The sequence below is a fragment of the Octopus bimaculoides genome, chromosome 6 (genome assembly GCF_046866305.1).
Source record: "Octopus bimaculoides isolate indiv1 chromosome 6, ASM4686630v1, whole genome shotgun sequence".
NCBI lineage: Eukaryota > Metazoa > Mollusca > Cephalopoda > Octopoda > Octopodidae > Octopus > Octopus bimaculoides.
Window position 1 is genome coordinate 93,984,234 of NC_142933.1, and position 72,089 is coordinate 94,056,322.

General features: G+C 37.2%; 3 protein-coding genes across 3 annotated transcripts in view; all 3 read right to left on the bottom strand.

The window, feature by feature from the left end:
* Positions 1-12,894: 12,894 nt before the first annotated feature.
* LOC106883826 (uncharacterized) lies at positions 12,895-21,052 on the bottom strand. The gene is made up of 5 exons (XM_014934966.3): positions 20,896-21,052; positions 16,922-17,109; positions 16,121-16,285; positions 15,274-15,465; positions 12,895-13,994 (listed from the first exon to the last, which is right to left on the bottom strand). The coding sequence occupies exons 1-5, from the start codon at positions 20,954-20,956 to the stop codon at positions 13,794-13,796; spliced, it is 807 nt and encodes a 268-aa protein (XP_014790452.2). The 5' UTR covers positions 20,957-21,052; the 3' UTR covers positions 12,895-13,793.
* An 8,909-nt stretch (positions 21,053-29,961) lies between these two features.
* LOC106883829 (uncharacterized) lies at positions 29,962-46,069 on the bottom strand. Its single transcript, XM_014934968.2, has 6 exons — positions 45,981-46,069; positions 44,662-44,706; positions 41,861-42,066; positions 36,709-36,909; positions 33,438-33,656; positions 29,962-30,167 (listed from the first exon to the last, which is right to left on the bottom strand). The coding sequence occupies exons 1-6, from the start codon at positions 46,051-46,053 to the stop codon at positions 29,982-29,984; spliced, it is 930 nt and encodes a 309-aa protein (XP_014790454.1). The 5' UTR covers positions 46,054-46,069; the 3' UTR covers positions 29,962-29,981.
* Positions 46,070-60,873: 14,804 nt separating this feature from the next.
* Positions 60,874-72,089, bottom strand: part of LOC106883827 (uncharacterized) — a 14,068-nt gene continuing 2,852 nt past the window's right edge. Inside the window, exons 3-6 of the mRNA XM_089354322.1 lie at positions 68,656-68,858; positions 67,481-67,681; positions 64,739-64,960; positions 60,874-61,092 (exon numbers count right to left, since the gene is read on the bottom strand). Of these exons, the coding sequence (XP_089210448.1) occupies positions 60,901-61,092; positions 64,739-64,960; positions 67,481-67,681; positions 68,656-68,858 (818 nt within the window). The 3' untranslated portion in view covers positions 60,874-60,900. The remainder of the gene's footprint in view (positions 61,093-64,738; positions 64,961-67,480; positions 67,682-68,655; positions 68,859-72,089) is intronic.

Below are 72,089 nucleotides of genomic sequence, written 5' to 3' on the forward strand. Positions count from 1 at the left end.
GGCTACTGAGTCAGAAACACGTGTCCACGACTGTTTTCTTATCTCCAGACCATAAGCCTTCCTTTTCCATTTGGCATGTCAATTTTGAAGAATTCTTAATTCTTGAGATTATCTCTCCTTCTCAAGTGAAGCTCGCATTAATTGCTATCTGGTAATTATTACACATCCTCTAGAAGCGGAGATAATTTTAATGAATCAAGAATTTATGCTGTATAGTATTTGACATACATGTATTTATCTAAGTTGTTCATATATACGCCACTGGCCACTCTCAGCTATTTCTCTCAACTCAGTTTTGTCTAAATGATTTAAAGTATGCTAGCAGAAGAATTGAAAGAATGAAAGCAATAGTGGGACTACGTTAGAGTTCAGTTTGTAGTTATGTGACAAAAATTTTCATACCCCAAGAAAAAACAACAAAAAAACAGAAAGTGAAAATAACGCTTTTTGTGTTTTTAGAAGGGTAAACTGACTATTGTTATATTTCGGGACGGTCATATTTTTTGCCAAATAAACATGCACTATTCATTCTTCACTTCAGCTATATTATTGTTCTTATCTTTGTGTCTTTTGTCTTAAGTCTTTCGTGACACATCCTGTGGCCTCTTCAGTGCCTCTCCATCCCACGTGTCTCCTCCTGTTCTGGTTAGCCCATTCCACAGAGTCACAAAAGAGATCACAAGATGTGTGAGGAAAGAGTTAAGATAAAAGATGAACAATAATAAAGCTGAAGTGAAGAACGAATAATAATGTGCGTGTGTTTATTTGGTAAAAAAAAAAAAAAAATACCGCCCGAAATGTAACAATATCTTTTTCAACACGCGATTTCATATCAGGAATCTTACAAAACAAATTTATAAATGTGAACGACTCACCGATGCTATAATTGCTTCAGTTTCAACACAATATCTCAGAGCAAGTCACTTGCCAGGCAAATACACAGAACTCGAACCCGGAACAGTGTATTACTGAATACTTCATCAAATTACCCTTATGCCAATATATTTATTATGAATTGTTGATCCATTTTTAATTATTTTACGATATTAGTTCAATTTAAGGCGGCAAAGTAGCAGAATCGTTAGCACGCCTGGCAACATTTTTAGCGGGATTTTTACGTTTTAAATTCACATTCTGCTCAGGTCGACTTTGCCTTTCATCCTTTTGGGGTCGATTAAATAACATTATTTACATTTGACGGATATTTGTCCTCATCTTGTTTGTTGTTAACACAACGTTTCGGCTGATATACCCTCCAGCCTTCATTACGTGGCTTGGGGAAATTTCAAACCTGGGTTCTCATTCCTAAGGGATTTTTCAATGTTATTATTATTATTAATATTATTATTATTCAGGTCACTGCTTGGAATCGAACTCGGAATCTTGGGGTTAGTAGCCCACGCTCTTAACCACTACGCCATATGTCTCAAGACACCTGATGAAGGCTGGAAGGTATATCAGCCAAAACGTTGTGTTAACAACAAACAAAATGAGGACAAATATCCGTCAAATGTAAATAATGTAAATAATGTACATAATTACTCATGTCTCAAATATAGAACTGTAATCGATAAAACAAGTTGATCACTGTAATCGAATTGTTCCCTCCTCGAAATTGCTGGCCTTGTGCCAAAATTTGAAACCAATATTAGTTCAGTTTTATAGCAACGGATATAACCAACCGAATCCACCCAGTATATTATTATTACTAGGGTGGATTCGGGCGATGGAATGACAGAATCTGTAGAGCATCGGAAACAATTACTTGTGGTATTTGTTTCAGCTCTACACGTTTTGAGTTCAAATCCCGCCGAGGTTAGCTTGGCCATTCATCTACCTGGGGTCGATGTAATAAAATAGCAGTCATAAACTGTTCCATCAAAACTATTATCTTTGTATCTACATCATAAGCCATTACTGGTAAAGCCGTTAGAGCTTCGCAAAAACAAAAAAAAAAAGAAAATGCTTTGCGGTATTTTGGTTTCTTACGTTTTGAGTTCAAATCTCGCCGAGGTAAACTTTGCATTTCATCATTTCGAGGTCGGTAAAATAAAATACTTGTCGATTAATCGTACCCTTCCACGAAAAATTTAAAAGCAGCAGAAATATAACAAAAAACTTACTCGGAGTTTCATGTTCCCGTTCATCGGACAGTTTATATATTTATATTTATGTGTGTGTGTGTAGACCATCGGTAGATAACTGGTGTAAATTTATTTATGTTCCTGTAGCTTAGCGGTTCAGCTAAATAGCGATAAACCAAATACCAAGCATTAATAATAAAAAATAAAAAAAACAATATGTTCTGTGGTCGATTCGTATGACCGAAGTCCAACGACTGAAACAGATAAAAGGTAAAATATTTCAATCAATTTGACGGTTTTGATGGATTTTATTCATCAGACGCCACGAAAATGATTTAAGAAGTTTCATCTTATCTAGGACATTGTTTAGACCTAGTTCCCCTGCGACTCCCAGTTAGTACATTTATTCCCGTAGGGTTTCCTTAAAACCTGATCTGTAGATCAGTTAGAACATTTATTCGCTACGGGAATGAATGTTCTAACTGGAACTCGCAGGGGAATTTAGTCTAAACAATATCCTGGATAACACGAAACTTCTTAAATCCTTTTCACGGTGTCTGATGAATAAAATCCATCAAAACCGCCAAATTGATTGAAATACTTAACGTCTTACCTGTTTCAGTCGTATTTCGAATATGCCATTGTTGTTGGCACTCCGTCGCTTACGACGTCGAGGGTTCTAGTTGATCCGATCAACGGAACAGCCTGCTCGTGAAATTAACGTGCAAGTGGCTGAGCACTCCACAGACACGTGTACCCTTAACGTAGTTCTCGGGGATATTCAGCGTGACAGTGTGACAAGGCTGACCCTTTGAATTACAGGCACAACAGAAACAGGAAGTAAGAGTGAGAGAAAGTTGTGGTGGAAGAGTACAGCAGGGTTCGCCACCATCCCCTGCCGGAGCCTCGTGGAGCTTTAGGTGTTTTCGCTCAATAAACACTCACAACGCCCGGTCTGGGAATCGAAACCGCGATCCTATGACCGTGAGTCCGCTGCTCTAACCACTGGGCCAGTAATTGTTGTTGTTGTTGTTATTTCGCCCAGTTCTGCCCTGATTGACCCAAGTATGATAAAAAGCATGGATCAGTAACTTCTTTTTGTAATGGTTCATTTTCAGTTTTTATTTACATTTACACCTGGCCAACATATATAATATATCACATCTCAATATTGAAATATCCCCCACCCTCATATCCCCACATCACCACTTTTGCATTATTACCAATACTCATGTAAGCATTAAATTGTGACAAAACATTATCTAAAAGCCATCAGCTGTTTAATCTTCCACAAATACATTAAATTTAAAGAACTTTTACAAGGGGCCTGGAAAGCCCACAGAGAACATATTTGCGGCCCACCTATTGTCAACCTCTGATCAAAAACTTCTCTGTTATGGTCATCTTGTCTCTGTCTCCTTCTGTCTTTCTTCCTTTCTTCCTCTCTTTCTGCGTCTCTCATTTTCATCTGTTAGGTATCATGTACCTTATGTTCCATTACTCAATACATTAACCATTGTTTTATAAAATGGCAACTTTTTTTAGGCTGTGAATTAAAGAGGTGAAGAATGTTGGATTTGAGTTAAGGGGTTTAAGACGCTAGGGTGCAAGTTGAGGGTCGAGTGCCCACGTAGCCGCTCCATTAACTTCCCAGTTATTCCATTCAACAGCGTTTCTCAGACTGACAAATATCTCCTTTTCCATGTCACACCCCAAAAGTACTAGCGAAAACTTTTGGGCTCTCCCTTTTTATCACTGAGTAGACAAAGCAGTTTCCTAATTTTCTTTTCTAATTTCTATCATTCCATGTGGAGCATAGGGGGCCAACAAGATATTTCTATCTCTCCCGAACTTTGGTAATGGATTACTGCCAATCTTTCAGTTTCTGTGGACCTTCTCCATGTTTTTGGTCTGTTACACTTCCATCTCTCTTGGGGTGTCCATCTTTGTGATGCTGGTAGTTTCCGTAGGGTTTATCCCAACTGACCCCATTTTCTCTTCTTGGTCTATGTTTCGATAGGCTATGTATTTGCTTGTTCCCGCAGTTCTGTTTGTGAGTCGTTTTTGCCGTCTCACTCCCAAGGCTATACCGGACACATCTATTCACAGATGTTTGAAGCTTGTTGATGGATATACTAGTGATTCGTCTTGTTTTACATACGTACAACAGAACCGTCTTCACGTTCGTGTTGATCCTGCACTCTAGTAAATAATCATTCTTCGTCGACCATCTTAATTTTATCAAAACATTACTATTTGTCTGCCACGTTCTCAATCTTCATCGACCTCCTACCACTTTTGAGAAACCACAGTGATATTCTAATATTTAACTTTAGCGACTTCTAATTCCCTTTGATTTACGACGCATCAAATTTCGATTAAATTAATTTCACTCGTTAAGTCTTCATTCACACCGTAAATTTTTTATTTTATTCGATGGCTTACATAGTATTATTTTATAATTTTGGAGTCCGGAAAAAACAAACATAACAGTATCTTCAAACTTTAAAGGATTACATCGAAATAGAATTCCATTTATTGTTATATCTTCTCTAGTATACTACGAAATATTATGGGTTTTATATTTCATAGTATAACAACAAAGTATCTCTTTTAAAGTATTATTGATTATCTACTGGTAAAAGTGTGTTTTTGAAAAAAACTTGCTGACAATAGGGCTTTGATACAGATTTCTGTAAATGGTTATTGACGTACAAATTTGTATAGTGCCAATTGAGAATTATGCAATTCTCAATTAAAATTTTATGCTGTTGAAACGTGTGTGTGTGTGTGTGTGTGTGTGTGTGTGTGTTGAAGGTATACGTGTGGGAGTATGTGGAGCATGTATGTATGTATATGTGTGAGTGTACGTGTATATATATATATGTGTGTTTTGTGTATGTGTATGTATATATATAAGTATGTATGTATATATATATATATATATATATATATATATATATATATATATATATATATATATATATATATATATATATATATATATATATATATATAAGTGTATGTATATATATATATATATATATATATATATATAAGTATGTATGTATATATATATATGGATCTTGTTCAAAACGGGGGCACCAGTATTTTCTTAACGAAACACTTTGAAACTTGGGACACTGGTAGAATGTGTCATATAAAACATCTTTTTCTATTAGTCTTCTTAACAAAAAAAAAACGTACATCGCAAGTTATTTCATGTTAAAGTTGTCGTATTTCTGTAATTTCAACCAATGACTGACGTCCATTCAGCCGTAAAAATTAAGTACTGACTACGTAAACAAACGAGTCGCGGCGGTGATAAAATTATTATTTCCTTGTCAAAAAATGGCTGAAGCATATTGGCAGTAGCTAATAAACCTTTCTATTATAGGCACAAGGCATGGTTTTTGAGGGAAGGAGCAAGTCAATTAGGGTTAGGGTTAGGGTTAGGGAAAACGAACACACGTGTGTTGCCTCTGCAAAATGTCAGAAGTAATGGAGATTAAATACGCTTTACACCGCTTAGGAGTAACTGTAAACAGCTGAATACTTGTCAGTAATTGGTTGAAATTATTGAAATAAGACAATTTTTTACATGAAATAAATCCGAATACAAAAATTTTTTTCTGTTCTATAACACAAGATAGGTAAGTATACGAAGTTTGAAAGTCTTTCGGTACCAAAAACACTACATAAAACATTAGTGAAAACTGGTGCCCCCATTTTGAACAAGATCCATATATATATATATATATATATATATATATATATATATATATATATATATATGTAAAAATATGTGACACTTATTCGGTAGTCATGATAAAACTCCGAGTTTCAGATGCCGGGGCGGAAACCCACGCCACCATCTCTTCAGTTATCTGGCCATTGAAAATTCCTATGAAAATGACCGTTAAACAAACGGAAATTACTGTGTGGTTGACCGTCATTAAGAGGGTGGATGAGTATATACATATAGGCGCATGTACGGACCGGTGTGCTTACACGAATACTATGGACCTCTTCACCCCACCCCCACCTATATGACGGGCTTGGAGGTAGTGGTGATGCTGGCTGGTGCGATTTTGTGGTTTGCTGGTATGCCGAGAGAGATCCAGCGGGCCCCTAACTGGTTCCCCGATCTTAAAGAATGTGTAATGAGGGAGCGGCTAGTGTGCTGGTGATGCTAGCTGGTGCGGTGGTCTTCCTCACAGTACTTCATGGTAGACATGTATGTCTCTGTATGTAAATATGCATGTATGTCTGACTGTCTTTCTGTCTTTGTCTCTGTCAGTATGTAATGTGTATGTATGTATGTATGTATGTATGTATGTATGTATGTATGTATGTATGTGGTGGAGGCGCAATGGTCCAGTGGTTAGGGCAGCGGATTCGCGGTCATAGGATCGTAGTTTCGATTCCAAGACCGGGCGTTGTGAGTGTTTATTGAGCGAAAACACCTAAAGCTCCACGAGGCTCCGGCAGGGGATGGTGGCGAACCCTGCTGTACTCTTCTACCACAACTTTCTCTCACTCTTACTTCCTGTTTCTGTTGTGCCTGTAATTCAAAGAGCCAGCCTTGTCACACTGTGTCACGCTGAATATCCCCGAGAACTATGTTAAGGGTACACGTGTCTGTGGAGTGCTCAGCCACTTGCACGTTAATATCACGAGCAGGCTGTTCCGTTGATCGGATCAACTGGAACCCTCGACGTTGTAAGCGACGGAGTGCCAACAACATGTATGTATGTATGTATGTATGTATGTATGTATGTATGTATGTATGTATGTATGAATGTATGAATGTATGTATGTATGTATGTATGTATGTATGTATGTATGTATAAGAACGTGTAAGTCTGTGTGCCTGCGTGTCTATGTAAACAGAAAACACCTTTTCTTCCAAACATTGGTATGTTAAAAACATCACTATGTTCAAGTTTGATTTTTGGAATTAAGGAATATTGCGTTTCATACTTCGTTATTAGTCCTTTATGTTTCTTTCGGAAGTACAACCTAAATCCTAAATCCATTCAGCTCACGTATCAAGTAATTTCAAAATTATTTCTTATAATAGCATGTAGTCCGCACGTTCTTAAATAAATCGCAAAGGGGTTTTGTGAAAACTGTCATAACGGAAAAAAAAACTTTAATTTAGACTTAAAATTATGTAACGATGACCCCTGGTATCATAACGGTTTTTTTTATACGTGTGACATATCTGTGTTCAATTTAGGGTTGTGTTTTTCTATTAGTAGATCTTCAATTGGCATTCTAGTTTCTTCTGTGGAATGCTTTTGTAATAATTGTATTGCTGTCAACTGCTGTTTTTCTATCGAATTATATTTTGCTGGAAGTGAATTAACGTCAGTGAATACTTTACGTAGTCGAGCAGTTTTATATACAAAAGCTGAATATTTTCTAAGCAGCGCGATATGATTTATCGGGACAAATGTAACAGACAAGTCTAAATATGTAATAAAGTCAATATTCCGACCATTTTTCCAAAGCATTAAAGATGAAAAGAAAAAAAAAACCCAAAGCAAAAACATTTCTTTTGTTTGAAATTACTCATCAGTATTATAAAATGCTAAGTCACGTGATTAATATTTGCGGTATTTGCGTCACAGAAGTGGAACAAGTTGTAGGACATCACTTAAATTACACATACAAATATAAGCACATTCATGCACGCACACACGCATGCATGCGCGTACGCACGCACGCACGCACGCACGCACGCACGCATGCACGCACTTTTATTTATAGACCATATCTATGTATATATGTGTGGATGTGTGTAGATACATATATTCGTACATACATTATGTATGTGTATGTATGTATATATGATACATACATATATAAGCACACACACACACACACACACACACACACACACACACACACACACACACACACACACACACACACACAAGTGACGGAGTGCCAACAACAACATATATTGCACCATTCTGGAATTAATGATATGTATATGTAGGTATATACAGACACATACCTACATACATACACACAAGCACATACATACATACATGCATACATACATACATACACATACATACATACATACATACATACATACATACATATATATACATACATACATAAGGCGGCGAGCTGGCAGAAACGTTAGCGCGCCGGGCGAAATGCTTAGCGGTATTTCGTCTGCCGCTACGTTCTGAGTTCAAATTCCGCCGAGGTCGACTTTGCCTTTCATCCTTTCGGGATCAATTAAATAAGTACTAGTTACGCACTGGGGTCGATGTAATCGACTTAATCCGTTTGTCTGTCCTTGTTTGTCCCCTCTGTGTGTAGCCCCTTGTGGGCAGTAAAGAAATAACATACATACATAAATACATACATACATACATGCATACATACATTACTTCAATTTTAAAATATATTAAAATATTTAGGTATGTATTGAGTAGTTTATGAAAGTGTGTAATTCACTTTAGTTTGGTTATCCTCCCACCCACACACCTTATAGAATGCAATTTTTCTGATTGTCTAAGTATTCTCTAAAAACACCATTTTCTGAATTCTCTGCCAGAATGATGTTGAAACGTAATTACTGAGTAGTCAATTCATAGCTGTTAAAACATCCACAGAAAAATATGAACTTAAACTTTACAGCACACATAATTTTACATCAAAAATTTTCTATATGCTGTTGTCATACTCGTTCTTTATCACAGTCATATATCACATTATGTGGTTTAAGCCTCATACATCATTCTCTGAATAACGTTTACAACATTTAAGAAATCAAAGATAGATCAAGAGATTTAAATTACATAAAATGAATGCAATATAGTATTATTTATCAATATGTTATTTTTATTTGGAGTGCAAACAGTTTAAGAGTCTAGTGCAGTGGTTCTTAACTTTTTTTGTTGCGCCCTCCTTAATGTAGTTGTTATGCTTAGCGCCCACCTAAGTGGTGAGTGAAGTATCATGACTAAACTAACTTAATATGGATGATAATTTATACATTTTGCTCTAAAAATGGATTGTATAAGCTTTTAAACGGTAAAATGATAGAAAATTAATAAGGACCAAAGTTGTAAATTTAATTTATACATTACAAGTTAATGACTTCTCTGTTCCTTGTAATAACCATTACAAGTTTTATTATGTTTAATATAATTACTTCTATAGGTAAAACTCAGTACGTTAATTATGTTATCTCATCGTCCCCTAAAACCTAATGCCTCCTTCGACATGTCCAGCGTCCCGCCCCCTGTGGATTAGTTCTTAACAATTTCTCTCTCCATAACACTAATATCAACTAGTCTTCTTGTGAACGTGACCCGAGCATTACTGTCAGCAGCGATGTGCGTTGGACAAAGCACATCTCTAAAATTGTTAAGAAGGCCGAGGGTGTCTTGGCATCACTCAGAAAGACCTTTGTCAGCCGCTTTCCAGCTATCTATTTAAGGCTGTATATGGCTATGGTGCGGCCACACTTGGAATTTGCATCACCAGTCTGGAGCCCCTATCTTGCTCAGGATAGTTACCTCCTGGAAACTGTTCAGAGACGTGAAACCAAGCAAATACCCTCCATAAGGCATCTATCATACTCTGAACGCCTTGCTTCTCTGGGCATAGATACATTGAAGCTCCGACGTCTGGCAACTGAGTTGGTAAACACCCACATAATTATCAACCATCGTGCCAACAACCACCTTGAGAACCCTTTTGAACTCCATGTGTCTAACACACGTGGGCATGCCTACAAAGTCAGAAAACAGCAAAGCACCCATGGCTTCCAGAAACATTTTTTTTACACTCAGAGTTGCTGAAGCATGGAACAAACTACCTGCATCAGTTGTTAGTTGCCGAGACATTGCATTCTTTAAAACCTCCATGTTCCCTGGAATTCGCTAACACTATACCTAATATCCCGCCTCAATACGCATGCACACATGTATATCATGATTCATACACTGTTCACTTTCCTGGCTTTTGTACATAATTCTAAATATTATGTATAAAGCAGTGAATAGTGTATTGTCATTGCCAGGATGTGGACAACAACAAGCAGTCAGTACGAGAAGATATAGCTGAATGGCATACTGCATTGAAGAACAACAATATGCCTGACTGGTTAATAATTGTTGTCAGTGATGATACATGCACCTTTGATGAGTTATAGTGCACCTGAGCATTATACACAATAATTTCATTATCATAATTACAATAATCCCGAATTTTGGTTCACTTAAGATTTCGTATCACAAGGGCGATCACTCTTCATATACTGTTCAGTACAAAGTAGAAGGCCACACTTGGTTCTGACAATTACTTTTTCGAAAGGAGTGGTGGATTGGCCGAATCATGAAAGCATTGCGGAAAAAAAAATAGTAAGCAGTATTTATTCAGGCTTTTAACGTTCGAATTCTGCTGTGATCTAATTTGCATTTAACCTCTCCGGGGTTCACCAGATAAAGTACCAGTCAAGTACTGGAATCGATGGTATTAATGGTATCGGCAATTTTCTTTCCTCAAAAGTGCTGACCTTACATCTAAATCAGAAATTATTAAATTTTCTGAAAGTAGTTTTAGAATGGGAGATAACAAGTCCAATTCATATGCGCGGGTGCTTGAAAATATGTTATTTCGATAAGTCTGGTTTTCTTTAACGGTTCCAACCGAGACCATCATGTTTTTTTAAAAAGTTGCAAAAGTTACCATCCCGCTCCAGCCGTGGCAATCTAGTCTAAATGGCCTTCATACACTTTCGCACCGTTATAACAATTCAGATTAAATGCAGATTGTAGGCGTTCACAAAAGAAGGGAGATCACTCTTGATATCCTATTTCAATGCCGAAAGGTGCACCCTATCTTCATTTTTAATTTCTTATTTTTTTTTTTCCTTCGAAAATATACTCTTTTACTTGTTTCAGTCATTTCACCGCAGCCATGCTGGAGCACCGCCTTTAGTCGAGCAAATCGACCCCAGGACTTATTCTTTGTAAGCCTAGTACTTATTCTATCGGTCTCTTTTTGCCGAACCGCTAGGTTACGGGGACGTAAACACACCAGCATCGGTTGTCAAGCGATGTTGGGGGGACAAACACAGACACACAAACATACACACACACACACACACACACACACACACACACACACACACACACACACACACAGATCCGTAGAAAACTTTTGGTTAAAATAAGATGAAATAGTTACGTTTGTTCCGCGGGAACAGCATTAAAGAAATCGGGGCATTCAGAAAACGCTCTTGCGCAACCGCACTCCTACTGAAGTATATAAGCACCCGAGTTTAAAGGAGTAAGAAAACACATTGTATTGAGAATCTTTATTTAGAATCACATATTGAACAATAATAATCCATTTCTCAGCAAGTTAAAAAAAAAAAAAAAAAAAAAGCGAGGAAAAAATATGAAGATTCAAAATATTTGACAAACTAGAATATGAAGTGAAGTATATTTGCCACTTAAATATGGCTGACCCCTAAGGGTGGATGTTACTGTTGCTTTTAGCTCCAGGAGGACATCTCCTCCAGCTGGCTATCGACACACATCTGTGTCCTGTCTGTATTTGCCAAGGGAAGCAACATCCACCCTTAGGGGTCAGCCACATTTAAGTGGCAAATATACTTCACTTTATCGTGCAGTTACTGTTAATACCTCGTTCATAGATTTAACATTGCTAGAATATGAAGCTTTCTACTTTATAGCAAGGGAAATAATTCAACAGTAACAAGTTGCCTACCATGGAAAATAAAAAGTTCTCTACCTTTCCAACCATTTTATATATGTATATATCTGTGTGCGTCTGTGTTCGTGTTTGTCCATCACCACTGCTTGATGGTTTGTCTACGCCCCCCCCCCGTCACTTAATGGTTCGGCAAGAAGCGACCGACAGAATAAGAAGGAAACTTTAAAAAACATTACTAAACCCTTCAAAGCGGTGGCCCAGTACGGCCGCCGTCTACTAAAACAAATAAAAGTTAAAAGATCTCTCTCTCATATATATATATTTATATATATACACAGAAGGCGTAATGGCCCAGTGGCTGTAGGATAGCAATTTCGATTCCCAGAGCGGGCGTTGTGAGTGTTTATTGAGCGAAAACACCTAAAGCTCCACGAGGCTCCGGCAGGGGGCGGGACGAACCCTGCTGTACTCTTTCACCACAACTTTCTCCCACTCTTTCTTCCTGTTTCTGTTGTACCTGTATTTCAAAGGGCCAGCCTTGTCACGCTGAATCTCCTCGAGAACTATGTTAAGGGTACATGTGTCTGTGGAGTGCTCAGCCACTTGCACGTTAATTTCACGAGCAGGCTGTTCCGTTGATCGGATCAACTGGAAGCTTCGTCGTCGTAACCGACGGGTAAGACTTTTTTTCCACACACGCGAGCTTAATTTAATTCGTCCTTAGTCGAAAGACACCTGTTGTTATGTCCTGTTTCATTTTATTGTATTTGTGTAACATTTTCCTTTTTTTTTTCGTCCTTGTTTTTGTATATATTCGCTGCTTTCTTCCAATGAATCTAATGCTCTTAGCTTAGTTTTTCCTTGGGGCTGGCCATATTGGAGCAATCTCGAGTACAATCAGCCGAAATTGCGAAGATAATCTGGTACTCGACTGAGGAAAGAAAACTTTGAATGACCCGTCCTTGTTTTCTTTGTATCGTCTATCTGGAGGTTTTGTTATCCCATTTTTGTATCACCTAACTGTCCGGATGTTTTGCGTTCTTGTCCCATTTTGTATTTATATATATATAGTGTAATTAAAACAATATTTTCAATATAAGGAGGAAAAGAGTTTTATTCTATGTATTTACATGTATGGAAATAAAATTAGGAAAATAGTCAGCACATAGATATATTAGTGTGCGTATTCATAAGGTAAGATTCACATATATAGTACAAGTGAAAAGGAAATATAGAGAAAAAAAATGATAACATTCTTGTTTGAGTCTTTTGTATAGAAAAAGGTTTCACTGTATACATTTTTGTAGTGTTGCAGCTAAAGGAAGTCTTGAATTAGAAGAAAAGTTCATATTTAAATGACCAGGATCCAATTTACATAGATATTCAGCTGAGTTGGGTAATGTTTCCATGTTTAAAACCATGTATGGATTTTATACACACACCATAGACGCGCGCATATAATTTAGTAGTAATCCCGTATCGTAAAAATTGGCGACTGCTTTGTCCATGATAGAAAATGGCGAATCCATGCAAAACAATGGAAGAAATCGTTGAAATCACTCATAAATTTTACTATCTAATGTCTATACGTTTTATTTAAAAGAAAAATATTACAGCATTTCATGAATGTGATTACAATAATTCGAATATATAATTTAAAATATTTTGTTGGGCGTTGCCGCGGCCGTATGGTAAGGAAGTTTGTTTTGTAACTACATGGTTCCGAGTTCGATCTTAAAGCATTATATCTTGGACGAGTATCTTCTACCATATCCTCGGTGTCACTTTTGGAGTGAACTCGAGGATATATAATAGACAGAAGCGGTGAGAGGAGTAACACAGAGGAAGTGAGAGAGAAAGAGAGGGAGAGACAGTAGATACATAGATCGAAAGAAAAGTTGATACATAGACACATTGTTAAATCAAAGACAACTATAGCAACAACAACAATAATAATATTAATGAGAAGAATAATAAAAATATTCTATAAAATGTTTATAGTTCATCTTTGGAAGGCATAAGTTTTAACATGTTAACTACGGCCACTTGATACGATTCCGGATTCTGTTCATTGATTGCCTCTTCATTCGGTTCAAACTCAATGCTGTAAAATGTACCATTGACGAAATTTTGGTTCGTTTCAAATCCTGGGGCTTGATATGATTCTCTAGAAATTTTAAATTCCAGGTGGTGTACCTGAAAAGAAAAGGAAGAAAGAATGGAACAGTTGTTAAAATAGATTAAAAAACTGAAATATGGATATGATTGTGTTTTTTTTTTTTATATTTCGTTTATCAATAAATAACTCGATGCTTGATTTACTGTTTTGAGAAAATGTAGGAACAAACAAAAAGTTACATTTCACACAAAGTATACAACGTAAACGTAAGGGACTTCGTAAGTATATATGTATTGAATGCTATATATATATATATACTAATAAGTTTTCTACAACCATATATCTCGAATGCTAATCCAACAGTAAATAATAGCTCAAAATATATAGGATTAAAAATCATCCCTTTGACGGAAAAGAAAACCCATCAAAATATAAGATACCTGTCAGACTCGGTCTGCACATATACGTAAACTACACAGGCTGGGCTACAATAGATGCGTGGTTCGAGCTCCAAAGGTAGCTTTCTGTCTTTTTTCATTCAAGGGTTTTTTAAACCCTATGTTATGCGCTGTTATTTGCCGACCAATTCTTCTCATCAATTCCTGTAGGTAGAGTATTGACTTTTTCAGAATATAATCTCCCTTTTCATTCTGCAGTTCCAAGTCAATCAGTTTCACATTCTCACACCCACACTCTCCTGTATTATTCTCACTCACTCACTCACTTGCTCGCTCACTAATTTTTCTCTTATTAAATATAACGAACCCGCTTTTCTTCCCTCACTTAAAATCTGCCTTCACTTCGCTTCTTCATCAGGCACTTCGTTATCAGACTAATTTCTTTCTTACTCTCTTCTCCCTATATTTGTTTACTCTCACTCACTCATTCGCTTACTCTTTATATCTCTGTTATTTTATCAAATTACCTCCCTATTACATTATCTCTCAATTGTAGAGCTTTATCTTTCTTTTTTCCAACTCCTCATTTATCATTTACTCCTGCTATTTATTCCACTCTAAGTCTGTTATTCCTCTTTATACTTCATTATCTGCTCGACTATAAGCTGACAATTTTTTTTCTCTCTTTCTCTCTTTGTCTTTCACTGCTGCTCTATCTACTCTCTCTATTTATCTCTCTATCTAGCTGTCTGACTGTCCGTCCGTGTAATCTACCTATCCTTATAATACTTTTCCCTTCTCTTTCCAACCTCTTCCCTCACAGCTTCCGCTTTCTACTTCTAAGTTCCTAAAGTGTGCAGGAAAGTGTTTGACTCTAGCAACGAGTTAAACAAGGACGTGTGATTTAGCCTTAATATAAATAATTTAAATCTAGTGTTTGAATTATTCAAATACTTACCTTCAAACTATCATCGAAGTCCCCAGGAAGTACTAACAAGTTGATGTCAAGTACAGTCTGGTTAGTTAAAATTTCATCGGCATCTGCAGTAGAAACAATATTGGCAAAATCTTGTAATTCCAGTCCAAAATGTTGTAATATGTCTTCTTTTTTCACTAAATCCTGCTGATATCTGTTTTGTAGTCTTTCAGCCTTAAAAACAATAAATAACAACAACATGAACAACAACAATAACAATAATAATGATGGTTTTAAATTTTGGCATATGGTCAACAATTTTAGGGGAGTGGTTAAGTTGATCACATCGGCTCAAGTGCTCAAGTAGTACTTATTTTATCGATCTCAAAAGGATGAAATACAAAACCAACCTCGACGGAATTTCAACTCGGACTGTAAAGAATCGCAAGAAACGCTGCTAAGCATTTTGTCTCAAGCGCCAACAATTTTACAAGCTTGCCACCTTGATAATAGTAACAATGATTTTTTTCTTAATTTAGGCAAAAGGACAGCAATTTTACAGGGATTAAAGTCAAGTTTGAACTTTGAACTCAGAATACAACGATTTGGAAAAAATGCCAAAAAAGAAAAGAAAAAAAGCGTTTTTCCTACACTTTAACGATTTAGATGGCCAGCTTCTTATACAACAAATAATCCTATCAACTATAGGCACAAGATCTGAAATTTCATGGGAAAGAAGGGGGTTAGTCAATTATATCGTACAAGTGTTCAACTGGTACTTATTTTATCGACCTTGTAAGGATGAAAGGTAAAGTTGACCTCAGTAAAGTTAACAACAGAAGAATAAACAACTCGGATGTTTTCAATTATTTTCGTGAAATGAACTTACCATTTTGTCAGCACTTATAAAATCAATGCTTATTTGTTGTATTTCAGTTCTGTTAGCGACTTGGAGAAGCCCCGAATGTTTCATTTGGTAAATGAAATCTTTTATATGAATTGGATTTTCTTCGCTGTAGCCCTGAAGAATATTCTTGCATGTAACCATCATCACCTAAAATTAAAGAAAGGAGGAATATTAAAAAAATACAAAAACAATTATTGAATTAAATAGCGAGAAGGATTTACATATTTACTCTTAATCTACGCAAGTAGATTTGCACGTGAAAATGATAATTGCTGTTGTATTTAGTTTTCGTTTTGATTCTCGTTGTTTTACGCATCAGCAAATAATTTCTTTGCTGGTTTAGAAACCCAGGGATAACTTTGACTGAAAAGATACAATTTATATCGAAACAACGACGTCTCAAAGTCCACCCCACCACTGAATCGAGTGTTTTGTCAACATATATTACCTGAAGGGAGAAGTTATTCTCTGATGGCGAAATGCAACAGCGATTAACATATTTGTGTTTAAATCTGCTGGAACGGGTTCAGAATGATCATGCGCATCATCTCAACTTTGATTCGTTTTCAACAAAGTTAAGTTGTTAGAATACTCTCAGTTTCTCCGGGGTATTTTGTTTATTAATATACTGTTTTTCATTGCGATTCGCTTTGTCCTCCCTCTCACTCTCTCACACAGATACTTATTATTATTATTATTATTATTATTATTATTATTATTATTATTATTATTATTATTATTATTATTATCATTATTATTATTATTATCATACGAAATACAAACCTGTACATAATGACCCATCATTATGAAGTTTTCTTTGTCTAACTTCCCATAACTGACTGCCAAACTACTGTTGTAAGGAACTGTACCAGATTTTACTATATTTTGAGCACCTTGATCCAAAAAAAGTTGCCTCCCTTTTTGAATAACATCTTTGATGGGTCCAACTGTGAAAAATGACATGCCTGTATCTAAAGAATGAAACAAAAATTTCACAATGTACAAAGTAGGATAAAAGAATCATATGTAAATTGATTCATTAGAAATGGCTAAATGGTACAAGAAAAATAAATCGGTTAGCTGGTAGAATCGTTAGCATGTCGGACAAAATGCATTGAAGATGGCGACGAAAAGCGGGAGTGAGGAAGGAAGGTGGTACAGCAATTTGCATGAGGACTTCCCTGTCCTCCCCACCATGATTGGCAATAGACATCAGGATGAGAAGAAGAAGAAGAAGAAGAAGATGATGATGATGATGATGATGAAGTGGAGAGTCAAGAAAAGAAGAAAGAAGATGAAAAGCAGAAAGAAGGTGAGAGGAAGGAAGGAGTGAAGTCTTCCTCCCTACATAGAAAGTGTAGTAGCACGAAGAATAACATTGAAAGCAACTGCTACGAAGAGTCTAACAAAAATAGAGTTAGCGGCGGGAAAGAGACACGGCAGCTAAGGAATTAGTTAACATCTCATTGGAGAACAAAATAGAAAAACTAAACAAGGCAGCAAAATATATGAAAATGAATGGAAGGAAGGTAGAACTGACGCCTCCAAGCGACATGCTTGAACCAACAGCCAAACGGACAGTTGTCTACAGGTGTGTGAACACAAAGAAAAGGAAACTCGAAAATTCTAAGCGTGACCAGGTGGAAAAAGCCTTGAAAGACAGGGTATCCACCACATTGCGAGGCAGTACGGCGGAATAGAGGTCCTCTTTAAAATCGAGGGACAGAGCTCGGTGACCACGTGACGCACCGATGAAATCGTTCTCTTCCCAACGTACATGGGAAGAAGGACGGTGCGAATTATGGGACCTGGTGTCCCACCGGGCCTGGATTTATGGTGGATTCTCGCCTGTATTTGTACGGACGGGGGAGAGAATCTCCTGGATGTTAAAAAATCGAGGAAGGAGAATTGGGTTGGGACTACCTTGGAAGTTATTCTCCACGTGAAGCCAGAGCAGTTAGAGAAAGTCCCAGACCTGATTTCCCTATCGAATGGAGTAGAACTAAGGGTGAACATGGCGGGCAGAAGGCCGAGGTGCCACGATTGTGGTTCAACGGGACACTTACGATGGGTGATGCGTAGACTTGCGCTATCCCCAGCAGAACTATATACGATAACCTCCACCTCACGCGATACATTATAGAGAGAGTTAGTAAAGAACCTTTCATGGGTGGGCCCCTGACCCATTTGTATCAATCGAAAGTTTTTGATAGGGTCGACCATCTGTATTTGGAGGCTGTTTTCAGAGGCTGGATCGCTCCAATGTACAGCGACATCTGTTCGGTGGTCAAAGTAAATAGCCATCTCTCGGAATCGTTTAGTATCGCACGTTCGGTCCATCAAGGATGCCCACTCTGACCGCTTCTCTACATACTGGCACTCGAGCCATTATTTTGGAAGCTGGAGGTTTCGAGGGGCATCCTGCGTGAACTGGGATGCAGAGGGTTTATGTCAGGGTATACGGACGACGTCACCGTGATAGTGTCGGACATCGCGGAAGTCGAGATGGTCGACACTACCCTAAGGGAATACGAAGCGGTGACAGGAGCAATGATCAACTAGGAGAAGTCAGTGGGCCTGTAGCTCGGCACCAGGAGAGGCAGGCCCATGCCAACCGACAGCTTGGTGGGGCGCTGGACGGAAGGACCTGTTAAGTTGCTCGGGGTCTGGTTCAGTCCAGATCTCCAAGTGGACAAGAACTGGGGCGAGGTGACAGACAGGGCGGCCAGTCTTACCCAGAAATAGGCCGAGATGAAGCTGTCCCTGAAAGTTCGGGCAGAGGTGGCGAACGAGTACATCGCATGCGTCATATACTACCGCCTGAATGACGTCCCTTGCCCCGCTTCGTGGCTGAACGGACTGGTGCGTTTGCTCTTCCGCTTCCTGTCAACACTCGTTGCATGGAGGACTGGGCATGCCGTGACTGAGACATGCGCTGAGACTGCGACATCTCCAGCGATACCTTAACGGTGATCAGGTGTAGTCGTCGTTTGTTGAACGCGCTTTTTCCGCAGCTCGTCTCCTTGACGGAGCTACCTTCTTGGATCAGACGTAGATCGAGGCAGTGTGCTTGACACCTACAGTGTTTCCAAGCGCTCACAATCCTCGGCCACTCGGGAAATGCGGTCGGTGGAAGTTTCACCTTGGAGTTCTATAGGGGATTAGTGAAGGGCGAGAGCAACGACGTACTCGGAGAGGTCCTGGATGTCGAGGAGAATCAACTGGCTGGTCTCTTCCGGAGGACTTTCGGGCCAGGAACTATGGATAACTTCCAGAAATACCTGGCCTGGCAATGCTACCGGAGGGCGCTGCCAGTTCGAGATAAGTTCTACAGGCACAGGTGTACAGTCAGTCAGGCTTGTCCGAGATGCACGCGGAACAATGTAACCGTTCTGCATGCTCTCGTACAGTATCCGCACATTGCTGACTTGTGGATCTCTGTAGAACAGTTATTGTCACGTGTAGGACGGATCCAGTTATTGTCCGAGTCCATTGTGAAGATCGCCTCCTTCCTTTGACCGGGAAGGGAGGGTAATTTTTCTGTCTGGTGGCTATGACAAAAGAGGTTTTGTGGCGGACACGATTGAAAGGGTTGAAGATGGGTACCAACCATCTTTGGTCAAGGCCTCATTGACTATTTCAGGTTCCACCTGAAAAGGAAAGTGAGGCTGGTACTGTCACCCAGTAAGGGGGCTAGTCGATTACATCGACTCCAGTGTGTAACTGGTACTTATTTCATCGACCCCGAAAGAATGAAAGGCAAAGTCGACCTCGGCGGAATTTGTACTCAGAACGTTGCGGCAGACGAAATACCTATTTCTTTATTGCCCACAAGGGGCTAAACATAGAGGGGACAAACAAGGACAGACAAAGGGATTAAGTCGATTACATCAACCCCAGTGCGTAACTGGTACTTAATTTATCGACCCCGAAAGGATGAAAGGCAAAGTCGACCTCGGTGGAATTTGAACTCAGAACGTTGCGGCAGACGAAATACCGCTAAGCATTTCACCGGGTGTGTTACCGATTCTGCCAGCTCACCGCCTTGTTGGTGCCTTAATAATAACGACAATAATAATTATTAATTTAAATCTTACTTAACGGAAGTGAAATTGTTTTATTTTTTTTTTTTTTGCAGTGAAGGTAATTTATGAGAAGTAAAACTTTTGAACAGAAGAAAAAGGCAAGAGATATTTGCTTACATAACTCAGTTCAGAATGAGAAGAAACTTATAGCAAAATGATATTCAACACTATCGTTTGTAAGAATTATACAATGTTGATCAATGAGCCTGTTGAAACATGGTGCATAAGATTTTTATTCCTAGGGGAGGCAAGAGGTAAAATATTTAATGAAAAATATTTAAAGATGTGTGTGTGTGTGCGTGCATCGTGTGTCTGTATGTGTGTGTGTGCGTGCGTGCGTGTGTGAGTTGTGGAAATATACAACACACTCACGTGTGTTGTATATTTGTTTTATAAGGTAATGTACAGTAATTTTAGAATATTTCTCATAATTTTCTCATACATATTTGATATTCTGGATATCACAGATTAAGTTTCCTTCTCGATTGAAAATAAATCTAGACTATTAACTATAAATATTATGCTAAGTTGTAATATAGTCACTATATTTAACATACATTTCTAACCAATGAACATACAAACATCTCGTGTTTATTTCTAATCAAGTTTATAGTTTTGAAAATTACGAAAATCACTTTTTTAAAGTTAGTTATGAAAGTTAATATTACATACCGTGCAAAGCTGGAAAGCAGAAAAAATACACCAGAAACGTAAATATTTTCCAATTTATCATGTTCGCAAGTTCAACATTTGGTTACTCAATGATTTTATTAACCTAACATTTTCTGTGACTTATTGTCAATATGAATGGTAACATATTGCAGTTTTCTCAGAAAAATCATTGAAAACTTTCAAAAGGTTATTTATTAGCTTGTTGCAGAAAATAAAAAATATATAAATATAAAAATATTGGAATTAGGTTTATATACGAAAGCAAAGGAATATGAAAGGCTGGGAATATTAGCTGGCAGCATAACATATTTGCATTGTCGAATAAGGCTAACGACATTGTTTACGTTTATCTTCTTCACTTTGAAGCTTAAAAATAAGCTCGAGGAAACTGGTATTTTTCTCATAAGTTACAGTGAGAGAGTAAAATCAATATTACCTTACGAAAAATTGATTTCACTCTTAATCAAAGGTATAGATGATGAATCATGTTGAAATGCTACAAGACTAAATCACAACCGGAAGTAACCAGTTAAGACATTCTTCAGTCAGATTACTTCGTAAACGAAGGCGACGAGCTGGCAGAAACGTTAACACGCCGGGCGACATGCTTAGCAGTATTTCGTCTGCCGCTACGTTCTGAGTTCAACTTCCGCCGAGGTCGACTTTGCCTTTCATCCTGTCGGGATCGATTAAATAAGTACCAGTTACGCACTGAGGTTGATATAATCGACTTAATCCGTTTGTCTGTCCTTGTTTGTCCCCTCTGTGTGTAGCCCCTTGTGGGCAGTAAAGAAATAAGAAACGTTAGCACGCCGGGCGAAATGCTTAGCGGCATTTCTTCTGTCTTTACATTCTGAGTTCAAATTTCACCGAGGTCGACTTTGCTTTTCATCCTTTCGGGGTCGATAAATTAAGTGCCAGTTGCGTACTGAGTTCGATCTAATCGACTGGCTCCCTCCTATAAAATTTTGGGCCTTGTGTCTAGAGCAGAAAAGATTACTTCGTAAATTCTGTAGCAATGTCTTTCATTAACATGTAAAGAAGATACAATAGACTTCAAAATATGATTAAAAATCTAATAGAAATGTTTTCAAGAAGGCAGTGAAAGTTATGTCTTTTATTATGTTTATGCAAACTATCCAGATGTCCCACATTTAAAAGCAAGTCCTTAACATGTAAACATTAACAATATATATATATATATATATATATATATATATATATATATATATATATATATATATATATATATATATATATATATATTCGCCATGATAGATCGCTAACCACTACACACATTTTTTCTCACCTTATTTCTCTCCTTGTTTCTTTCTGTGTTCCTTTCTGTAGAAGAGCGTAGGCTCGAAACGCTAAAGACTTTTTCAATTCCCGAGCGTTATACTAATACATTAAGTACGCTAGGTAAGTACTGTGACGGATTACTAGGGCTCCAAGATTATAGCCGAGACGGTAGTTATGGAGCCATTGCAGATTTCTGATGGAGCGGAACAATTATATACATATGTGTACAGGAAACTTATATATATATATACACCATTCTGCTTAAATAATGGAACTGCAAATACAATATTCTTACGTATCTCACTTCTGTTTTTATTTCTCCAGTTCACTCTGTATTTCATATCTTCTCTATAATAATTATTACTTAAACATTTTCTCGCACTGTCTCTGATGAAGGGATATATAAAATATCTCGGAAACAGCTGTAAGACCTTCTCTTTATAAATGTTCTGTAAACTATTTACAACCTTGGATCTCTTTTATCTCATTCTGTTAATTATATATAAGGGGATGGTGTAGGAGTCACTTACTAGAATTAGCGGCATTGTATTGCCAAAGTTAGAAGAGGGACAATCTAAAACAGTAGCGTTTGTACATTATTTAGATTCGACGGATATTTGTCTTCATCTTGTTTGTTGTTAACACAACGTTTCGGCTGATATACCGTCCAGCCTTCATCAGGTGTCTTGGGGGAATTTCGAACCTGGGTTCTCATTCCTAAGGTATTTTCGATGTTATTATTATTATTATTATTATTATTATTATTATTATTATTATTATTATTATCACCTCTTATTTTGAATTTGACAAAGACAGGAGTATTGTTGAAATATTGTTCAACTAATGAAATATCTATACAATCAAATTCCGCTCTTCGTCTTGACTATTATTATTATTATTATTATTATTATTATTATTATTATTATTATTGTTGTTGTTGTTGTTGTTGTTGTTGTTGTTGTTGTTGATGTTGTTGTTATTGTTGTTGTTGTTGTTCAGGTCACTGCTTGGAATCGAACTCGGAACCTTGGGGTTAGTAGCTCACGCTCTTAACCACTACGCCATATGCCATCCATCCATCCATCCATACATGCATACATACATACGACAGATGAAATACCAGTAAGCATTTCACCCAGCGTGCTAATGATTCCGCCAGCTTGCCGTCCTAACGCCGGTGTTAAAACGGGGGTAGCTGATGAAGTAGAATGTTCTCTATGTGGCTTGTGTGTTTTCTCGTCTACGTTTTGTTTGCAATGTCCTGTACCCAGATATGCACCTATACATACAGGTGGATGTCGGTATGCACATACCTGTACGTATATATGCATATACTCATTTACTATTTGTTTATATATATATATATATATATATATATATATATATATATATATATATATATATATATATATATATATATATATATAGGTTCACGGATATGAACCAACATCATCCCACGTATATAAGCGAAATGTACATCTTATAACACTGAACCGCTGTATGTGGCCTGAAGAGGCTTCTTCTGCAATATGGGGTGAATTCGACTCCATTACATCGTTCCACACCCATTAGGTATCAGTGCAAAAGTAAGCCGAAACGATCGTTGTACTAAATAAAACTCCCGGCACGTACGCACGCACGTACACACACACACACACACACACACACACACACACACACACACACACACACACACACACACACACACACACACACACACACATCAACAATATCAATAATAAGGATTACTTCGAAGTAACATAGCACTACCCATAATTCTTTTAATTTATATACAGCTTCTCATACACCAACTCATGTTTCAACTGCACCGATTAGTGACCGTTGTAGTTGCAACCCTGCTATAATACCAGTGCAGTTTCTTCAGGGTACATACTTGATATCCTTCGATTTGACCGCTTAAAGTTTTTCGTTTATCTACTCTGCGTTGTCTGATATAGAGTTGTCCGTTAAGTTAGACGCGAACCATCTCCATTTCAAGTTTTCATTGGATAATCACTTATAGTTCATTATTTCAAAATATTCTGTTGTTTAAATATTTATTACTCATTTATACTTTACAGATGCGAATTTCCTCATGTGCAAGCATCTCGAAGCTTGTTCCTGTCTAGAATTTTCTACGTTACTCTTGGATGCAAAGATTTGGTAAAATTCTTCTAAACATGGATCACATCTTTTGGTTCTAGGCGTGTATGGTTTTGCAGTATGGTTTTGTTACTGTCCTTAAAAGACCAGATTAATTTGCTAAGATTCGTTTTGAACCTTTTATTTTTATCGCTAAATGAATTCAAATGATTTGCCAGTTTTCTCTTGAAAATTCATGATGACTCACCGATCTAAAAGTATTCATTACCCTCAGATGGAACTTTACATCTTTATATTACGTTTTTAGTCTTACACTTATATATATATATATATATATATATATATATATATATATATATAAACGAAAATAAATAAATTCGAATTAATCCATTTTGATAAAGAGGTTGCACTTGAGCTTCCATACACTCTTCCCTCGGGCGAAAACCTTATCGATTCTGGTCTCCCAGATCTCTCATCGTCTTCCAGGGACAATATTATCTCTGGAAGACGATGACCGATCTGGAAGACCTTCCACGAGCATCACCTTCTTAAATGTGGAGAAAATTCATCAGCTTATGCATGAGGATCATCGGAGGACAATCAACGATATTGCTGATGTCGTTGGTCTGTCATATGGGTCCGTGCAGGCTCTCCTAACGTTTGAATTGAACATGCGGCGTGTCTCTATCGAGTTTGTCCCCCGCCTGTTGACCATTGAATAGAAAGAACATCGCATCGAAGTCTGTCAAGATTTCTGTCAGCGTGCCGCTGATGACCCATCCTTCAAGGATCATCACCGGTGACGCAAGTTGGGTTTACGAGTATGACCCTGAGATGAAGTAGCAGTCGTCACAGTGGCAGAGCCCTTCATTTTATACGACCGAAGAAGGTACGACAGAGCCGCAACTCCATCAAAAGCATGTTCATCGCTTTTCTTGCCATCCGCGGTATTGCGCATCGAGAATTCTCCCCCCACCCCTCCCAGGGCCAGACTGACAATCAAGAGTTCTACTATGACGTTTGAGGCGTTCGAGGGAGGGCGTTCGGCGAAAGCGACCGGATCTGTAACGCGCGAAGAAGTGGATTCTTCACAATGACAATGCATGCAGTCACTGGGTTCTCCTCACTCGTGAGCCTCTCGTCAAAAACATGGTATCACTTTCGCATCCATCCCATTCACCGGCGGACTCCTCTCTCTTCCCCAAGATGAAAATACAGTTCAAAGGTCACCGTTTGAACACCGTTGTCGAGATCAATCGCGAATCGCAGACGGCCATCGACTCGCTTATGGTGAACGACTTCCAGGCCGGATTCCAAAAGTGTCAGGAATGCTGGGACCGGTGTATTGCTGCGCAAGGTGACAATTGCGAAGGAGATGGTGTTAAAACTAAGGTAAATAAGTTATTTTTTTTTAATTAAACATAGCTAGTCCGGGAACTTTTTGATACCACCTCGTCCTCCACGTACAAAGTGAACTTAAGCCTATAAATGATACTTTTAACTACAGAGCTTACTGGCTGAGGAAGCTGGCTACAGTCGTTACATCAAAATCACAGTCGACCGTTTAGTAGAAATATATTTTATATTCTACATATGCAAGAATGGCTGTGTGGTTAAGAAACTTGCTTTTCAACCACATAGCAACGGGTTCAATACCACAGCGCAACACCTTGGGCAATTATTTTCTACTATAGCCTTGGGTCGGCCAATCCCTTGTGATTCAATTTAGTAGATAGAAACTGTTTGAAAACCAGCCACATATCTCTCTCTCTCTTTCTCTTTCTTTCTCTCTCTCTCTCTCTCTCTCTCTCTCTCTCTCTCTCTATCTATCTATTACATATATATGTGTGTATATATACATATGTTTATATATATAATATATAATATATATATATAAACACGCACACACATACACACACGCATACACACACATATATGTGTATGCGTATGTGTCTTTATGTCCATGTTTGTCACCCCTACCACCACTTGACAAACGGTCCTGTTATTCTTTCATTCCTGTAACTTAGCGATAGAGTAAACAGCCCGATAGAATAAGTACCAGGCTTTAAAAATAGAAAAGCATAAGTATATGAGGTCGATTTGTTCGTCTAAAACCCTTCAATTCGGTGCTCCAGTATGGCTGTAGTCCAATGGCTGAAACGTGTAAAAGATACATCTGTATATTCTTTCAGTGTCAGCTTAACATTGTGAAGATTGTAGTGTAAAATGATTGAAAACTATAAAACAAACGTTAGATATGGTTACTTCCTTTGTTATTAATTTGATTTAATTTACAATGCGGCATGGTGGCAGAATCGTTATGGCGCCAGACAAAATGTATTTCTTCTGGCTCATTACATTCTGGATCCAAATGCCAACGCGGTCGGCTTTGCATTCCTTCCTCTTGGCCTTGGTAAAATAAATATCAGTTGAGCACTGGTGGAGGGTGATGTTAGGCACTTCACCCTCATCTCAAAACTGCTCACCTCGTCCAAAAATTAGAAATTTAATCATGACTCGGTCAACGTTACCTTTCATCCTTCCGGCCACAATGAAATAAGTGCCGGCCATATAATCGACTGCTTCTACCTCAGAAATTTCTGTCTTTTTGCCTCGGTAAGAAATCAATTTAATGCTACATTTTTAATAAGATGTATGCCCTTGGCCTTTTCTAACATGTAACTCACTTCTAGGCACGGTTTCAGAAAGGCATACCTGCATATAATTCTCACTTGACATATTTGCAGGGAGCTTGTTTTGGGGTATAAATATTATTGAAAATTCTTGCGTAACATCGTGTCGACCGGCGAACAAGTAAAGCACTTACACTGCATATGTGTGTTCGATAATGTTCATAACACTGCTGCTTCTAATTCATATTTGAATTTATGCATAGTTCAGACATACCAGCAGATAGTTTCTATACCATTTTACATATAGTCTGCCGACCGGTGTCCTTGGCTGAGGTGGTACTGTTATATGGTGAATCTTTGTTTTGCTGTGCTTCGCCCTTGTTCGTCGATTTTTGCGATGGCTGAAACGAAGGAACAGCTTACAAGGACGCTGCTATGAGCAAAACGCAAGTTTTCGGGTGGTTTTCAAGCTTTAGGAATGGTCACTTATCGCTTGAGGACCAACTTCGTTCAGGGCGACCGTCGACCTCCCAAACGAATGAAAACATCATGAAAATTCATGAACTGATCTTGGAGGTTCGTCACTGAACGATTGACGAACTTGTTGATATGATTGGTTTGTCATGGAGCTTCTGCCAACGAATTTGGAACGAGTAATTGCGAATGCAAAAAGTTTCAACAAAATTCGTGCCTCACTTGTTCACGGAACATCAAAAGCAGTCACGACTGAATGCATGTTGTGACCTGAAAGAACAGCTGAAAGTTGAACCGAACCTTTTTTCGTAGGTCATCGCTGGTGGTGAATGCTGCTGCTACGGAATTTGCAGATGTGGAAGAGATGAAGAAAAAAAAACAACGGAGGCGTTAAAAGGTATCACTCCGCAAGAGTCCCAGCACTGCTTCGAACACTAGCAAATGCGTCTGGACCGATGCATTGCTTCAAATGGAGAATACTTTGAAGGCGATAAAAGTGTAAACGTAAAATTAAGTGAATAAGATAATATTCAAAAATTCCGGCTTCTTTTGGGTACCCCTCGCATATCATTATTTTATATTTTCAGTTAATAAACAGTAACGTTGTTGGTTATATGTACTTCCAATGAGCCAGTCACTGGTTCGCTGTATTTCTCACGGCGCAGATGACGAAGTAGTATGTGGTGTCGGACAAATATTGCAAAGAATTCTCTTCGAAGAGTACCAGAGTTTTCGTTTTATTTTTATTTATTTATTTATTTATTTTTCACCGATGTTTATATCCTGCAGCAACACACACACACACACACACACAGACACGCACAGACACGCACAGACACGCACGCGAGCAGTTTCTGACTTAATTTCACTCACAAAGTATTGATCAAATCGAGGTAGACGGCACTTGCTCACAGTGTCGTACAACTGGAACGAACCAGGAGCCATTTTGTTGCAAAACGAACCAAACAAACATCCCGCTAATATATTTTTTAAAAAAATAATAATAAATGCGCCCTTTTAAAACCTAGCCAGGCTCATGGGCCCGGTTTCCCGGTTTCAATGGCGTATGTGTTCCCCAGCTGGACAGGACGCCAGTCCTTCGCAGCGTTACTCATTTTTGCCAGCTGAGTGGACTGGAGCAACGTCAAATGAAGTGTTTTGCTCAAGAGCACAACGCGTCGCCCGGTCCAGGAATCGAAACCAAATCTTACGATCATGGTGCCGACACCCTAACCATTAAGCCACACGCCTCCCGCTAATATATTAATCTGTAATAATTTATATACGCATGTCTTCTCATGATTTATTATAATAAAAATCTGTGGTTGCACTAATGTCCATGTTATCTATCTTAATGCAGTTTTAGCGTTTCTTCCATCAAAGATGAAGTCCGTTGATAAAGTGAAATTGAATGATTTCTCGAGTGTTAGCATTTTGCTATAAAGGGAGAAAGCCTTAGTAGAAGTTTTCTAATGTAATTAATAAATTACGTTCAGTGCTATGGAGATCTGAACGAAAGTATTGTTAAATGATTCAGACGTACAACTATAGACATGATGTAGACGTCGTACAAAATAAAATATCATTAGCATTCATATTATTAATGTTGCTAGTAACTGTGAGGGATGCGAGCTGGCAGAATCGTTGGCAGGCCGGGCAAACGTTTAGCAGCATTTTGTCCGTCTTTATGTTCTGAGTTTATATTCCACCGAAACCGATTTCACCTTTCATCCTTTTGGTGTCGATAGAGTACTGGGGGTCGGTGTAATCCACAAACCCCGCTTCTCTGAAATTGCTGCCCCTGAGCCGAAATTTGAAGCCAATATTTCTTATGATTGAATAAATTTTGATAGCAACAAAAACTTTTGCTTTAATGTCGGCTTGCATTAATTCTTTTCTGGAATGATGTTTAGGTAATATTATTCAAGATTCAATTATAATTTGCCATCTAAAATGGAACAATTACATATTTAATAGCCATCTGTGTATCATACACAATATATACACACTATTGATAAACTAGTTACTACAGTAACATTTCTTATGAATATATCTCTTATGCACACAAGACAGACAGATAGATAGATAGATAGATAGATAGATAGATAGATAGATAGATAGATAGATAGATAGATAGAGATAGAAAGAGAGAGAGAGGGGGGGAAATTCGCCCCAGTAATGACCAGCAAGAGCGCAAGATGCATTTCGGCCTTTTAAGTCCTTTTAAGTGGCGCGTACTCGCAATTAGTTACATGCTCGAACGAGAAATCGTCCTCTCTGATATAGGAATAATTGAATAAACATTCGATAATGTTGCGCACAAGTCCACAAAAGATGTTATCACTGGACTAATACCGTAGTAATTGGCCTATCTATACTTACTGTCTACAGTAAGTATGATTCATAAATGACTGTTTTAATTAAATCCTGCTTCAATTGCAAATACCATATAGGTATTTTATATTTTAGAAAAATGAAAGTGATTAAAATTTAGAAGAAAACATTTTCATATATAAAAAAAGGAATCGTTGACAATTAATGAACACAAACAAAATTAAGTCGAAATCAATTTATTTACAACAAAGAATCTAATGCAGACTTAATAAAATTCTTGAAACGGTCGGGTTCGATTGCATCGATGACATCAGATCTCGGTTCGAAATTCTGCGAATGGTAAGTACCTTCTATTCCACTGTATGTCTCTTCATAAAATGTATAGCGTCTTCGGTCGCTGTATGCGAAGAGTTTGATACGGTATAACTGAAACGAGACAGTAATGTAATATAAATGAGCTGCACAAAACAACAACAACAATAACAACACAAAAACCACACACAAAAATTACATATGAAATGAGGAATGGAAACCAGAAAGTGGGCGTGAAATAAAGACATTTTTAAACAGTGAAATTATGTGGAATTTGAAGTAAAGAAACTGTATGAATTCGCGATATAATCTATATTTCAATGGCTATATGCTTTAAATATATATTAACTCTCTTTGAAAGTAATGTGAGCATCACCAGTCCTTTTCAAATTCGAAATCTGCTTATGCTTAAGAACTTTAGGGGGCTGGATTGTTGCATAAATATGACTCTTGAAGAATATGCCTTCAAGCCATGTTTTGAAGGTACCTAATATATTCTTTAAGATATGCAGCCATTTAAGTAATCAAAGAAAGCTATAAGAGACATTCGCCGTTCTTATTAGTTCTAGTAAATTGAAATCCTTGAAAAAATATATAGAAACGTGTGTACAATGTAAAGTCAGGGCTTATAAACTTAAAGAGAATTAATGCGGTAGAATAGCGGACTTGAAACGTTAGATTAAAGCGACTAGAAATAGACTTGCCGCCATCATGAAATTGATATCTTTGTTATTAGGGCGTAGTAAAGGAATTAAACATATCAGAGACAGCAGATTACTTATGTGATATAATTACTGGTTTTACTCATTAAATGGTCTAAATCAGAGTTGATCATCTGGTAAATAAGCGATTGTATAAATTTCAAGAAATATTCAGAGAAAAAAATGTCTTAAAATTGTATTGTTCTTGAACAGAATATCGGAAATAGAAATATCTGTGAAAGATATAAAAGTACAAACTCCATTTATTAATGGCTTCACTGTACAAGATATAACTGTAAAAGGTGAGATTTAAATATTGAATGAATTTTTTTTTTATGAGTTAATAATAAATAAAGTACCTTAAAGTCATCTGAATACGATAAAGACATTGATTTATGTATTTGGAGCTCATAGGATCGTTTTTCATGATTTCTTTCTACATGTTTTATTTCAAGAGGCGTGTGTATGTGTGGAGGGAAGTACCAGGGCTTTCTGAGACCATCTGCCTCAGAAAAGTGCCCTATCCAGAAAGATATCTGACTTTCATCCATTTAATGGGATGTTTTCCCTTTGAACGGCAAATCGAGAAATTAATTTTTTGTAACTAAACACTTTCAAACTTTGAACATTGGTAGAATGTGTCATATAAAACATCTTTTACTCTTAGCGTTGTTGAGAAAAGTTTATATTTTCAAAGTTATTTCGTATTAAAGTAGTCGTATTTCGGTAATTTCAACCAATCAATGACGTGTATTCAGCTGAATAAAATTACTGCCGTTGTTTGTCAACAACAACTATCAGCGGTGTATATTTCGTTTGTCACTGTTATTTATGACATCGTTCGTGCGTTTGTACTTGTTTTAGCTTTAGGGTTTTAGGGTTAGGATTAGAGTTTTAGGGTTAGGGTTTTAGAGTTAGGGTTAAGGTTAGGGTTTTATGGTTAGGGTTTAGGGTTTTAGGGTTAGGGATAAGGTTTTAGGGTTACGGTTAGGGTTTTAGGGTTAGGGTTTTAGGGTTAGGGTTAGGTTTGGGGTTTAGGGTTAGGGTTAGGATTTTAGGGTTAGAGTTACTGAAAAAAGTGAAAAAAATGAAGAAATTGGAAGGGGAGGGGAGGGGGCAAAAAGTCTTTCCGAAAATAGTAGCTGAAAAACAAGAAAAAACCTAAAAGCAGTAGAAATGCACGAACGATTGTGGTGGTGCCATGAAGTAAACATGCTTCAGATACACTCGTTTATTCATACAAGCGTAACTGAGATGAAATAATAACAGTGACAAAAGAAATATACACTCACTGGAAGTTGTTGACAAACAACGGCAGTAATTTTATTAAGCTGAATACACGTCATTGATTGGTTGAAAATACCGAAATACGACAACTTTAACACGAAATAACTTGAAAATACAAACTTTTCTTAACAACACTAAGAGTAAAAGATGTTTTTTTGACACATTCTACCAGTGTCCGATGTTTGAAAGTGTTTAGTTACAAAAAATTAATTTCTCGATTTGCCGTTCAAAGGGTAAAGGTCCATTTAATGTTGCAAATATGAAACCTGAGTTTCATCACAATGAAACCTGCTGTTTCAAAAAGGCAATAATAACTTAATGAAGTGGTAATTCTTTTAAGAACCCCCGAACAATACCAGTATTAAAACACACGAGTGAAACACAAATCTGGTGGCTTCTTAATTTCAATATATTTTCTAAATTTGACTCAAGATCACACGTTTTCTTCGCTTTTTAAGTTGTTGATTGTTGTTTGTTCCTTCTCGAGCCATGCCTGTCTCATAAGGGCCGGTTTCTCGGTTTCATTGGTGTATAGGTTCCCCACCTGGACGAGACGACGGTCCTTCTCAGATGAGCTGCTCTATGCAGGAGGAAAGAGTGAGAGAAAGTTGTGGCGAAAGAGTCAGTAGAAGTTCACCATTACCTTCTGCCGAAACTGCGTGGAGCTTAGGTGTTTCGCTCATAAACACACACATCGCCCGGTCTGAGATTGGAACCCGTGATCTCTCGACCGCGAGTCCGCTGCTCTAACCAATTGGCCATGTGTCTCACTGGCTTTTTTTAAGTTTGTTGGAACAAATGCAAGTCATTAACGTCTCATTTCTTTAACAGCAACCAAACATTTTTCTTTATAAGATAAAATTTTGGGGAGAATTCATTTATGTTATTATTCCAGCTGACTGCCTAAGTTATTCAATCTCGTTAATCATATTAAATTTTTTTTTTAGGTGTAAACCAACAGAAAATAGTTTTCGTTTTAGTTTACAGTACTACTCTGTATGATTAAATTAGAATTGTGATAGAACAATAATCTTGAATCCTACTCCACAGATTTTGAATGTTCTGTACAAATCAGATTTTAACCGACTAACAATAAAATGTCTCTTATAGATTTAGTGCAATCAGCAATAATGACAGAGTGCCTATCAAGGATATCAAAATAGCAAACACGGTCAATGATGTATCATTATGAAGAGATCATAACTTAAGGATAAGAACTGGGTTTTGATATAAATAGTTTAAAAGAATAGCCATGTATGCATCATGTACGCGCATTGTTTGTAGGCCCGTTGCTGCTGTGTTTGTCCTGAGATAACATCACTTATGTACTTGGTGTCTTAAAAAAAAACAATAAATATCAGAGAGATATACTGGATTAACAAAAAGAAATAATTACCTTAAAATAAGGTTTCAATGGATCAGGATATCTCAGAATTCCAACGTCCACTACATCACGAGTTACCTTTTTGTTGGCATAGAATAGAGTTGCAAAACTTTCGACGGCGACACCAGTAGCAGAAGCAATATTTTTAAAATCCTGCAGTTCGATTTTAGTTGATTGATACACATCTGAATCATTAAGCAGTTCTTTGAACCAGGAATCAACTTTTATCGCCTATATATGAACAAGAAATTGTTTTTTTTTCTTTCATTAATTATCAATATAATCATTTTGTGTTTAAAGAGATTCATTGAGATTATGAAAAAAATTCTAAGAGATTAACGCAGATTGTATGTGTATATATATGCGCGTGCACACACGTATTCAAAAACGCACGCACGCACACACACACACACACACACACACACACACACACACACACACACACACACACACACACACACACACACACACACACAAACACACATATACACCTTGATTTATTTCTTGATTTATCGTAATGTGTCAAAAATATCCGTCGTACACGTCACTGATGCAATTCCACAACACACATTGAAACTCACTGGCTGGTTATTATTTTCTGTTCTACTTTCACTTTCTTTTTTTCCTTTTCTTTTTATTTATTGAAGTAGTTAATCATTTTTAACTTGGCGATTTATTTTAACCTGTCAAATTTAATATTTATTTCTTCGGCACCCATCCAACCAATAAAAGAGAAATGCTTAAGAATCTGCTGATCGTCTTGCCTGCATACACCTTGCTAGTATTTGCTGCAGCACCATTCGTTTAGGGGACCCTTTAGAAAACTAGAGTATCTTAGCATGTGCTGCTTCTTTTGGAGGAATCGACGTTTCGTTTTGGTGTAAAAACTAAACCGGTAAGAAAAATTGGGATGAAATAGTAGTTTAGTTCCAAGTGGTGGCTGAGTTTGCAGGCACAGAATCAATACTATTTTGCAGGGTTGGTTACTGTACGTGAGCACGGATCGTTGTATAGCTCAGTTGCTTCCCGTTATCCCAGATTGGCACCAAGCTAGACAACGGTTCCTTTCAAATTGGTACGGCTTTTCGCATGGTTTCGTGTACAAGCCGAGTGTATGGTAGAATATCATGGTACAGTTTCAGAGCTGGAGATGCTCCCGACATGCCGAAGTTAATAATACAATCAAAGGATCTCGAGCGTCTGTGGGAAAATCGGTTATTTTGGAGGCTACCGGTCAGGATAACGATAAAGGCAAAACCCTAGACGGAGTGATCTGTTTTCTGTACGCCTAGGACCACCGTTTGTTTCTGAAACACCACTGCCTCCAAGATTTAGCCAGGATACTGTGATCCATTCATAGGATGTTTCGAAGTGGGTCGAGAAAAGGAAGCGGGGAAATTACGCTTACTTTTAGTCTCTCTCTCTCTCTCTCTCTCTCTCTCTCTCTCTCTCTCTCTCTCTCTCTCTCTCTCTCTCTCTCTCTCTCTCTCTCTCTCTATATATATATATATATATATATATATATATATATATATATATCTATATATATCGTTGTTTCGGTGGAAGCAACTGGTGTCGTTAGTTAATCAATAAAGGTTCTTATCAATGCTATCGGGACAAAGGCAGCTCTTCATGGCTGTGACAGAGAATCAGTTTAGCAATACCTTGGTATTAGCACTTTTGTCTAGAAAGGAAGATTAATCACGAGAAAATTTCAATACATATAACTGTAAGTGAAATGTTCAAAGCAAACCTAATTTAAAACTAAAAATATTTCTCAAAGTATCACTATATACACAAATGCATTTATTATAACAGTCATTCTTTACTTCTGAGAAGCTGTCTTCTTGGAGAAGAACTGCTAGGCAGAGTATGCCTGTGATATGCAGGTCTTCGAATATCATTCTTATATTCATATTTTTGGGATATACGTGAATTTGCGCATGTGTGATATTTTGTTCCAGCTAAATATTTTTTTTAATTGTAGGATTTCTTTGTTGCTTTTGGATAAACAGCTAATTCACAACAGTTGAAGTGGAATAGTCAAGGGCTACGCCGTAGACGTACCACAAAAGTCTTTGACACGTTGTATTATATAATGCCATCACAAATTAAAATAAACGTCACTATATCTCCATACATTTATATTTAAATGACTATCGTCTCTCTTGCATGATGAAACAGTTTTGGAACAGTATCGATTTCTAAACGTCAACTCAGACCAAGTCACTTTCCAAATCTGGCGATGCTAGAGAAATGTTTCTCAAAGGAAAGCAAATAAGGAGGCGTCTTATGTATACTCCAACTTATTCTTATGTATACTTCAACTTATACACCGGTCATTTCTTTAGTCTCAGACTCTTTAGACAAAACAAAGAGGCAGCGGTTTCTCTCTCCCTGGAATTGAAAAAGTACATATACTGGGTGAATTTTCCCTTGAAGTCAGCCCACAGTATCTCTTAACGATCACACTAAACTCGATGGAACTGTCATCAATGATTAGGTAATTTTTGGTAATATTAAGTAATTTTAAACCATAGCTGAAAGCACAGACATGACTTTTCTGAAATGTTATAAAATGTCTACTGAAATTGTATGCAAGGGAGAGTACTCGTATCTTTTGCATCAAAATTATTCCCCAACGAGCAGCTGCTACAACACCTAGCAGACGCCTAACAGTCCTATGTCGTATGAACTGAACTAATTAAGAGGCACAGTCTTTATGTGTCGTCCGGTTTTTCTTAGAATTCCCAGCTGCCTCATTATTAAATCGACATCGTCTGAAGAGTGAGACACTTTTTGCGTTCGTGAAACTTTGTGTAATGCATTTTTAAGATCACAAACTATTAATACAGGTGTGCACACTCACACATATGCCCACATATCCTTGTGATTTTCCATTATCATTGAGGATACTGTACTAGGGCTTACAATAATGTCTTTTAACAACGCCTTAAATTTATATAGCATATAATAGTCATTTTGCAAGTAAGTTTTTGCTTTTCAAATCGTGAAACTGGATGGTTGTAACTTAATCACTTTATTCATAATCACAGCATTTTGTTTTATTGTGAACTTTGAAATGTTTTTCTGTCATCCGCTCCCAACTCCTTCATTTGTCTTTTAGTAGTAACATTTTGATTCCTAGCAAATTTCTTTTTTTTTAAGGGCTTCGAATTATCTTAATTGGTAAACAAACTGATGTATGTATGGTATTACATAGTAGATGCGCTGACAAAATTAATGCATTTCAAAGTTTGATCATATTTCATAGGAATCTTACCACATTTTGCTGCTCACGTCCTGTTGAAATTCCTTTAAATTCAAATTGCAAAAGTTTGTTTCTATATTCATAACCACCATCCATTTTCTGAGCAAAATGATTTTGCAGCATGGCAGACTGGTAACGTTCGAATTTTACATTTGATTTGCCTTCTTCACGGATCAACTTTTCTAGTAGAGCTTTCGTTGTTCCGATCATCGTCTAAGCAATATAATGAACAGCATCAACAATTAATATTTGTCTTTCATTTGCCAAGAGTCAATAAAAAAAATAACCAACAATAGGAGACTTTATAGCAGCCATCAATTTTCCTTTACAAAGTTTTCCACTACGTCTAAAAAAAATCAGTGTTTCAGTGACATTGTGTCAGCGAGAGAAATCAATATTTTCGGCTCTGTAGTAAAAAGCTTGCTTCCCAACCACATGGTTTCAGGTTCTGTCCCATTGCGTGGCACCTTGGGCAAGTGCCTTCTAATATGGCCACGGGCCGACCAAAGCCTTGTGAGTGGATTTGGTACATGGAAACTGAAAGAAGCCCATTCTATGTATACATGTATGCATATGTGTGTGTGCGTGTGTGTTCTTGTCTGTGTTTGTTCCCTAGCACCGACTGACAACGGGTGTTGGTGTGTTTAGGTCCCCGTAACTTAGCGTTTCGGCCAAAAGTGCCTGATAGAATAAGTACAGGCTTAACAATATATAAGTACTCGGGTCGATTCGTTCGACTAAAGATTCTTGAAGGTGATGCCCCAGAATGGCTGCAGTTAAATGACTGAAACAGGTTGAAGATAAATGATATTTTGGTGAGTGTTCTGATGACAGACACAATATCCTGTCCTACCGAGTTTCCACTGCGAAAACAGCGTCAGTGAACACTTATTTTTTTCTTACTAACGTTACAATATATATCAAAAATTAAAACCTGGCGAGAAATTCATTGCTGTAGCATTGTAATTTACTCGCAAATATTTCAGCCTATATTTACCACATTTGATAGTAATAATCTTTTTACATGATACAAATCCAGAATTTTGTAGACCGGAGGAAAAACTGATATGCACCATTCCAAATACGTAACAGGTTTTTTTTTTGTTGTTGTTGTTAAAGCTTGCACTTGTAATAAAAGAGGCAAAACTAAATGCTGAATGACACTCGTCTTCAAGTACAGCTCCGCTTAAAGAGTGTCTTAATCATTAACAGAGCACATCTCTGAAAATGGAGTTTTCGATCTAATGGCGCTATTCTTTACCTTCACTATTTCAATAATAATAATAATAATAATAATAATAATAATAATAATAATAATAATAATAATAATAATGCCCTGATGCAGTACCAGGCAGTGGTTCTCATGGTTTCTGTTCTTAACTGATTGGAAGTGTTATCATGTACATTGTTTTGTTTTGTCTTGGTATAAAAGATGGGCTACAGCAAATATTCTGCTCAATACCACAGATTTGCTTGTCAATTGCTTTACCTTAACCAGTTGAGCACGTCCCTTAGTGGTGGCTGACGATATGTGCATCTCTGATCACGAGCAGAAGTAGTGGGGGAGCATCATAGCCATGTGTTGAGAGGAGTTCTTTGGGGTTTGAATAATTCACCTTTGGAAACATGGATGTTTTGCTCAACATCCTTAAACAAACCTTCTTTAGGGACCTTTTGAGCGACATGGGCTACTCGGCCTGAAGAAAATTCTAATCACCATGTTGCGCACATATGGTTGTGATGCATGTGCCTGGTGAACCCTTATCAGACAGGCAGTCATGATGGGTATATTGAGCTCCGTATATTTTACCCCAGTGTCATTTTGATGGCATGCACTGCTTTTTCATTCAATAATAATAATAATAATTATTATTATAATAATAATAATAAGTACGAAATAGCGATAAATACAACCCTCTTAAATACGAAATATCCAGCTATGGAAAATTAAGAAGGTGAAGATAGTGCCAATTATTGCTGGGTCCTTAAGAACAGTATCAGAAGACATCAAGGGGAATATAAAGGAAATTGGAATAGAGTGCCCAGTGAAACTGATACAAAAAGTTTGCCTCTTTGGCACGGCTAGAATAATGAGGAAGGTATCAGATAGCTGAAAAGAATTGATAGTATGGTATCGTAGGCTGCAGATGGCCAACGCGCTACGCATGTAAGACTCCAGAATCTCCAACAAGACCTGTGATAAAGAGAAATAACAATAATAATGATGATAATAATAATAATAATAATAATAATAATAATAATAATAATAATAATAATAATAATAATAATGATAATAATAATAATAATAATAATAATGATAATAATAATAATAAGACTAAAACAATACCTATTGTCATAGGTGCCCTGGGAATGACAGCGAAACGGGCCGATTACTACCTAGCTCAGATACCAGGAAACCCCAAAATGGCTGAAGTTCAAAAGATAGTGCTCATGGGAACTGCCCATATCCTACGTAAAATACTGTCTATGTGATCTCAAATTTTAAAACAAACTCATAAGTTTCTTATGGTTTTTTAAACATTCTTTAGAACAACACTATGTACAAATCCAAATATATGGTACCCTAGGCATAACACCTACATGAACTTCTAACTTGTTATCTCTTGAGGTCTCTGGGTGAGACTTGGATCCAACTTGTACAAATGCAAAGCAAAAGTCAAACAAAATAATAATAATAATAATAATAATAATAATAATAATAATAATAATAATAATAATAATAAGAGCCCCAGCCTTGGCAGCGGCTGGGCGTGTTCTTTGCTGGTCTGACCAGTCAGCAGCCGAAGACACAGCAACACTAATACAACCCAGCAAGACAAGGGAAAGATAACTCTCAAAGACTAGAATATCTACAATTTCCTGTGAGTATTTTAAATTTCCCTCAAAATAAGTTAAGAAACTTACACATCTACAGTTTACGAACACACAAACGATCAGTTTTAGAAATTACAAAAGGATAGGTATTCACGGAAGTGAATACCTATCCTTTCCTTTCTCCCTGAGTATTCGAAAATGCAAACGTCCTTTTTATTCTAAGAACACTACAGTTTTCTCTGTTCGGACAAACAAAAGATCATCTTTAGTAAATTTTAAAGCTTCAGTATCTACAATTTTCAGTGAAAAATTTACCCTCCTTTTCTATCCTTTCCTGTCTCCCTGATTATTCGAAAATGTAAATATCCTTTTTATTGAAAAAACACTACAGTCTTTTCTGATCGGACACACAAACGAACATCTCTAGAATATATAAAAACTTTATTATCTACAATTTTGTGTGAAAATTTTATCTTTCTCTCCTCCCTGACTACCCGAATATGTAAACATGCCTTTTATTGCAACAACACAATTAAATGCCCGATAAAAAAAATTAAGGAGATAAGCACCTGCCAATATATACAAACTGCACAATTACCAAAACTGTAAACCACAGCAAAACTTATAAAAAGAAAAAAATCAGAAATTAAAAAATTCAACGATGTGAACATCAGTATATATATATAAGTTCAAAAAAAGGAAAAAGACAAATAACAACAACAAAAAACAACAACGTGAGGACGTGATACAGATTGTGTTACTAGACGCTCGAGAAAGGAAAGAAAGAGAATATGACGTTTCGAGCGGATCTCTTCGTCGGAAACAAAGAAAGTCCAAAGAAGGGAAAAACGGAGGAAGAAAAAATCGCAACCAATATCCACGAGGTTACAATTATTCTTTCTACCAGTAATTAAAAATAGAACAAGGTGAGTTGGTTCTTTTCAAGGCCAAGGTCAGCGCTCTCATTGATCGCTAGTAGTAGTAAACAGGCATGTCTTGTCTCCCACCATCCGCCGAATCTATTTACAGACCTGTGGAATTTAGTCTATTCTTCAAGCTGTTTCTCTTGGTCCTCTTATTTCCTTAAACCCTCACATATTTATGATTATCTCAAGTACAAGACAAAAGTTGAAACTAAACAACATTTAATAATGTCTATTAATAATGAATAGAAATAATAATAATGATGGTAATAATAGTGATAATAATAATAATGATAATTTAGCCAAAACTTATGTCGGATCAGAGGAAATATTCACAATGACAAATAGTAAAAAAATGAAAATAATAATATCAGTGATGATAATAATAATAATGAACGGAAGCGGTTGGAATCTCCCTATGATCTGATTGATTATACATCGAATGATGTGGTCACAACAAAAAACACTGGTAATTGCGCAACCTGAGAATCGGTGCCTCATATGAGTGACAATGAAAAAACAAAATATTGTGAAGCATCAAATTTAAGAGAAATTTAAGCATCATTTTGGTTCTTTACTCACCTTGGAGACTTTACTCTACGAAGTTTAAATTCAGAATTTCTACTTAAGATATATATATACATATACATAATTAATCCCCTCCGCCAAAAAAAAAAGAAGAAAAAACACAAGAAAAATAGAACAACACATGGACATGGTACATGCAAAGTATTAACAGGACGCTCAGGGAAGAAAAGAAAGGTAGTTCTACGTTTTGAGCAAAGCTCTTCAGAAACTGGAGACAGGAAAGTCCAAGAGAAAAGGAAGACGGAGGAAAAAAATCGCCAACGAAATAGGGTCACTACTACAACTACTACAACCAACAAAAAATTCCCCCACGTGGATTATTGACACCAGTAAGTAACAATTATGAACTCTTCATTTAATTTCATTTTTTTAAATATGTATTTTTGATAAGGTTCGTTTTTACAAGAACCGAAACATGTTAAAAATATCTCTGACAAAATTCTAAATTAAAATTCTAAATTAAAATTCATTTTTTTTATATATTGGCGTTTTATATATATATATATATATATATATATATATATATATATATATATGATGTAAAATCATCCATATGTCAGTATATAAATGGCTTCAATGTAGATCAGTAAATTTCAGTATAGCCTCACTCATCCGTGCGTATTTTAAGTATAGAAGAGTAAGAGCTATTTTCCTGGTCATGATGTTAAATCAAATATTATAACAAAATCACGGTGTACTTCTTTCATTTGACTATCATAATGTGACCTGCTACTTGATAGAAATGTGAATTATTTTCCAGCTAAAAATAACAATTTAGAAAATGTAAAGTGTAGCAGATAAGACGAATTTTTTTTTACCTGTAAACGTCTATCCATTTTTTTAAACTCTTCTACATTCAGTTTTCCAAGACTTGGAGCTAAGTCACAGTGATAGGGAATTACTTTGGTTTTCATGAAATCTGTTGTCCGCACATTCTTGAAAAATTCTCTACCTTTAGAAATGATATCCAGAACGGTGCTTGCTCCTTCAATGACAGCTGCAGCAGCAACTTGGGGCTCGGCGTCTACGTATGAAGCGAAGAAAAACAATCTGACATTATAGGATTTGGGTTCAAACATAAATTGTTACGGGTGTGACATGCTTCGTTATAAATACGAAACGGGATAAGTTTAAGTTGCAGGAGTTGATCGAAGATTGTCACAAGAATTGGTATAAAACCAGCTGTCTATCACAGAAGGTTGGCAGTCGAAGGTTCACAAGTTGTTCCCTGAGCATAGCTTGTGGAGACCAGAGCATAACAGAAATGAGCGGAAGAAAATCCATAAAGAACAGCGTAGAGGCTTCTTCGAAAGCGTCTCGATGGCTCTGATTGAAATGAGATGGTCGTCGATGTCAGCAGAATGCCACATGGTAGACATAGGCAGAGACTTGATTAACCTAGGTCGGATCGCCTGCGTGATGTAGTATGTTATAAGACACAAAACACCCAGTGATTCCATTATACAACGCTAACGATGTGTCTAAGCATTGCATCTGTAGAACTAAATCATCGGTGTAAACGTTTCAATTTTTTAATATTATAAATATTGTCAAATCTCATTACTACCCCGTCAATAATTGGTTCTTTTCACACGTCTACCAAAACCCGAAGCTATAAATTACGCAACACCAGTGACAAATAAACACTTAAAGACAACGGTATTTTATAGCATTGCTGGAGCAATATAACATTTAACATTATATCAATACGATATAAGAACAATAGACAGTACTTAAAGTAAGTATAGATGCAATCGTCTCTCTCAATGACAAAACTGGGAAACTTGGTTGTATTACAAAATGAATCCGATGGTATAGTGCGGATTATCGTGATTAACACATTAAAGTCTGTGTGGTGATTACTCTATCTTCACAGATGATTGACATTGTTCATTTCTTAGTGACGTACTATAACGTCAATAGCAAGAATTTTCTTTCTTTTAAATCGACTTGGTTGTGTCTTCTTAATGAAAGATGTGTCAGATTGATAGTCCCGGGATGGTCAGAATAGCTTTTGTTATTGTAATTAACGAAAACAGCATCTTAGTTATGTTTTGTTGTGTTACTATAACCATGGGTTGTATTTTTCAACGTTAGCACTGTCGTATTCTTTCTTGCCTTTAACCCTCCAACGCGGAGTATAGGCCACTTATAATTGAATTCCACGTCGCATAATTTTTCGCTTCTGTACTTATACTCAGCCATGAATGTCCCCCTTTCTCTAGTTCCTTTTGTGTTGATCTACGCTACGAGTTCTTAGGCCTACCCCTCTTTCTATATCCATCCGGATTCCACTGTAAAGCACTTTTCGCTACATTTGGTGTGTCTTTTCTAATTGTGCTACCAATCCACTTCCACTTTTTCTTAAATATTTGCTCCCTAATCGAAACTTGATTCGTTCTTTGCCATAGCTCCATATTGCTTATGTGTTCGGGCCATCTGATTTTAAGTATACTACGCAAGGACCTGTTGATGAATGATTGCATTTGCTTATTTGACTTAACTGTTGTTCGCTATGTCTCGGCCCCATACAATAACACCGCTCTTACGTTAGTGTTAAAAATTCTTATTTTGTTCTTTATTGAAGTTACACTTGCGCTCCATACTTTTTTTAACAGGTGAAAAGTGGCCCTTGCCTTACTTATTCTCGTCTTAATATCTTAATATATATCCAAATGGAAAATAAAACGTCAAAATTAGAAGCAATAGCTGCCAAACTAGGATTGAAAGTCAACCGCGACAAATCAAAAATTATGCGCGTTAATGAAGAAAACAGCGAACGTATTAAACTAGAAACCGGTGAACTAGAGTATGTAGCCGAGTTTACGCATTTAGGTAGTAAGATAACGTTCTCAGGCGGCACCGACGAAGATATTAAGACGAGAATAAGCACTGTCGTATGGGGAGCCAAAAACGAAGAACTGCGATAGTTGATAAGGAAGTAATGTACTATATCATAGATATCAGAGCACTGATACAAAAGTGACTGGGAGGATAGGATAAGTTACATGAGCAAAACTACAGCTTCTGTCGGTTAGCAAGGAGGATGTTGCACCAGCTAAGCTGGTGTTGGATTAGCTATCGTGAATAATTTTGTCAGCAAACTGGTGTCCCTTCAAGTTGCTATATCAGACTGCTAATGTGAGTTTTAGTTTTGATTTGAAATCCAAGTTTAACTGTTTTTAGTGTTTATGCTGATGCAATAGCAAACGGTCGGGTTAAAATCGAAGATTTCTATAATTCATCACAGAGACCCCTTAATATCATATCAGATTAGTTGCCTCAGCGATTTTAATGAGTGAGTGAGAAGATATCTCAAAAGGTGAACGTCTTTTAGGTCATTTCTGAAAAGGCCAGTGGGCAGCATTTACTTCAACAGTGCATCATATATGGTCTGGCTGTAATAAATTACTTTTTCAGGTTTCTGAAAAGTGAAGTTTCAGTTGGTTTCATCCGCAATCGAGGGAAAGGTATCTATTAGACTTTTTTGTAGTCTGCAAAGGTAACACTGCGAATATAAACTATATATGTTTCATGAGGTTGTTGAGGAGGAATGCATCTATCATCATGTATTAACGCGTACTGCATGCTGAGACAACACATCTTAAACAAAACTTACCTGTAACAATGAGTTGCTTCATCGCAGATGAGTGTAAAGCAGATGCTGAAGAAGAGTAAGCAACATTTTGTTAATCATTTTATATAATCAGATCTCTCAAAAACAAAATTGGAAAGAAGAAAAAAATACTAAATAACGTGTAGGAAGTTTGAATGAAATATATTCTAAAGGAAAACTTGTAAAGGTGGTTAATTAACAGAATCGATAGAACGTCTGAGAGAATCTCTTGCATTTGATTTATCTCCATATGCTCCACCGGAGCCAGCTTTGGCTTTCATCATTTCGGGGTCAATAAAGAAGGAAGGTACCAGTCGATTTTGTTTGTCTATTTTATATCAGGTTACTTGTGAGGTCTTTCATGAGTGCTCCTGGTAACATGGGGTTCAGTACAACCTGCTGTATAGTCAGGTCGACTAAACCGGCATTCTAACTAAGCTTGCTTGCTGAAGAGAGTTGCTAGAAACCCAGCAGGATTAAAAACAAAACCTGTCAAAAGGATGGAGGAAATTGTATAGGTTCAACGACTATCTCGCAATAGCATGGGTCGCTCAGAAATGCAGAGCATGAAATCTCTAGGTATAGAGTTATCCAAAATTTTTTTCTATATTCTCTCGCTCATTCGACCACAGGTCGATGAGCGAGAACATATCTTAAGATATGTTCTTAAGTGAGTTGTTGGTATTTGGCATCTACTTCTAGTGTAGGCCGCTGGTCACATCTAGCAGCCCTTAATTATAATTATATTTTATAATTATATGTTTAAAAAAAAATAATTTTACTTATGCAGTCACTGTTATGCACTAGGCTAGTGATATAATCATTTTTTGATTATATCCTTATTTTATAAATATATATATATGTGTGCGTGTATAGACAGATGGATATATAGATAGATACCTATATATATATATATATATATATATATATATATATATATATATATATATATATGTGTGTGCGTGTGTGTGTGTGTGTGTGTGTGTGTGTGTAAAATATGTATATATACATTTATATGTACATATGTATACACTTATATACATACACATATAAAACATACATACACACATACACGCACACACACACACATAATATATATATATACATATATATATATATATACATACATACATACATACATACATGCATACATACATACATACATACATACATACACACATATACATGTATATGTATGTAATGAATGTATTGTATATAAACATGTTCTATGAAGGTTTTAGGTACTTGATTACAGATTATTACTAAAATCAGTAGCGTAACAAATAAGAACATGGAATTGGTCATCATCATAATATACCCACCGTGGAAACCTGGAAGGTACATAATGGCGCCAAGAAGCGCGAAAATGGCTGCAAACTGCATGATTGAAGTCATAGCACTGCACTTGGTCAATCTTCTCGATTGAGAGTAGACTTATATATAGTATGGAACAGGTTGTTAAATTCTCAAAGTTGCCTTTGAAATGAATAGAAATGAAAGCGCACAATTTATATTTCCCGTTATGTGATGTAGTTCTATTCTTAATTTCATTGTTAAGAAAGTTCCACTATAATAGAAATCACGTTATTGGACACCTTTATAATCCGTGTAATTCTATTTACTATTGATATATTATTCGGAGGCATGTCACAATAACGCTGTTGTTTCTTTCTTGCTCTTTTCCTGTATATATCATTCTTCCATTTTATTGAAATAAACCAAACACGCCTTCTTCTTCGTTCTTTTTACACAAACGTTCACGGAAATAATCTCTCTCTCTCTCTCTCTCTCTCTCTCTCTCTCTATTTCCCTCTCTCTTTCTCTCTCTCTCTCTCTCTCTCTCTCTCTCGTGTTAATCCTCCTCATCGTCTCCTTCTCTCATCTCATTTTAAATATGTTACTTCAGCACCACAATATGTATTACATTGTTCTCTCTTACTTTGTCTGTCTGTCTGTCTGTCTTTCTCTCTCTTTCTCTCTGTATACTTATCTACCCTATTTTCTTTTTCTTTCATTCACTCCCCCTCTCTCTCCGCAGTTATACGCTGAAATGTATTAGAAAGTAAAACAATACATATTTGTTGATAATAAATTATATATCTATTAAAATAACTCGAAACTTTAGACCTAAAGTTTCACGTGCTTTGCACGATCTTCAGTGAAAGGAATTGCACTTATAAGTATGAGTCTACTGAACAAAAGTTTTCTCGGGGTAATAGACGTGATTAACTGTATATAGTTTTCTTGTTAGAATATTGAGTACTCTCTGAGAATTCGTGTATATATCAAAAAGATGTAGCGCTGTGATTTTACAAAATATAATTAGAATACACACAGACACAAACATATACAGAGATACATACATATATGTATACACACACACACACACACATATTGTTATATTACGGGATGGTCATTTTTTGCCAAATAAACACACGCACTGTGTATTCGTTCTTCAATCGTTTGTTATTGTTCGTATTTTATCTTATGTCCTTTGTCTGGAAATCTTTCGCCACACATTTGTGACCTCTTCAGCGATCCTTTCCATCCACGTGTATCCTCCTGCTCCGCCTAGTCCGTTCTGAGAATGGACTAGGCGGGGACTAGGCGGAGCAGGAGGATACACGTGGATGGAAAGGATCGCTGAAGAGGTCACAGATGTGTGACGAAAGATTTCCCGACAATAAACATAAGATAAAAATAAGAACAATAATAAATGAGTGAAGAACGAATATATAGTGCGTGTGTTTATTTGGCAAAAAGAATGACCATCCCAAAATATAACAATATCTATTTCAACACACGGTTTCACATCAGGAATCTTGAAACATAAATTCATAAACATGTGTGTGTGTGTATATAAACAAATAACAACAGATGGATACTGTTTCACTCACTACAAATGTTTCAGACTTGTTTTTATTGATGAATAAAGTTATTACCTTATGCGAAAAAAAGAAAAAACCGTTTTCCCCAGGTGAATATATGTACGAATTAAGCATTATAAAAAATTATTCTACGAATCCAAGTATGTGCAATTTCCTGACTCGAATACGAAACATCATAACAAAATCAGTGCTGGCTATAATTTCTATGGAAAATTTGTAGAGATGACCTTAACACGTGATTTAAGAGCACTGCTAACACAGTAGTACACGGTATAGACTTATAAAAACGTTTAATATACTTTGTAGTATGTTATTGTTGCATAACGAAATTTCCTGTCCCTACAAGTCATTAATATTTAAAGAACCAATATTCAGGAATATTTAATATGTAAATTGGTATATCCAGTAACGTATCTGCTGAGAATTCCAGTTATGTATACATCGGTTCGTGCAGCATCACCTTCAAAGCCAGAGCCGGCAACCACTATTCTAGCTTCAAACCCTAAGTAAAAACTAACAGCACCTCTTTATCTCAGCTAATTCACAACCTTAAACAAAACTCAATTCCATATAATTTTAAATGATCCATAGGCACCTGTGCTAAACAGTATAACGACTATAACAGCAAGTGCGATTTATTGTTTGAGTGAACGAAATAATCTGACTTTTAATTGCCGAGTTAGATTATGCAACAGATTCTCAAAGTAGAAGTTACTGCGCCCCAATCTCTCTACCCACCTCCTGTGTCATTCCCTAACTATTCCTCTGCTCCTACTTGCAGCTCTTCTTGACTACCTTTATAATTTTTGCATTATTTTATTTTTTAATTTTTTTAATAATTTTTATTTTATTCATTTATCTTATAAACTTTATATTTTTCCTTACATTTTTCTTTCCAATACTCTTCCTTCAGTACGTGAAAATATACAAGCGCTCGATTCATCGCTGACCAAAACATTCAATTTTTTTTCTCCGTGTTTTTCTCCTTGTTTTCTCCGTATTCTTTCTGTTGAAAAGCGTAGCTCGAAACGTTAAAGACTTTCTGTATTCCCGAGCGTTAAACTAATACATCCTTTTGTTGTCTACACCACCTGTCCTCGTCTGTTGTTTTTTTTCGTAAATTCTCCCTAATATATGCTTATATAGTTTTAAAATTAAGTGAGAAACCACTAACTTACTTAGAAGTATTACGTCCCCCCCCCCCCTTGACCAACAAACCATTACTTTCCACCGCCCTCTCCTAACAATTTCTTAACTTGATGCCACTCCTACATCTTTTTCCTTGACTCTGTTTAAATGTATTTACAGGGTGCCACAAAATATTTACTTATTTATTCTACAGTAGCCCCTGTAAACGACCCCAGCCTAAATTCCTTTAGACATTCCCCTAGCCAGCTTCAATAATAACAAACTTTTTCCCCCTACTCATCCTCCTCTCCTTTTCTTTTTCGCATTCTTATATTTTTCCTTAACAAGTTTAGACATTTACTCACTCCCGCATATTACTCCTTCACAAATATGCTTTCCTTTTTCTTCTCTAACTTTGTGCTTTCCACACATTTTCGATCGAATCTCCTGCGAGTTAACATGACGACAATGTAAAATTCATTTGATTAAGGTCTCCTTAGCTAGTGGATTACCCCTCGTTTGGGTATTTACTACTTCCGAGATTCATCTAGCTATGAAACATATCTAGCCTCGATTTTATCTACTCCATTCCCTAATTGTTGATTTTTATTCGCAGGAGTGGCTGTGTGGTAGGTAGCTTGCTTACCAACCACATGGTTCCGGGTTCAGTCCCTTGGGCAAGTGTCTTTTACTATAGCCTCGGGCCGACCAAAGCCTTGTGAGTGGATTTGGTAAACGGAAACTGAAAGAAGCCCGTCGCATATATGTATATGTATATATATATATGTGTGTGTGTGTGTGTGCGTGTGTGTGTATGTGTGTATGTGTGTCTGTGCTTGTCCTCCCAACATCGCTTGACAACCGATGCTGGTGTGTTCACGTCCCCGTAACTTAGCGGTTCGGCAATAAAAGACCGATAAAATAAGTACTAGGCTTACAAAGAATAAGTCCTGGGGTCGATTTGTTCGACTAAAGACAGTGCTCCAGCATGGCCGCAGTCAAATGACTGAAACAAGTAAAAGGAAGAAAAATAAAAGAATACACATCAACCTCAGCTTCTTACCATAAGCTATAAAATAATTTTCCTCAACTTATCGAACTTCAATATGGGACAAATTTACAACCAGTTACGTCAACAAACCACTATTGTTATGAAAGTTGTTTTTTATACCTTCTACTGACTGCACGAAGCTTACTAACTTCCTACACCTTGATCCTTGGATCTTATCTTTACATATAATATATATACACAGGGAGTAAATAGACATTTTCAAAATTTCTGATCTAAGCATCTTCATATGTTTTCAGCTTTGTAGAATTTACAAGGTAGTTATTCTTTTTCATTCCAAGTGCCATTATATTAAACATTTGCGAAGAGTAACCATACCACGCACGAAAAATTCAGCAGAACTGTCAGATTTCCAAAGAGGTCGTATTGTTGGACAATCTGAGGCTGGTCTTAGCCAGCGAAAAATTGCCAAAAATCTTCAAATGCCTCTTGCTACTGTTAATAGAATTATAGTGAAATTCAAAAGCCAAGGAAAAGAATCAACAGATTCTCGTCCCGGCCGACCTGGGCCCTTGGAAAGAAGCTTCGCAGTTTGAAGAGAATTGTGGAAAACAAATCCGTTCGAAGGCTTCTGACATTGCAAAACAGCTAGAAGTTAGTCCAAGAACGTGTGTTACATATCTGCATAAGCTTGGGTATTATGGATGAGCAGCTAGAAGAAAACCTCTCCTTCAACCAATTAATATCAAATAAAAGATTTTGAAAATTAAAGCAGTCTATTTACTTCCTACAGGTCTGTGTATATAAGTTGTGTGTGTATGTATGTATGTATGTATGTATGTATGTATGTATGTATGTATGTAAAGAGGTGTCTGTAGTAGTGTAGAGGTATTATATATTAATAAAAGAAAATAGTCAGAAGTTAAAGGAATACTATTTATTTATTAATTATTACATCTAAGCGTTTTCTCTTTCCATTTGAAGAAAGTTATCAAAGATGCTTGGCTCATTGAGCGTCTTTGCTTCATATATATGTGTGAGGATGTTAAGCTGTTTATTGAAAGATGTCAGAAGGACAAGTATTTTCAGTCAAATTTGTTTACTTGACTCTGGGGGTTTGGTAGTACCCTGTTCAGTTTCTAATCAACTGTTTGTTGTCTTGGATTTATATGAGTGGTGGGGTATGTTTAAACAAAGGAAAAGTGGGGAAAAGGCTAGGAAAGGTTAAAAACTACACACACGCACACATGTATATAAACTCTAAGTCACGAAATAACATAGGAAAACTGTTTACCTGAATTCATCAGCTTACAACAGTTTCCATTAAGAGAGGCAAGTATTACTGTGTGTTATAAGTAATGCCTTAAACTCTTATACTTTTTTCAGAGCTTTTGAATTAATTTATTAGAAAGACATGTTATTTAAACACTAAAGTAAGAGTAAACACTATAACAAATAAGCGTAAACAATAAAGCAATAAAAGTATGCAGGTTTATATTCTCTCCTTCCAAGAACTGCTGCAATTTTATTTGTGGTCAGAAGAGACCAGTCAGACATTCCCGGATAAGTACACGCTTAGTCATTGACAATGCCACTCCGTTCCATAGGTAAGCACATCTTTATCTACATAAATATAAAAATGTATGTGCCCCCACCACACTCATATTTTTTTAAATATACACAAATATGTAGAAACGGTTTTATTTTATTTATGTAGCAAGTTGTTATGCAGTGCTTTTTATAGCTAATTATATTTGCATATACATTTTATTTTAATACAAATACTTGTTTAGAGATTAATTTTTCTAGATTTCTATGACGTGTGAAGCATTTTAATTTTGTGGTTTAAGAAAATATATGTTCTTAATTCAACTAGAGAGCTGGGGTAGGGAAGACTTCTTGTTCTGTAGTTTGATGCTCCGAAGGAAACATGTCTGCTTGCCTCAGCATATGAGCATACAACATAGAGCTGACTATGAGAGTTTAACTCTAATGGTCAGATCCGTGTCAGTTCAACTCCAATTTGGATGGCCTACATCAGAGCCTCTCCATTTCCAGATTCTTTACCAATATTAAGACTGCCGCCGTGTGCAACCTTGAGTGGCAGTGTAAAAGCGGAAGGAGTTGTTCTGTCAGCTGTGAGCAAAGTTGCAGGAATTCTAGATGAGTCTACTTGGAAAAGTAATATATTTTGGTGGACATAACTTAGATTGGTTTCGGCCATTATCGGCCCAGGCCATGACTAACTCAATAGCACCACCTGGAAAAGTCTTTTAGTTAATTATTTCGGGACACCATGGACCATTCGAGCAGAGAGTTGTTGTTGGTTGAGACATATCTAGGTGTAGGTGGGTTATCCGGTATTTCCTGGAGGAATTTGTCCAGGTACCATTTGAAAGGTGTGCGGTCTTTTTCTACTTTAATTTCTTTTGGGATAACATTGAAATGAGCAGGACCATTTGCAGTGAAGAAATTGTGTCGCAATGTTCTTATGTGATGTTATCTCGACCTTTGTAGGGAACGCCTTGCATGGGGGCCTAGTAGTGGGTGATTTGTAAACATAATACCGATATCATTTGGATAATATTGGTGGAATATTTTTTCCGCATGGTGCAAATAATGTATCGCTCACGGCGGCATTGCAGAGAATAGAGCTTCAGCTGTTTAAGTCGAGCCCAATAATCAAGTCCAATCAAGCCATACTGTATATTTGTTGAATATCACGGCTAGCTAGTTATTTAAAGACTCACTCGGCTGAGAGCTGCAACTGAAGCGCACACTGAAGCTTGCAGTTTACACTGTTAAAGATCTTTGGGAAGTATGGACTAAACATTGGTTGTACATTGCAGGGGCAAACTCTAGCAGTGTTTTTTGCTGTTAATCTTGTTTTTGATACTGTATGTATTCTGTTTTGCAGAAGTTGTTGAGGATTTGATGATGAACAAGATTGTTTATAGATTGCGAGATTACAGATGCTATCGAAGTACTGTTCCAGAGGCAAATTTTCTAGTAAGCTTTGTGTTATGTTGCACAAACATATATAATAGCTGTTTGAGTTCCTGGAATAAAGTTTAACAATAGCTTATATAAATTATTTTGGTTATTCCATGGTGCTTAAAACAGTGTACCAACTTTTTGAAATTGAGGCTTTTTGTGGAGGAATTTCAATATAGATAGCGGTTCAAATATGCTCTCTCTTCCTATGTGTGTGTGTGTTTAAAAGTATATATATATATATGTTTAAATATATTTTTTTACACCAAAAATTTGGCAAAAGAATATAGTATCTGTTAACAATCTTAGCAAAATACTCACAGTTGAGTTTTTGTATATATATATATATATATATATATATATATATATATATATATAAACTTTAAACAGAAATGTTCATAAGTCAATTTCATTATTATTATTATTATTATTATTATTATTATTATTATTATAAAGTATTTTCAACGGATCAGTTTTGAACTCTATTTAAAGTTGATATATATATATATATATATATATATATATATATATATATATATATATATATATATATATGTATATGTATGTATGTATGTATGTATGTATGTATGTATGTATGTATGTGGGGGCGGAGCGCATGCATATATGTGTATTTGCTTGTATTATGTGAGATAAGTGAGAGAGTGTGTTAATTCGAGTGAGAGAGCTAGTGATGGAAGAACTGAAGGTGAAAGAAAAAGTCTGGTGTAAAAAACTGATAACGCTTCTGCATTTCCCACTAACACCTCTCCTCAGCTACCACACCACTAGAACTTTCAATCTTTCTATATTTCTTTTCAGGACTCATCACTGTTTTACTCCTAGGGGACCTCGGATCTGGGTTCTTTTTTTTTTTGTTCAGCTATTATTCTGTGTTGCTGCATCGCGATCTCCCTACGCAATTTGTTGGTAATGATTGGTCAATAAATACCAATGTTGTTTCAAGACAAACAGATATACACGCATTTGTATGTATGTATGTATGTATGTATGTATGTATGTATGTATGTATGTATGCATGTCTGTATGTGTGAGTATGTATGTATGTATGACTGTCGTACGTATGTATACTTGTAAACATATATATATACACACACACTGTACAAGAAAAATGCATATACAGGATGTATATATATATATATATATATATATATATATATATATATATATATATGCATGAATGTGTTTGTGTGTATATGTGTATGGATAGCTCTGGTCTATGAAGAGTGAAATATCCGTATGCCAGTCACGTGCTAGTTATAAATCCACACACACACACACATTCACTCAGATTTAACATTCACACAAACGCGCGCGCGCGCGCGCACACACACACCACATTTACGCACACATGCTCTACATAAATACACACAGAAAGACACACCATACATATACACGCGCTCACATAATTTCGTAAATGTATGCTGCTTTTGTTGATCTTTTTCTTTTATTTGGTGTTATAGCTTTTATTCATATTCTTTTGTGCGAGGCTTTCTTCCAAACGTATATTTCTTTTTTTTTTTTCATGCTACATATTTCACATGGAATCCCATTTCTCTACAGGCGGCTGTTTACGCTGTTGCAACACAATATAAGTGTATTCTTTCTGTTAATGTCCAACCAGTATTTTCTGTCCAGCTGATACGGGATTTTCACAGTTTTCACCATTGACTAGTAAATCAATTGTCGTTAAGAACATATGTTTCTTCGCCTCTTTTTACTTGTATAATTCTTGTATAATAACATTAACGAATAAAATGTGCATTCAAAAAAATGTCTGTTGATAAATATTTAAGAACAAAGAAAGAAACAAACAAACAAGAAACGATCACTTAAATGTGAATAAACATTATTTTAATTTCGGAACAATTACGAATTCATTTCTTTTAAATTTTTAAGATCATAATAAAAAGGCCATAACAAACATGATTATACAAAAAACTAATAAAGATCAAACAATCGATTAGCTTACTGGTTAAATGGTTAATAATAATAAAAGAAGTGAAATACAATCAGTGCGTGTGTATATTATTGGCATAATGACCCTCCTAAGCTACAACAAATTACGTTTCGACACATGAGTTCACATCAAGAATCTTCCAAACTAAATTCGAAAATGAAATTCACCGACAATACAATTCTTTATAAGTCATCAATAATCTATTACCTTCATAGTTTACAATTTCTTCAGTCAAAATCCAACTTACACCAAATTTGCCTTTACCGGCTTGTAAGACATTTATAAATTAAATATCAGTCTGATAAAATAAAAAAAAAAAAGAAGGAAAGGAAAATGGGAGAGATGAAGTCCGAATCGGACATGGTGTACGGAACTATTTAGATGTCTAACATAAACGTCTGGTTACTGAATGAAATCTTGTTAGAATCCTGATACAACTGCTGTTGCTTAACAAATAATGCAGTGTACTAGAGATCAGCTAAAAAGAATTATATTACATCCATGTTAAACCAAAAACGATTAGATTGTATCCATATGAAACTATAAACCATAAACTGGAAAATAAAGCAGTATTGGAGAAAATACAGACATGTAGATATACGTATATGTATATTTACGTGTGTGTGTATGTGCGTGTGTGTGCTTGTTTGTGTGTATGGAGGCGTATGGCTCAGTGGTTAGGGTGTTGGACTAATGGTCATAAGATTGTGGTCATGGACCGTGATGCGTTGTGTTCTTGAGCAAGGCACTTCATTTCTCTTTGCTCCAGTCCACTCAGGGAGGAATATATATATGCCAGAGAAACTAGCAAAGTAATGTGGACTTACCATATATATATATATATATATATATATATATATATATATATATATATATATATATATATATATATAAGATAAATATAATACACACACACACATAAATATATATATATATATATATATATATATATATATATATATATATATATATATATATATATATATATATATATATATATATATATATATACGAGGGGTGTATGAAAAGTCTTGAGACTAAAAAAAAAACTTTTCATACACCCCTCGTATATATATGTGTATATATATATATATATATATATATATATATATATATATATATATATATATACAGGGGGGTGATGGAATAAGCAGAGCAAGAGCACACACGGAGACGGAAAGTGTCACTGAGGAGGTCACAGATGTGTGACGAAAACTTTTCGAACAACGGATATATGTTAGAATAAGAACAGTAATAAACGAGTAAAGAACCAATATATAGTGCGTGTGTTTATTTGGCAAAGAAAAAAAACAACAACAACAAAAAATGACCATCTCGAAATACAACAATATCTGTTTCACACACGACTTCACATCAGGAATCTTACAACACAAATTCCTAAACGTATATACATAATATGTTATATTACATTACATTATATTATATTATATTATATCCATTAGCTGTCAATATGAAAGTAGAATCAATATGAACTATTGCCCAAGTATATTTTTATGTTGTTAAGTAATATATTACTGGCTATGACATGTCTGAAAGTTTTCTACAACATCTCACGCTTCCTACATCATTTCACGTAAACCACACAAAACACCCACTCTAAACATCAAACTCAAGAACCCGTATATTGCCCACTCGACCAGGTATGCATGATTAGCTCAGTCGTTTACGAACCCCAAGTTGCCTCTGTTCCAACAACAGGACACTCAAATGAAAAAATGTATATAGTGCTATCGCTTCTAGTACTAATAGCCTTAGCGCGTGTGACAGAGGTGATGCCTTCTCTCGGCTCCATACGAGTAACAACAACGCCTCCGGTCCTACCTGTAAGATAAATGATTACATGAATTAGCATAAAATAGAGATTGATCCTAAGCCCATTGCCAGTGGGGAAACCTGTAATTCTCCGGTCTCCCAGCTATGTTCGTTAGATGAATTTTGATTATGCAATAATGTCATATATAAATGTCGAGTAATAACCCCACCTTCCCACAAGGCTAGGATGGCAGTGTTGATTTCAAGGGGTCACCTGAACTTATTCTTAAATGGAGCCTTTAAACTTGCTACTTTCCTAGTTACATATATATATATACCACCAAGTCTCAGGATATTCCCTATACTTTACCTTGGTTCATAGTTTTTAGGGCTTCCCTGTACAACGCTGACTACCGTGTTTGTAAGTTATGCTGCAGGGAATCGCTCATTATTCTTCGCTTTAATAATACCTCGTTTCTCAATAGGTTCCCTGACATAATCTTCTCGTGTAAGCACAACATTTATTGTACATTTGCCAATTACGTACAGTTTTTATGATTTCTCTTAATTGTGGTTAAGCTCTTATTATCTAGCTATACCAGCAGTATTTTCTTCATTTCTCCATGTAGCATTTTCTCTCTGCCTCAGCATACCTTCTTTCTCCGCTGCCTCCACCCCTACACAATTCCTTACCTGCCTAATTAAAGGTGGGTAACAGGGCAATCATTACTATAGTTTCGGTCGATGGGCGGATCTATTCTATACTCGACAGCAGCTGTTCGACGTAACTCTACAAGTCAGTAATATTCGGGCACTGGCGTGTGTGTTCAGAAAGGTTTCATTGCTTTGCCTGCATCTCGGACAAGCCCATCTGACAGCATATCCATGCCTGTAGAGTTTATCTCAAGCTGTTAGTGCCCTTACCAAGCCAAAGGCTTCTGGAATTTACCCATGGTTGTATCCGACTGGTAAGTCCTCCATAACAGACTAATCAGTTCATTTTCGTCGATGCCCAGAGTCTCCTCGAGAACGTCGTTACACTTACCCTCCTACTAATTCTCTTTAGATTGCTAAAGTGGAACATCTACCGATTTTATTACCTTACTGGTAAGAGGGTGGTGAGCACCTGACGATATATTAGGTGCTAGGTGCCTAGTCTAGGTCTTTCCTTCACCCAGGGCTGCAGCTCCGTCAAGGAGACGAGCTTCGGAAAGACGTGCTTCTCAAACGGAGCCCACACGCACACGTCTCCTGTCTAGGAATCGGTTCAAGTTGCGAAACTTAAGCACGTTCCTGTCCCTCAAAGATCTTTCGAGTCCATCAGACGGCTTTAGTTCCATTGTGTTTGAGAGCACAGACCTTAGCTCTGACGACGCAGCCTTCATGTTTCGCCTCAAAGAAATAGTCAAGGGATATTATTACCACTAGCGCATTGGTTGCATATTTTTACTAATCGCCTCTTTTAGGTTGCTAACTAGTTCTCCTGCTAATCTATTTCTTTTCATTGCTAGCTCTTTGCTTTCGATTCTGTTCTAATTTCCCTCTTCAGGGCGCACCATCACCGGTTGTTAACGATTGCTCCCGTTAACTGCCGCATAACTAGCCACTAATCCGGTTCCTGTAGCCTTCGATTGCCGGTAAAGACGCGCTCATCTTCCAGTAACCGGGTCCCTGTATATGGAGCCTGAATAAATCGTCTGAGCAAATTACAAATTTACGGTCTGTGTGGCCAACCAGTCTGAACTGTGGACATCCTAAGCTATCCCTGTCCACTGATCTAACAACTACTGATCTAGATACAATCTGGATGACCCACTGTGGTTGCTCTATATCCACATTAGCATACCAGGGAGATACAGTCGGTACTTGTCAGACAGCTCGAGATTTCTGAGCAGATTTTTGAGGCTTTTGCACCCCTTTTTGCTATACACTAGCCCCGCATAGTCGTTCCATCTGACCAAAATACAATTCCATATCCCCACTAGTACTAATGAGCGAGTAATGTTTCTAGATGCCTGAAGAAATCAGGTCCACTCAGAACATATCCTCCTATCTAAAGGCGTCACCTTCACTGCCATTCACATCCAGGGCCATCATCTCAGCGTCCGGGTACAAGAAAATTGCTCCACTTTGAGATTTAAAGATTTCCAGAAAAGCATATTATCTTGATCTTATGATATTTACTTTGTATTATATTATACTTATTTATTGTACTTTTAATTATAAATTTTTTCTATATGTGACAGTGGATTTTCATCGATGAGTTCATAAACCTTGGTTCTTTTCCCTAATACTAATATATACATGTTTAGTGCTTTTGTGTTCAATAATGATTAGTCTTTGTCGTTTGTTTTTATTCTATTCTCTTATGTGTGCGTGCGCGTTTGTTTATACATTACTTAATGTTATTTCGGAAGGAATATTAAAATGTGTTCATGGAAAACTGGGGTGTATACGTAATTAATTAGTTTACGCACTTACGTGTTTGTGATGTGTACTTAATTAGATATAGTCCAATATGTACTTACTCGGATATAGATCAACACTTGTAATGTTTACAGGTGTTGTGCGAGTGACGGAAGTGACACACAGTTAAAATATATTGTTTCATTCGGAAAAATACAAATAAATTTTAATGAGCATTACTTACTCAAACTAAACTGCTTAGAGAGAAAGACAACGAAGATGCTGACTAGATATGGGATATCCCACCCAAAAAGTGATACAGGCAGACTATGTATCAAGAAAAAGAGGGAAAAGAGGGCTGACTGGATGCGAACACAGCGTTAGAGCAGAAGAAAACAACTTAGCATGGTATGTAAAAAGTGAAACAGAACCGCGGTAATAATAATAATAATAATAATAATAATAATAATAATAATAATAATAATAATAATAATAAGAGAGGCAAAATTAAATGGACGGGCTAGCGATACCGTCGGGGGAGGTTATGAAGCAAATAGAAGAGACGAGCTATAAGTATTTGGGGATATCGAAAATGGATAAATTGAAGGAGAAAGAAATAATATAAAAATTTAAGGTGGAGTACCTGCCCAGACTGAGACTAATCCTTAAGTCGAAATTAAACGGACGAAATAACATTGAAGCTATCAACACTTGGGTGGTTTCACTCCTTAGGGGTAATCGAATCGACAGTAGACAAACTAAACAGCTTAGTCAGAAAGACAATGAAGTTGCTGACTAGATATTGAGATACTCCACCCAAGAAGTGATACAGACAGACTGTATGTACCAAGAAAAAGAAGGGAAAGAGGACTGATTGGATGCGAACACAGTATTAGAGAAGAAAACAACATAGCTTGGTATGTAAAAAGTGCAACAGAACCGCTATTATTTAAAGTAAGAAGGTCAGGCTTGTGTAGGATGGAAAATTGCAAAGATAAAGCTCTGTACAAGCACTTGAGAATGAATTAAATTGAAAATAGGTGGATAAAGAAAAGAATGCATGGGCAATTTTATAGGGATAACGAAGATAAGACAGACAGAGAAAAAAGATGGCTATGGATGACTAAAAGTAATTTAAAACTCAAGAGCAAGCATTAAGAACGAATTACATCAAACACAGAATAGACAAAACATCAGAAAGTGATAAGTGCAAAATTTGTGGACAAAATGATGAAACCGTATGGCATATTGCCAGTCAATGTACGCCACTAGCCCAAAAAGAATATAAGAGACATCATGATAACATAGCCGAGCTGTCCATTGGACACTTTGCAACAAGTATGAACTTGACAGAGCAAAAAAGTGGTACGAACATAAACCCGAAGGCATCATCGAAAATGAAAATGCAAAGATCCTGTGAGATTTTATGATTCAGTGCGACCATGAGACAGAGAATAGGAAACCAGACATAGTGTTGATTGAGAAAGAAAGCAAACGATACTGGATCATAGATATAGCATGCCCAACTGACAACAAGGTATGCGATAAGGAAGAAAGAAAAGTCGATAGATATGACAGGTTAGCTTGGGAGTTTAAGTAGTTGTGGTCGCTGAAAAAGGTAGTAGTAGTACCAATAATTGTCAGAGTCCTGGAAACAGTAAGTAAAAATCTTGAGAAGTACATGGAAGAAATATGGGCTGCAATAAAGGTACAGCACTTGCAGAAAACAGCACTGCTTGGAACCGGTCGAATACTCCGGATGGTGCTCGAAATATTAGGGGTGTTACCTTATTTTACTTGTAGTGAACAGCTGACACCCTAATGCATCACCAGCGTTAGAAGCTGTGCAAAGATTGTAATAATGATAATAATAATAATAATAATAATAATAATAATAATAATAATAATAATAACAACAACAACAACAACAACAACAACAACAACAGCAGCAACAGCAGCAGCAGCAGCAGCAACAGCAACAACAACAACAACAACAACAACAACAACAACAACAATAATAATAATAATAATAAACAACATTTTGCTATCTGATGTTAATAAATTTATTAAAATTCAAGAAGGAAATCTAAAGCAGATTTAAGAAATCTATCTCTAAGTGTGGGATCCATTTTTTCCATGGCGCCGTCATTTGGAATGAATTCATGCATATTGAAAGTTCCATGTATGCCAGAGCTTGTTTCTTCCACAAATAGTATACGTTTAGTGTATCTGAACGCAGATAGTTTGATTCGGTACAACTAGAATGAGATAAAAAAAAAAGAATAATTATTGTAATACAAACTTTGATAATGAAATCAGGGTTGAATGGACATTACCTTTCCATGCTAAGTATTTTATGGGGACGGTGCAGTCAGACTCCGTCGGATTTTACAGAAATTTGAATTATAAAAAAGAAAATGTGGGTAAATTTACCATATGTAACAGGTAAGAATAAATCACAATTGATATTCTCAGTCACATTTACTCTAATTTTCATGTTATACAGCGTCAGGGACTGGTGATTGACAGAATCATCAGAGCGTTGGGCAAAATGCTTTGTGGTATATCTTCTGGCTCTTTGTGTTTTGAGTTCAAATACAGTCAAAGTCGGTTTTATCTTTAATGCTTTGGGGGTTAGTAAAAAGGTACCAGTTAAGTACTGTATCGTTGCAGTCGACTATCCTTTTTATTCAGAATTGCTGACCTTGGGGCTCAGTTAAAAAAACAATATATATCCTAGGATATATTATCATAGGTGCAGGAGTGGCTGTGTGGTAAGAAGCTTGCTTACCAACCACATGGTTCTGGGTTCAGTTCCATTGTGTGGCACCTTGGGCAAGTGTCTTCTGCTATAGCCTCGGACCGACCAAAGACTTATGAATGGATTTGGTAGATGGAAACCGAAAGAAGCTTGTCGTATATATATATATATATATATATATATATATATATATATATATATATATATATATATATATATATATATATATGTGTGTGTGTGTGTGTGTGTGTGTGTGTGTGTGTGTTTGTTTTCTCCCACCACCGCTTGACAACCGCTTGAAGTTGTGTTTACATCTCTGTAACTTAACGGTTCGGCAAAATAAACCGATAGAATAAGTCCTGGAGTCGATTCGTTCGATAAAAAACCCTTCAAGATGGTGTCCCAGCTTGACCACAGTCAAATGACTAAAACAAGTAAAAGGTAAAAGATATGATTATTCGACAAGGGCTGATCCGCACATCGACCCTCGTCGAATAACCCTTTGATTAGGGACGTTCCAGCGATAATGTCGCATCTTAATTTTTAGGCACAGTAATCTAGCACTGTACTGGAACATAACGTATAACCCTCTTTCGTGTATGAATTTATGCTAGAGAGATTTGGTTGCTAATTTTAGCCGTTTGGAAGGCCACCTAGAGCCTCGCTCATTGTTCTTAAGTTAAATCTTAAGTTTTCATTCTTTCTTTTATTCTTTTATTTGTTTCAGTCATTTGATTGCGGCCATGCTGGAGCACCGCCTTTAGTCAAACAAATCGACCCCAGTACTTATTCTTTGTAAGCCTAGTGCTTATTCTATCGGTCTCTTTTGCCGAATTGCTAAGTTACGGGGACGTGAACACACAAACATCGGTTGTCAAGCGATGGTGGGAGGAAAACACAGACACACATACATACACACACACACACACACACACACACACACACACACACACACACACACACACACACACATATATATATATATATATATATATATACGAGGGGCTTCTTTCAGTTTCCGTCTACCAAATCCACTCACAAGGCTTTGGTCGGCCCGAGGCCATAGTTGAAGACACCTTGCCCAAGGTGCCACGCAGTGGGACTGAACCCGGAACCATGTGGTTGGTAAGCAAGCTACTTACCACACAACCACTCCTGCGCCTATAGATATTTTTTAAATCAAAAGTCATAAAAAAAAATTATATGAATACCGAAGATGTTTATGTATATACTAGCTGACCCCGTGCCGTCAAAAATGACGGCGAATTGTAGTATTTTATATGTAAATATGGATGGTAAACCAAATTAATACACTTGTCAATGTTCACATACATTCACATACTTTCCTTGTACACGCACACACATGCACACACATACTCACACAGAGTTGAAACGCTGTTTGATTTTTTCTTTTCAGCGTTGAATGTTCACCATCCCACCAGTTTGCCATCATCCCTTCTTTCCTTATTCATCTATCACTCCTTCCTTTCTCATTCATATGTTGTGAGAGAGAAAAACACAAGAGCATTATTATAGTAGATTTTTGTATGACTGTGTATCTGTATATTTTACTTAAAGTGGATATACTGAGAAAGCCAGAAAACTGCGTTATTCGTCTCAAGACAACAGAAGCTAATTTAAACTAATACTGTTTCTGTAGCTTATAATGAATCTTTACTCGGCTTGCAGGCTATTTGCGACACCAGTGATTTATTAATCACTGTTTTTCTATTTATCAGTGGAAGCTAAATTTGTCTAAGCGTACGGTTGCTAGTGGACACTTGCTGCTAATGACGCTCAAAGAAGCAGATTTAGCAATTCAACCGCTGCTGCTGCTGAATGCTTTTTGTCTGCTACTGATATATTTCTGTACTCTTTAGCCCTGTACAGCTACACGAGACGCTTTCTCGAGGAGAATACCGCCGTTTTCTGGCTTTTTACAGTATATCCACGTTGATTAGAGTATACAGAATGCTATTTTCAACTAGTACTGCCACGTCGCTAATAATATGTGCGTGTGTATGTTTATTTGTGTGTGTGTGTGTGTGTGTGTGTGTGTGTGTGTGTGTGTGTGTGTGTGTATCTCTGTGTTTGTAATGTAAAAGTGACTATAACTTTTTAATCAGCAAACACAGGTTCTTGAAGTTGTACATGTTGATAGAATAATACTTCCTCTGTAGTAACTCTACAGTAACTCTTCTTTCTACTCTTTTTCAAATAATGGGTTCTAAGCAGAAACAACACGCTGTCGTTGAATTCTTGATGAAGGAGATATGCAGGCCGTCGAAATCCACAGAAGGCTACAAGCCGTTTACGGAGATTCCATTGACAAGAGCAACGTGTACAGATGGACAAAGTTTAAAGAAGGGGAAACAAGCATTGAAGAAAAACTATGCATTGGGACATCAGCAACTGCAACCACTGACACGAAGCGCCAGTAAGTGGACGAACCCATCAGCGTGGACCGTCTCAGCAATTCAAAGATTTCAGTACTAGAATACACCAGTCGGATACATATCTGAGAGGTTTCTTAATTTCAGTATTTCCCCTCAGAATAATACTTTCCTTCGATAACCAATCAATTATTAACCTAGTGACAGAAGACCTTATGCTTTTGTGGATTCAACGCCACAGCAATAACTCCAAAGTGCCTGTCATGAATATGGAACTTCTGAATTACTGAGATCAATATAAAGATAGCATATATTTCAATTGTTGTTGTTGGCACTCCGTCGCTTACGACGTCGAGGGTTCCAGTTGATCCAATCAACGGAACAGCCTGCTCGTGAAATTAACGGGCAAGTGGCTGAGCACTCCACAGACACGTGTACCCTTAACGTAGTTCTCGGGGATATTCAGCGTGACACAGAGTGACAAGGCTGGCCCTTAGAAATACAGGTACAACAGTCACAGGAAGAAAGAGTGAGAGAAAGTTGTGGTGAAAGAGTACAGCAGGGTTCACTACCATCCCTTGCCGGAGCCTCGTGGAGCTTTAGGTGTTTTCGTTCAATAAACACTCACAACGCCCGGTCTGGGAATCGAAACCGCGAGTCCGCTGCCCTAACCACTAGGCCATTGCGCCTCCACATATATTTCAATAGAAACGTGAGAAATACTTGAGAAAGGAAATAAGAGACAAGTACCTTAAAAGAAGAATCCCCTAATCCAGGATATCTCAGAATTCCAACGTCCACTACATCACGATTTATTCGTATGTTAGCATAAAAAAATGTCTCAAAACTATTAACGGCAGCACCAGTAGCAGCAACGATATTTTTAAAATCCTCCAAGTTGATGTCAATTGATTTAATAATATCTCTGTCTCTAATTAAGTCTCCTTTGTACCATGATTCAAGTCTCTTCGCCTAAATAATAATAATAATAATAATAATAATAATAATAATAATAACAACAACAACAACAACAATGATGATGATGATGATGATGATGATGATGATGATGATGATGATGATGATGTTGATGATGATGGTAATGGTGATGATGATGTTGGTGATGATGATGAGGATGATGATGATGATGATGATTTCTTTATTAACCATCAAGGGTTAACAAACAGTTCCAGGACGGTTCAATATAATAAGATACAATACAATACAATACAATGTGATATATGATGTGGGGTTACACTAAAGGCGTATAAACAGTTATATAAAAAATTAATAAAGAAAGAAGGCTGTTCGTGAAAAGCGCGCTCCGACAACTACGGTAAGTGCCCTTTCCACATCCTCCTCTCAGTTCGAAAAGTGAGCTATTTGTGGCTTCCAAAGTCATTTAACTTCTATCTCTAGCAAAGCCGGTACTCTCCCAGTACCATCATATTTTTAAAACTTGCCTGCACGGTTCACGCTTTGAATAGCGACTAATCTTATTAATTCTATTATTAATTAATATACTTCGATATTTATTTACAGTTCATTTGATATATAAATTTTGTTAACAAGCTCACTGGCTAATCACAACACCAGCGCCTGTTCTGGCACTGTTTATATATCGCTGGCGGGGAGATGAGTCACCGCTATCTCCAGCGGTCGAGCGTCCGTCATTGCTAAGACCAAGGAAGGTCGAAATCACGTGATCTGGTTGTCTTAACGCTGGAAGTGGCGGGGGATTTATCTACCTGCTAGCGATATAAACAAGAGTGCATTTTGCACCAAGAGCCAATATGAGAGTTTCTCATGGTAATTACTGCACTATAGTCTGTTCTAACAGAACATCCACGTCTAAATGGGAATAAATATTACATCTCGGTATTGATTCTGCCTCTGTGGCTAATATAAATATATTTTAGTAGTGTTCATAGCATATTTCTATTGACAGTGTCGAATGCCTTTATGAGATCTAGGAAAGCATAAAAGATCATACACTGCTGTCCTTTATCTTTTTATGGGACTGGGATGAGCTACGAAAATCATGCCAAGTGTCCATCTGTCCAAGCGAAATCCGCACTGGTTTTCCTGGAGAATTCCTTCAATCAGATGAGTTAGCAGACGTTTTAACATAAACCTAGCTAAAATTTTGCCAGCTACATCCACGACAGAAATACCCGGGCTGTTACCATATTCTGAGTTGTCACTTTTCCTTTTGTAGATAGTTATGATGTTGAAATTGTTCCATTTTGCTGGAATCATGGATTCTTTCCGGCATATAACGAAAAAGGAATGAAGGGACAACGCAATGTGCTGACCCCCATAGATGAACACTTCACTGGAGCACCTATTTTCTCCGGGGGATTTCTTGTTTTTCAAGGATGGGGTAGCAATTATAATCTCTTCGATGAAGGGTTCAACAGCTAGTTCATTAATTGCTGGTAGGGCTGGTAGAGCTGCAAGAGTAGAAGGGTCAGTAGGATTCCGTTCAGGAGTTCTTTGAAATGCTCAGTTCCTCATTCCACAATCTTCTGTTTATCTTGAATTAGAGTATGTCCCTCTGATGAACGTAACAATGTAAGTTCCCTTGAGGTTGGGGCAAAAATTATTTTGACTGAGTTGTAAAATTCATGTTTATCAGCAAAGCGTTGAATTTCCCCAGTTTTGTCAACTAATCATTAAAAATTTTTTTTTTTTTAGATTTTTGTACTTCAGACCGAATTTCTTTCCATTTTCAAAAGATAGTTCAGGATCTTGGATCCAGTAACTCTGAACCAGTAACACTCATCTGCTACTCATTGAAAAGTGAAAGAAATTGGAATACGATGATTACTTAATGCACTTTACAAGCAATGGCTCTCATGGCTTCTAATCTTTAGTGATTGGAAGTGTTATCATGTACATTGTTTTGTCTTGGTATAAAAAATGGGTTACAGTAAATATTTTGCTCAATACCACAGATTTACTTGTCAGTTGTTTGGCCTTAACCAGTTGAGCATGTCCCTTAGTGCCTGACGATATATGCATCTCTGATCTGATCAGTAGTGGGGGAACATCATAGCTATGCGTCGAGGGCCCCACCTGCAAGGTCATGCGCTGTTTATCTTCATATGAGATCACCATGTCGCGCACATATAGTTGTCTGGTGTACCCTTATCAGGCGGGTAGTCATGATGGGCATACTGGGCTTCGTATATTTTACCCCAGTGTTACTTTGATGGCATGCACTGCTCTCTCACTCAATAATAATAGTAATATTGATGATGATGATGATGATGATGATGATGATGATGAGGAGGAGGAGGAGGAGGAGGAGGAGGAGGAGGAGGAGGATAACAACAGCAATAAAAAGTATTGTTATTGCAAAAAATATGTTTTTTATTGGGAAACTATGAACTTCTAAAAAAAAGAGATCAATGCAATATCATAATACATGTATTGTCAAACAAAGAGCAAACAACTTTTCAAACCTTAGTTTTATCTAAAAATTAGTCTTACCACACTCGTTTGTCTTCGTCCATCAGAAATTCCACTATACGAAGCTCTCAATGTCCTTTTCCTTTCTATTTCACTTCTTGGTTTTTGGCGAATATACTTGTTATTCATCATCACTCTCATATAATCCTCGAACTTCAGATTATTTACACCTTTTTGCTGAATCAACTCCCCGATCATGTACATGCTTGACTGAATCATTATCTAAATAAAATACGATTCATTTATAAACAATTATTTCTGTTATTATTGATGACGTCACACTGCTTAATTTAGCATCTCCTGTTTGTCTGGGGTGCATTTAACAGAGTTCAATCTGTTTTAAGCATCAGAACAACCCCTAAGTTTAAGGATATCAAGGCCTTTTCATGAACTGCTTTCAATACTGTTTTTCCCTTACGTTTTGCCACATGGTTCCGGGTTCAGTCCCACTGCGTGGCATCTTGGGCAAGTGTCTTCTACTATAGCCTCGGGCCGACCAAAGCCTTGTGAGTGGATTTGGTAGACGGAAACTGAAAGAAGCCCGTCGTATATATGTGTGTGTGTGTGTGTGTGTGTGTGTGTGTGTGTGTGTGTGTGTGTGTGTGTGTGTGTGTGCGCGCGCGCGCGCGTTCGTCCCTCCAACATCGCTTGACAACCGATGCTGGTGTGTTTACGTGCCCGTAACTTAGCGGTTCGGCAAAAAGAGACCGATACAATAAGTACTAGGCTTACAAAGAATAAGTCCTAGGGTCGATTTGCTCGACTAAAGGCGGTGCTCCAGCATGGTCGCAGTCAAATGACTTAAATGAATAAAAGAAAAAAATAACCTATGGATACGGTAAGGTGGCCCCGTAAAAATATTGTAGTACTAATAATTTTACTGCATATAACGTTGAAAAGTTAACTAGAAGTAGATACATAGAGAAAAAGTAAAATATATAAAATAATATGTTTGGGCATGTTTCGACTTTATTTTGACCGCATCAACGAAGCATAACCTTTCTCGCAGTTGCCGACGTTTTGGTGGTAAATGTAGGGCGTCGGACATCATAATCCTTCAGATTTTATAAAAATCATGAGACGCCAAGTTACCTTTAGTATTATCTATGTTAAATAAAATATATTTTAAGAAATAATTAAATCTAAGTTTCATTACCTGATGTCTTACCTTAGTGAATGTGCAACAAATTATTTACCTGTAAATTGCGATCCATCTGTTTAAATATTTCTTTGGTCAGATTACTATGGGTTAAAGCTAGAGCACATTTGAATGGAACCTTCGATTTCAGAGCATCCTTGGATTGTGTATTATGCAAGAATTTTTTACCTTCGTTGACAACGTCCGAAATATCCTTTAGTTGTCGAATGCTAGAAAACGCTCTTGCTTGCGTTTGAGCATCTGGTTATGAATAAGAAATTAAATTACAAGTAAAGTTTGTCTTACAGATATATTTAGTTATAATATTACTACTTCCATAACTCTACATAGAAAGCTAGAAATACTGGTCGCGATACGCAAACATTTATTCGGTGTTGCAGTACCTACAATTATGTAAATGCAATCAGAGAACATGTCAACTCAACTAACATTGGTACATGTACCTTTAGTAACAAATTAACATCCTTGAGTTATTGTTGTTGGCACTCCGTCGCTTACGACGTCGAGGGTTCCAGTTGATCCGATCAACGGAACAGCCTGCTCGTGAAATTAACGTGCAAGTGGCTGAGCATTCCACAGACACGTGTACCCTTAACGTAGTTCTCGGGGATATTCAGCGTGACACAGTGTGACAAGGCTGACCCTTTGAATTACAGGCACAACAGAAACAGGAAGTAAGAGTGAGAGAAAGTTGTGGTGGAAGAGTACAGCAGGGTTCGCCACCATCTCCTGCCGGAGGCACGTGGAGCTTTAGGTGTTTTCGCTCAATAAACACTCACAACGCCCGGTCTGGGTATCGAAACCGCGACCCTATGACCGCGTGTCCGCTGCCCTAACCACTGGGCCATTGCACATCCACAATTGTGAACATATACACAGCATAAATAGTAGTATGATGAACTCCAGCAACACTTTTACACGGTTTCTGCGCACAACACAACTATAAGCTAAGTGTGAATTCCTTAATATTCTCCTTACACTACACAGGATAGTGAATGGAACTCAGACACCAAGCACGAAGCCGTGGCGTTGTAAATGTTTTATTACGGCTTTCAAGACAGTCTTCAAGCGGAACGCAAATGTAACCAGAACAACCTCTGCTCATGCTCATGTATGTATGCATAGTTGGAGTGGAGGCGCAATGGCCCAATGGTTAGGGCAGCGGACTCGCGGTCATAGGATCGCGGTTTCGATTCCCAGACCGGGCGTTGTGAGTGTTTATTGAGTGAAAACACCTTAAGTTCCACGAGGCTCCGGCAGGGGATGGTGGTGAACCCTGCTGTTCTCTTTCACAAATTCGAGAGAAGGTGCGTCGTTTCAATTGTGCGGTGTAAGTGGAAGCTTCCGATGCCACTACACAGCAATAGCAACAGAAATAGCAGCAAAATCGACAAGAATTCACTAGCACAACACATAGCATATCTAAAACAGCGAACAAATAAATATAGGAAGTATAAAAGCAATAATACAATCCAAAGCCAGAAAAGTAACAAACATGTTTGTCTAAAACTATAAAACAAACAACAGAACATTATATGAATTAACATCTTCCTGAATTCAAACAACAATTACTACTACTACTACTACTACTACTACTACTACTACTACTACTACTACTGCTGCTGCTGCTGTTGCTGCTGCTGCTGCTGCTGCTACCCACATCCGGGATTCGTGAAAATCTCAAAATAACATACTTTCATTCCAATGCAAAACAAACATCCTTATCAGGCATTTGTCGAAAATCAGCCATCTCTCTCTCTCTCTTGCCCCTCTCTCTCTTGCCCCTCTCTCTCTTGCCCCTCTCTCTCTTGCCCCTCTCTCTCTTGCCCCTCTCTCTCTTGCCCCTCTCTCTCTTGCCCCTCTCTCTCTTGCCCCTCTCTCTCTTGCCCCTCTCTCTCTTGCCCCTCTCTCTCTTGCCCCTCTCTCTCTTGCCCCTCTCTCTCTTGCCCCTCTCTCTCTTGCCCCTCTCTCTCTTGCCCCTCTCTCTCTTGCCCCTCTCTCTCTTGCCCCTCTCTCTCTTGCCCCTCTCTCTCTTGCCCCTCCCTCTCTCTCTCTCTCTCTCTCTCTTGCCCCTCTCTCTCTCTCTCTCTCTTGCCCCTCTCTCTCTCTCTCTCTTGCCCCTCTCTCTCTCTCTCTCTCTTGCCCCTCTCTCTCTCTCTCTCTCTTGCCCCTCTCTCTCTCTCTCTCTCTCTTGCCCCTCTCTCTCTCTCTCTCTCTTGCCCCTCTCTCTCTCTCTCTCTCTTGCCCCTCTCTCTTGCCCCTCTCTCTTGCCCCTCTCTCTTGCCCCTCTCTCTTGCCCCTCTCTCTTGCCCCTCTCTCTCTCTCTTGCCCCTCTCTCTCTCTCTCTTGCCCCTCTCTCTCTCTCTCTCTCTTGCTCCTCTCTCTCTCTCTCTCTCTTGCCCCTCTCTCTCTCTCTTGTCTCTCTCTCTCTCTTGCCCCTCTCTCGCTCTTGCCTCTCTCTCTCTCTCTGTCTTGCCCCCTCTCTCTCTGTCTTGCCCCTCTCTCTCTCTCTTGCCCCTCTCTCTCTCTTTCCCCTCTCTCTCTCTTTCACTATCTCTCTCCCTCTCTGTCTCTCACACACACACATTATGTAAATTAGAATCATTATCAATATGAACAACAACAACAACAACAACAACAACAACAACAACAACCATATCATACCACACCTTATCATCGAATAATAACCCCAAGTAACACTCCAGCACAGAGCAAACACCCTTATATTGCATTTTCCAAAAATTAGCCTCCTAAATACACAAAAGACAGGAAAACAAAATTAATTACACGCACCTACCACCTAAGGCCGTGATCTTTATCCCCGCCTTCACTAGTCATCTTAAAAAAGCAATAAGGAAATTTGAAATTCAAAAGTCTCAGGACCAGATAAAATCCCAAAAGTAGGAGTAAAACACTCGGAGCATCAAGAAATCACTGCACTCACAAATATCGGTGACTACTCGTATATTAAAAAAAAAATTAATAAATGCGCCCTTTTAAAGCCTAGCCAGGCTCATGGGCCCAGTTTCCTAGTTTCAATGGCGTATGTATTCCTCAGCCGGACAGGACGCCAGTCCATCGCAGCGTTACACATTTTTGCCAGCTGGGTGGACTGGAGCAACGTGAAATGAAGTGTTTTGCTCAAGAACACAACGCGTCGCTCGGCCCAGGAATCGAAACCACAATCTTACGATCATGATGCTGACACCCTAACCACTAAGCCACGCGCCTTCACACTCGTATATTAAAATTTCCTTAAATCTTGAAATTCTGTTCTGAAGCTCATTGATTTCATCAAGTGAAGTTACATCAGATTGACTCATCAATTTCGTATGGACACGTCAAAATATTTTGAAAAGACTCATCCTTGTCATTACTAAACTATATATTTCTCCCACAAGTCCACAACATGGATCTATACTATTTACGTTCAATCACTAAACTGATCACAAAGTTAAATTAGAGGATACA

Bases quoted from the DNA above. Each gene is read 5' to 3' on its own strand.
- LOC106883826 (XM_014934966.3), bottom strand. From the start codon at position 20,956: ATGATAAATTGGAAAATATTTACGTTTCTGGTGTATTTTTTCTGCTTT. The intron at 15,466-16,120 runs GTAAGTTCATTT...ATTGTTTTTAAG, and splicing joins TTATAAGTGCTGACAAAATG to GCTGAAAGACTACAAAACAG. The intron at 13,995-15,273 runs GTAAGTATTTGA...TTTTCTTTTCAG, and splicing joins ACTTCGATGATAGTTTGAAG to GTACACCACCTGGAATTTAA.
- LOC106883829 (XM_014934968.2), bottom strand. From the start codon at position 46,053: ATGACTTCAATCATGCAGTTTGCAGCCATTTTCGCGCTTCTTGGCGCC. The intron at 42,067-44,661 runs GTAAGTTTTGTT...CTTCATACGTAG, and splicing joins GAAGCAACTCATTGTTACAG to ACGCCGAGCCCCAAGTTGCT. The intron at 30,168-33,437 runs GTAATTATTTCT...GTCTCGTTTCAG, and splicing joins CATTGAAACCTTATTTTAAG to TTATACCGTATCAAACTCTT.